The sequence below is a fragment of the Schistocerca piceifrons genome, chromosome 7 (genome assembly GCF_021461385.2).
Source record: "Schistocerca piceifrons isolate TAMUIC-IGC-003096 chromosome 7, iqSchPice1.1, whole genome shotgun sequence".
In the NCBI taxonomy this organism is placed as follows: Eukaryota; Metazoa; Arthropoda; class Insecta; order Orthoptera; family Acrididae; genus Schistocerca; species Schistocerca piceifrons.
In genome coordinates, this window is record NC_060144.1 from 249,488,595 (window position 1) to 249,560,683 (window position 72,089).

At 42.4% G+C, this 72,089-nt stretch overlaps 1 protein-coding gene across 1 annotated transcript; it reads left to right on the forward strand.

The window, feature by feature from the left end:
• The first annotated feature begins 13,719 nt into the window (after positions 1 to 13,719).
• On the forward strand, positions 13,720 to 53,529 carry LOC124805598 (cGMP-specific 3',5'-cyclic phosphodiesterase-like). The gene is made up of 2 exons (XM_047266164.1): positions 13,720 to 13,765; positions 52,994 to 53,529. The coding sequence occupies exons 1-2, from the start codon at positions 13,720 to 13,722 to the stop codon at positions 53,527 to 53,529; spliced, it is 582 nt and encodes a 193-aa protein (XP_047122120.1).
• The last annotated feature ends 18,560 nt before the right edge of the window (positions 53,530 to 72,089 follow it).

Sequence of the window (72,089 nt, forward strand, 5' to 3'; positions counted from 1 at the left end):
ATCTGTTTCAGGCATATTTCAGCACATTGGTAAACCTTAGCGAAGAGAACTGCTTATATACTAGTGACTGCAGGTTGATTATATTGTTTCTCAAGTGAAGATCGACATAATAATCATTCAACAGAACTATATCTGAAAATATTCTCACATGATGGAAAGTCGTATACGTCCCACGGCTTTACCTGTGTCGTCAAGCCCTTTTGGATCACCAGAGGAACAAATTTCTTGTTCGCGGGTGTGACAGTAGGTTTTTTTTTCATACTAACCACCCACCATTTCATAGTTTTAGAAGAAATTAATTAACCAAGAATTCTAGAACCTCGATGTGAAGTCCCAAATATCCTTGTGACAGCATTGAAATCTGGTAAACAAACGACTGTCAGGGGTCATCAGTCCCTTACTCTCAATACTTCTTCATCGAAATACACCATAAGAGTTGTTAAGTATTTTTCCTTCTTAATTGAAAATTGAATTTGAATTTTAGTTTTCAATAGAAGCGAGAAATTTATTTTTCGGTTTTAGCGGAACACTGTGATCATTAAAGAGCGTGTGACTACTGAAACCTACTGTAATTCACTGTTTTTAACGGAAAGCTCTTGAGACTAGGTTTGTGTTCAGAGAAGTATGTGTAACTCTTTCACGTGTCCCGAAATTTATTTATTTACTTTGTGATTCTGGAAACCTAAGTCGCTCCGTTATTTACGAAACATCGTTTATTTTGTTTCACTGTCTGAAGGGCTAGCGTCCATTTTGTTTCAATTGTTGAAGAAATATCCTTTATTTTGTTTCATTGTGAAGAATATTTTTGTAGATGGTTCAAATGGCTCTGAGCACTATGGGACTTTACATCTGAGGTCATCAGTCCCTAGAACTTAGAACTACTTAAACCTAACTAACCTAAACATCACACACATCCATGCCCGAGGCAGGATTCTAACCTGGGACCGTAGCGGTCCAGCGGTTCCAGACTGAGGCGCCCAGAACCGCTCGGCCACACCGGCCGGCTATTTTTGTAGAATTGTGTTCAATAAACGTTTGTCTATTCCCTATGACTGGGCTGTTTAGATGTACCTGGCAGCGGTGGGCACATCAACTGGTTACGAGGATTAAAAAAAAACCTCCTCCCGAACAGGCCATGAAGGCCTGACTGGGACTAACCGGTCGCCGTGTCATCCTCAGCTCATAGGCATCACTGGATGCGGATACGGAGGGGCATGTGGTCACACCGCTCTCCCGGCCATATGTGTTTCCGAGACCGGAGCCGCTACTTCTCAATCAAGTGGCTCCTCAGTTTACCTCACACGGGCTGAGTGCACCCTGCTTGTCACCAGCGCTCGGCAGACCGGATGGTGACTGATCCAAGTGCTAGCCCAGCCCAACAACGCTCAACTTCGGTGATCTGACGGGAACCGGTGTTACCACTGCGGCAAGGCCGTTGTCTAAGAGGATAAAGTTTTTCTTTTTTTGTTTTTTATCCCGTTGTTGTGTGACTCTTGCGTCATTTCTTTTCTGTTCTCGGCCACCACGCTTAACTTGACGACGAAGCCAAAGGTTTTGTGCTTCTTCAGAGTGTTTATCGCCAGGCCTATAATGCTTTTTGTGTATTTTTCTTTGTTGTCTTGTGGTTTGTGCACGATCTGTTCATTTCTCATCTCATACTGTTCTCGATGTGGTTGCGTCGCACGCAGTGGACAATCTCTTGTGTGACTCTTTTTCTTTTTTAACTTCCACTTTGCTTACGGACCCTAGTGTTTGTGGTTGGTTCGTGTGCATCACGTGTCTGCACCGATATGTTTACAGCAGCAGAACAGACGTCCATCTTTTGCAGATGCAATGCCACCTCGTGGATTTGGTGGCTTGTTATCACGTGACGTGAGTACTGCCTGGCGAGGCTAATCTCCTGACTGCCGGCTGCTGCGGCCGAGCGGTTCTAGGTGCTTCAGTCCGAAACCGCGCTGCTGCTACGGTCGCAGGTTCGAATCCTGCCTAGGGCATGGATGTGTGTGATGTCCTTACGTTAGTTACGTTTAAGTAGTTCTAAGTCTAGGGGACTGGTGACCTCAAATGTTAAGTTCCATTGTGCTCAGTGCCATTTGAACCATTTTTTTTTCTCCTGACTTTTCTGCTGTTGGCAGTTCCTGACAGAGCATCTTACCTGCTGGCAAGTCCTTTGTGACACCGGATGTTCCCGGCTGTCGTCCTCACTGCACTGCTGGGACCGAATGCCTCCAACCACTACCATCTCTGGCAGCCTCTTCTTCCTGGCCTTTGGATCCAGGAGACGCCGTCTTGACGCCGGCGGCTTTCTGTACCATCCCCGTCTCTGTGCCAGGGTCTACTGTTGTCGGACTGTACCATCGCAGTCTCTTCCTTTGGCTGCAGCACTGCCGTCTTTATCTACTTCTATCCTTCCTTCGAGATCTATTTTATTTTTGGTGTTTCCACACCACACCTATCCCTCCCACATGCTTCCGGTGTGCACTCCCCCCCCCCCCCCCCGCCCCACCCCCCAAGGGCTTCCGCACTACACGATTTTATCCTACGTGACTGTGTCAGCACTAGTAATCACATCATTTTCATGTGTTTTCTTCCATTTATTTTTCCACGCTTTTACGCCCTCTGTGCCCAGTGTGTCACTTTTGTGGCCTGGCCACCTTACAGATTGGCTTTCGGCAGCTCACACATTCGCCGCTGCTGGTCTTAACAGCCACCGCGGAGCCACCTTGCCGACTTCTCGGCTGCGGCCGCTGGACGTCCTTGCCACTTCTGCCACAAGTGCGGGGCCGTACCTGCCGTACAACGCCTGGCTCGTTGCGTGCCACGCAGCTGGCGGGTGTCAGCCGCTGCCTGCAGACTTCACATGGGGCTCTAATTTATCGCCCTCAGAAGGGAGAGGGCAGGAATGCCATGGTGTCCGAGGTATCAGGCGCTGAAGTCACCATGCACAACTTAACTGTCGAGCGGGTTGCAGCGAGCTGAGCCCTTACAGTGCGTCATGAAAATTCGCAACCCCGACATTCTGCAGCCACACCAGCAGAGGGCGGTAACAGCACTCCAACCATATCACCAGACTGAGTACAAGGCGACAGTAGAGGTCGTTGACAAAACGCATCCTTTCATATATCCGGCAGATCATGTGCAAAAAATAGGTCTAAACACATTTCTATGAGGTGACTATTTAAGCCGGTGCACGAGCTCCAGAGAGCAGTTCCATCGCAGTCAGAAAACTGAAGATCTTCATTACAGTGTGCCAAGGACTGGGGCATCGACCTCTGGATAGCATGCTGTATTCTCAGGTGGGACTAACTGATCAGTGATGTGCCCGTTGAGATTTCGTATAATTGTTCCTTTGTTCTTCTACCCGAAAAGACGGGAAGTTTCTACCCTTGTCGGAGTTTCATTGCAGTGGGCTCGCAATACTTATTTAGTGAGGTGCACCATAAGAGTGGTTAAGCATTTGTTATTCTTGACTGTCGGCCTGGTTAACTGGGTGGTGCAGTGCTCCTCCCATGCAAGCGGGCCTGGGTTCGAAACTTCTTGGCAGATTAAAACTGTGTGCCGGACCGAGACTCGAACTCGGGAGTCCGACGCACAGTTTTAATCTGCCAGGAAGTTTCATACCAGCGCACACTCCGCTGCAGAGTGAATATCTCACTCTGGAAACATCCCCCAGTCTGTGGCTAAGCCATGTCTCCGCAATATCCTTTCTTTCAGGAGTGCTAGTTCTGCAGGGTTCACAGGAAAGCTTCTGTAAAGTTTGGAATATAGGAGACAAGATACTGGCATAAGTAAAGCTGTGAGGACGGGGCGTGAGTCGTGCTTGGGTAGCTCAGTTGGTAGAGCACTTGCCCGCGAAAGCCAAAGGTCCCGAGTTCGAGTCTCGGTCCGCAACACAGTTTTAATCTGCCAGGAAGTTTCATATCAGCGCACACTCCGCTGCAGAGGGAATATCTCATTCTGGGCCTGGGTTCGATTACCGGCCGGGTGTGTGATTTTCTCCGCTCGGAGACTAGGTGTTGTGTTGTCCTCATCATCATTTCATCCGCATCACAGGCGCAAGTCGCCCAATGTGGCGTTGACTGAAATAAGACTGCGAGGCGGGATTAGCGAAGCGGTCTAAGGCTCTGCAGTCATGGACTGTGCGGCTGGTCCCGGCGGAGGTTCGAGTCCTCCCTCGGGCATGCGTGTTTGTCCTTAGGATAATTTAGGTTAAGTAGTGTGTAAGCTTAGGGACTGATGACCTCAGCAGTTAAGTCCCATAAGATTTCACAAACAGATGAGCAGTTGAAATAAGACTAGGTGGCCGAATGTCCCCAGATGGGGCCTCCCGGCCAACGATGCCTTACGCTCATTTCCATTTCTTCTTCACCGAATCTTGGGAGTCACTAACGTATATTTATGTTTTAATCTAAAGTTGTTAGGACTTCAACACACTGTTCATTAATGATCGTGTGATTACAGAAATTTAATTCATTGTTTTTAACACAAAACTCTTAAGACTTTAAAACGTGTTCACTGAAACGTGTGCAATACCTTCAAGTATCACGAAACTTATTTATTTACTTGGTTATTCTCGAACTCTAATTTACTGAAGGAGAGGCACCCTCTTTATTCCACTTATTGAAGAACCATCCTTTATCTTCTTTTATCGAGGAGAATATTTTACGTTTCTTTCATATACCTGGGCTGTTTACATGTGTGGTGGACACAGCACTGCGTAATTCTTACTCGAGATTTCTCCCAGCCTTTGGTGAGACAACACCATACTACAGGGCAGAAGCAGTTTAGATTTTGTGGTGTAGTTTCCTCATTCATGTTAGGGAAACGTGTACACATTTGTTTCCTTGGATGGCTTTTCAAGTTTTTCTTGTCTGTTCCCCACCAGTGCTTGTTTATACCTATGCCCATGTCAGATACTGGTATAATTATGTTACTGCCTTCACTTCCAGGGCGTTCAAGTGGTTTAGTTTATGGTTAGGGTCGAGATACTCTACTACCTCTCCTTATTATCCAAACCATTTCTTAATCGTGAGGATAGATCGGAACCTTCATGCTACACTAGTCGTGAACCACCGCCAAGAACATATCAGCTGGGATGAGACACTGGAGTGATAACTGTATTCCTGCAAACACAGAAAAACATGTGGCACATACATACACTCCAGCAGGGTTTATGTTCGCTTTTCAACCAAATCTACCGCTATCTAATTTATGGTGTACTGACGAATTTCTATCCAATAAATCTCCTGGAGAGATGCACAGAAACAATTTAGCGAGCCCATAGGCAGCGAACTAAACACTGTAACAATGGGAGACACATTAATAGACTACAGGTAGGTGATAAAGTTTTCATGAAGAATTTTGCGGGGTTAGTGCGGTTGATGGGGAAGCTTTTACCGTGGTTAGTCGACCTTCTGAAATTCGTAGATTTGTAACTATAGTGACAGTTCTCTTAAAAAAACGTTGCAACAGCAAGTGAATGTCGAAGTCATATTCGCGAGTTCTAATCTGCATATATCTGGCTGAAACACAGAATGCATTCTACAATTGTGTGTGCATTCATTTGAGGCATGTATCTGAACCTCTTGTACCCCTGTTCTGAACATAAAGAATATGTGTATGGACCAGAAACTTGACATGTGTCTGTTTTAACGGTAGGATTCTCCCTCGTAGAAAGAAGAGACAGACACAACAACTAGTTATGATTGGTAGTATAGTGCCTTGATTTTTCGCCACACAGTTGAAGTTTTGTCCGACTTAGCAAGTAGCGTCGAAACTACAGGAGTTTTCTCGGTATGGTTAAGAGATCAGAGAGCTCAAAGCTGTAGTTGCAAATATATAATGCAGGGATGTATAATGCGTAATGCAGGGATATACTTGAGATGAAGCTCACAAAAGGAAATCTGTTGACAAGCTAAGAGGAAATTTAAGTACATTTCCTTTAAAACGATAATGTTTCATGGGACATGGTAGCCACAGAAGAAAGCTCATGGACTATTTTCGAAATGCAGAAAAGGCTTAATTTATCTATCTTGTGTCATCTTCATCTGACAGTAGCACTTGCATCTTACATCGTCAGTTACTTATTGGATACATTCTATCTTCTATCTTCCTCTGCAGCTCCCTCTAATACCATGGTGTTTTCTGCATGCTTCCCAACTTCGCTGTTTGTGCGGAGAGCCTTCTCATTATTTGTCTCATCAGGACAGCTGATTGTCAACGTCTTCTGTAGCACAATCTTTCAAACTCTTCGATTCTCATTTCTTTCAGTTATTCTCAAAATCTGTTATCCACAGCCATATGGCACTGTGTTCCAAATTAAGGATGATGTGCGTTGCTAATAGAAATACTCAATTTGTCTGTTTGCCTTTAATTTCCTCTTTGCTACATCTGGCATGTGTTATTTTGCTTCCAGGTTGGCAGATTTCCTTAGCTTTGCCAATTTCATGGTCCCGACTTTTGGCGTAAATGTAGTGGCTGGATTGAGTGGCTGCTTTTCTGGGTGATTAGCCGTCATGGAAACAATACTTAATGTACAATCTTTTACTTTATAACATCAATAGCAAATAATATGGAGCAAGAAAGGCGGACAACGCATTTTGATGAAGTTAGCCGTGGCCAGTGAACCACACTGATTCAGCAGCAGCCCATTAGGAGGAAGGCACAGTGCGTATTAACTCATGCAGTGGCAGTAGTTCACGAAGTGCTGCCTTCATGTCATGCAGAATCGACAGACAACTCTTGGTGCGAGGGAACTGGCGTGACACCATTGTTCAGTGCAACATATAATGGGCCAGGCAGGATCAAACCATGATCCACAGCATCGCTGATGAGGATGGGGGGTGCCCACACTGGATGGTAGCAGACAGTGGAAGTGTTTGCCCAATCTAGTTGTGATGGCTAAGGTCCAGGATCGAATTCCGTTTCACCAGAAAGGCGGCCAGCGGCAAGCAGATGATAGTCGCTCTGTGAGTGACCCATCAATGGAAGGGCGCCACGTCTTCAGCACACAAGTCATCAGCATTTTTAGAGTCCTCAGTCTTCTGACTTGTTTGATGCAGCCTACTATGAATTGCTCCCCTGTGTCAACCTCTTCATCACGTAATATTAGTTGTAGTCTACATAGTCAGTTATTTGGCAGTTTTTTGGAGTCTCTATCTTCTTCTACAGTTTTTACCCTCTACAGTTCCCTCTAATACCATGGAAGTCATTCTGTTATGTCTTAACAGATGTCCTACCATCCAGTCACTCCTTCTTGTCAATGTTTCTTATATATTTCATTCTTCATAGATTGTCCAGAGAATCCTCTCAATCTGTACCTTATCAGCCTACCTGACTTTCAACATTCTTCTACAGCATCATATTTCAGATGCTTCGATTCTCTTCTATTCCGGTTTCCCACAGTCCATACTTCACTACCATACAATGTTGTACCCTTCAGCGTTAAGACTCGAAAAGATAGCGGTTTGCAGTTATTAAAGATAAGACTTTCGTAGTGAATCAAATTATTAGGGGACATAGAGAATTAGTTTTGGAAGCTCTTCTACACGATAAGGAGAGATTTTTGGGGGATTCTGGATAAATGTAATTATCCCTTGCAGCTACCTAATGTTATTAAAATTGTGTATAATCATGTAAAGATGGTAGTAGAAAGTAATGAAGAACTGAGCAAACCAATAAAAATCAACAAGGTCCCACTTGGGGCTGCACTCGGTCGCCTTGACTGTTTAGTATTTTATAACATCCTATAAGGCTTGATGGATGAGCATTACAGTTTTAAATTATGATTGGACAAAAGCCTAAGTACGCTCTTTTTGTGGACGGCCAGGTAATCATTGGTAACGCAGAAGATGAACTTGCCAATAGACATAATTTGAAGATCTCTACACGGAAGTCCAAAGTAATAGCATTAAGAGAAAACGTCTTATAAGAAGTAAGATCGTTGTTGATGGAAATTGATGGAGCAGACAAGTAATTATAAGCATCTGGACTGTGATATATCATATGAGGGAAACGTTGAAGAAGGATAAGGTGAGTAAGTGTGGACTGCTATACGGAATGATATGAAGGACACCGAGGCATAAAGTTCATAAGGTGATTTAATTAAGTTTTATAGAACAAGTTTTATAGTCCCTGTAATAAATGGTTGGTAGACACGGGTATGGGAAGAAGGACTAATGACAAATTCAAGCAGCAAAAATGAGTTTTTAAAAATCAGTACAAGAATGTACAAAACAAAGCAGAATAGTTAATATATATTTGCCTTGAATGATAGGTTAAACGACTATAAGAAAATCTGTGTAAACGGGCGTATTTAATATTCCAGGTGGTTGCGGCAAATCCTACATCGATCAAACTATCCGAACAGTCGAAGACCGCTGCAAAGAACACCAACGCCACACGCGCCTAGCCCAGCCCAACAAACTGGCTCTGGTGGAACACTGCTTGGAAACTGGACACAACGCGAAATACGACGAGACCAAGATTCTGGCCGCTACAAGCTTCTGCTGGGACAGCATGTTCAAGGAGGCCATTGAAGTTCGCGTAACGGACAATCTCATAAACCGAGACACAGGTTTTCAGCTGGGCAATGCCAGGAAACCCTTACATAGCTCCATCAAGGAGTCACGCCTCAAGAGAACACACCATCTTTCCACGACGGCCGACGGGGACACTCCACGGTATTTTGCATTTTCCACCCCCCGGCGCGACGCCGGGGACGGCGCTGACCTGGGTCGGCGCCCGCATACGGATTGTCGGTGGCTGCAATCGGAGCGTCGTTGCAAGGAATCGAGCAGACAGACCATTCCATCAGAACCACATGATTATGACGGAAAGGTTATTCGCCGAAATATCGTGGGACTTCAACGAGCGCATCCGGCTCGACACCCGAGGGCCCTGGAAACAACACACACGACGGGAAAGCCTCTGACCACATACAAAAACTTGCTATCGAACATTTGGCTCCTACCAGCGTGGATAATTCCGTCGCCAATGAGATAAATTTTGCGAAAAAGTTATTAGTTGCCACAATGAACATTCTGCATAAGAATGATTTAGACAGGTCGACCGTGGACCTTACTCTTACGCAAACCATCAATATGTCTCCATTACACGCAAAATTTGAGCAGTTGACGCTATTAGTACCGTTCGAGAATTTGTTTAATCGTAGTGGAATATTGCCTATAGCTTGCGGCACAGGATTCCAACTGGAAACACATGTCTTATAGATTGGAAATCATACAGAGTCTGCCATCATTTACAGACAATAATGGAAGAGTTTATTAATTAACACCTGAATGATGGCATAGTAGAAGAAAATAATAGCCCTGAAAAGTAAGTCATTATCATATTCAAAGTGTCACAATACAAGGAAGTTCTTCTGCTATTGTTCTTGTTGTTATTTGAACATTAGAATTGTTATGAATACATATCCAATATCAAATATTAGAGGGACCCTGGTCAGTTTGGGTAATTCCCAATACTTTTCCTCAGTGGACATGAAGCGTAGTTGCCACCAATTGGATGTAGTGTCAGAGTACTGTCCAAAGACTGTTTAAAGTCTCTTGGGGCCACTACCAATATCACCAATGCATTTTGGTTTAAAGAATACACTAAGCACTTTCCATTCATTGCTATAAGGAGTATTAAGAAATCTGAGGCAGCGTCAATTCAGAGTTCACTTGAATGGCATTATTGTATTTTCGAAGAATATGAAACAACATGCACAATGACTGACAGAGGTTTCTAAGACGTTGTGTTCCACACACCCGATGTTGAGTATTGAAAGGCGCAATTTTGCTCCAGATAAATAAAATACCATGACACATGATAAGCCACAACAGTGTGAACATCAATCTGAGACTGATGCATACAGTACATACTTTCCTGGCTCCATAGACAAGTAAAGAGCTACAGTCATTTATAGGATCAATTAATTATTACAGAAAATTTGTGATGTGTATGTGATTATTTGCAAGGTAACTGAAGCGGTTGTTGAAGAAGTGTGTGAACTTTCAATGGAAGGCAGAATATCAAGCTGCATTTGAAAAACTCCAGCAGACACTAACAACTAGCTCTGTGTTAGCATTCCTAGCTCATGAAAAGGAGTTTATTCTGTGATATGATGCTTCCCAGTAGGCGATCGGTTGTGCTCTAACCTAAGAAGCACACAGAAAGAAGCACAAGAAAGATGCAAATCGTATTAAGCACACCAGTAACCTATGTGACAATGTAACTGAATAATTCTCGGAAGCACAAAAATGGAAATATTAAGTCTGATGTGCAGTTTCACGTACTTCAGCTGTTTATATAGCAAGAGATTAAAAGTAGTAACAGGCCACACAACGTTAAAACAGTTGCGTTTAAATGATCCTCCCAACAGGCTGACTTGGTGGATGCTGAAATAAACTGAATTCAACTTTGAGATGATTCATCGACTGTACAGAAAGCATCGTAACACAGATAGCCTGAGGAGGAAGATGGGTGTAATATAAATGCTTGGCCGTGGAGTTGTGGAGTGGCAGCATGCACCGTCTGCTGATGAACACTATGAGCTATTCAAAGCATAGCTCCAGTTCACAGTTCACAACAGGATTTTATGTATGTGAGAAATTGTTCCATTTACACAACATGCAGACTTCAATTATCGTCAGCTACCGCTTCAGAGGTTACCAGAGGTAACCAAGCAATTTGAGATGGTTGGAATGGACATTTGAGGTCCGTTTAGCCAGCTGCCAGCAAGAAACTGCAATGTTCTGACCAATACTGACAATTTTTCGTGTTATGTTACGAAACCAGCCATTCCAAATTAATGAACACAGTGACATTTGCACTGATAAATAACTTGTTGTATTTCGGCACCCTTGGTACGATAATCGCAAATCATTGCATTAATTTCAGAGACAATGAAACAGCTGTGTCTTTTGTTATGTATCCAAAAGATAAAGATTATTACATCGCATCCATAGGCTAAGGGAGGACCGATTCCATTCACTGAACAATCTGTGGGATGGTGACCTAATAAAGAAACTTTTAAAGACAAGATCGCACAAATATTTATTTTCGACAACTGTTTTCAACAGGCTTCCGGTCTTCAAACATTCTTTTTTTTTTAAAAAAAAAAGTATTCGTTGTGTGTTGGAACCTCATGCCAAGCTGCAATATTAGTGGATAAAATCTAGCACATTGTGCAAAGTTTTGTCAGAAACAAAATTTTTACAATCAAAACCCACCTTCTGCACATGGCCATGTCCATGTCCATATTTGTGGCACTTACAAATGATTGCTAAGTCTAAAAAAAGCTCAGTATACAGTATACATACTGATCAGCAAGAACATTATGACCACCTACCAAACAGCCAGTATGTCCACATTTGGCACGGATAACACTGGCGACACATCATTACATGGAATCAATGGGGCCTTGGTAGGTAACTGGAGAACTGGAGGGAGTTGGCACCAAGTCATCACACACAAGTCACTTAAACCTGTAAATTCTGTGGAGGGGGGCTATTAGCTCTGACGGACATTCAGTCACATCTCAGATGTGTTCAGTCAGGTTCAGCTGTATCTTCTTCTTCTTCCTTTCAAGGATGCGATCTTTGACCCATTACAGTCCTCTTCCATATTTTCCTCTGGTAAAAGGTGTATCATGTCCTCCTTGTTATGTAGGATCTTGACAATTTGGACACTTGATTTCCATCCCCCATTTGCCGCAACCACCTGGAATATTAAATACGCCCGTTTTCTTGAGGCCAAATCTGTTTTTCACCGTCCCCAGTAAGGCGCGTATCTTGGACAGTGGTGGGAAGACCGTGTCAGTCTTGTGTTATTTTAGCAGTTCCCAATTTTTGACGTGAAACTGCCTGCATACGGTAGAAAGGCAAGGCCTAGTGGTTTGTGAGAATGCTTCTGGATGTGACCTGCATGTTACACCTTACATCTGCATAGAGGACGCCCCTTTTGTCCTGTAGGTGTATCTGTTTCTTCTAAATCTATGGCTACCCTAATGGAAGTGGGCAAGTCTTTCGGGTTCTCTGTGTGGACCCTCCTTCACATACCGAGACAGCCCCCCTCCCCCCCCTTAGGAAAGCATCCAGAGCTTTGTGTACTGATCGCTGAAGAATTGCTCTGTCACGTTATTTTCCGTCATATCACAGGTCTGAGTATTTATCTTCCTTACCCTATCAATAAAATATTCAGCCGATTCATTCCACCTGAGAGACACCTCAACCAGCTGCTAACGAAAGAACCTCTTACTATCCTGTTTCCTATTGCGCTGCATGAGATCATACTTAAGCTGCAAGAAGATATGTGCATTCGTCAAAGCCTCGTGATACATAAATTAAGCCTTCGCTTCATCTGTTAAGCGCATTTTTTTCATCTACAATAGCCGTTCGCCTCTCCAGCGAGTGTTATCATTTACAACAGCCGTTCATTTATCCAGTGACCTAGTCGATGCTGCTTAATGCCAATACTTTCTCCGTTGTCTTGCCTGAAAAAGTAATAATCAGACTGACAGCAGTTAAGTCTAATAAAGGCGTGGCTACACTGGGCACAGCTCTTCCTTCCCTCATTTCAGCCAATTCATTGTGAAATGCGTGTTGTCTGCTCTCCAAACATCTATTTGATCTAACAAAACTCCAAACACCTCTTGTGGGGAAACACCCTGCTTCTCCGAATGACATTTTGGCACATTTAACCACCAAAATTACAAAAGAAACAACAACAGAGAATGACAGAGACTACAGTGTCACAGGCAATAACACAGGAGGGGAAAAATAGCGTGTGCAGTCGCCACACTGCATCACTGAAGCTGACAGCTGGAGCTTGTGATAACGTCCATGCTCCAGCTATTTGTAGCAGCCAAGAACTTCTGTTACGAATTGTAGTGGACGTAATTAGTGACAGCTGCAGCAGGTGGTGCGTTTGGCCGTGAAAGGTCAGGATGCCTTTAGTTCACCACTCTGAGCGCTCCGCAGGTCTGTGGTGGCAGGTGTTGGGTGACGAGTTCTCAGGGAAACAGTACTGGATAGTTAGGTCCTTCATTTTATAACAACTACCGCAGCGAAGACGGAGCTATAAAGGCCGCCAATGAAACCGTAACGTAAGCGACCACAGCTATCAAAGGGTCCCAGTGTCCTTTGAAAAATGACGACGTCACATGTCACACTTGCTGTTTAACGAGGAAAGATGCCATAGATGACCTGCACGGATCAGAAAAAGAACTTCATGCCATAATACGGTATAAGTTCTTTTTCTGATGTTTGCAAATCAGCTGTGGCATCTTTTCTGGTTAAACAGCGTTTATGACATTGAAGCTGTCATATATTACCAGTCTGAACATGATGAGTGATCGAAACTGCTTGTGAATAAATATATTGTAAGATAGGACAATGTTTACCATGCATTTACCCAAATACATCGATGCTGTTGGCAGTCGCCTGCAAACTTCCAGTATCAACAGCAGCAATTCAGGAAGACGGCGCGCTGCATGTTTCCTCCAGTGATGGTGGCATCTGACAAGATGCTGCAAACAGCACGGCACCAGCCATGCTGATTCAGGAACGGCGCCAGGTGGCTCAAAATGGACGGACAGCACGTGGTGTGAGCCGGTTGGCCTGACCTCATTGCTCAGCACGACATGTGCTGCCAGGCAGGATCAGCATGGACAATGATGGTAGCATGTGCCCATACCGGCGATAGCAATTAGCGACAATGTTTGCCAGCTCAGGTGGTGTAAGTGGGCAGATAGATGACACAGGTTAGAACCCCAGAGGGCCAGAAAGGAGGCCAGAAGCAGATGGTTGTCACCCAGTGTGTAGGTACCAGCGGAAAGGCACCAAGTCACTAGCATAGGCAGTAATTTGCAACTGTGGCCGACAAGCTACAGGCGCCAGTGCGTCATATGTGATGACAGACAGATGTGGACCTCTCCTTGCGACTAGTGACTGGCGATGACGGTGTGACTGAGGAAGCCTAAATTAGGTGATGTATGTACAAGCTCGGTCGGCTAGTGTTTCTAATGGGGCAGCGGTCCTGCGCACCAATTAGTAGGAGGTCTGAGGTGCCGTACTTAACCGTTGGGCAATCAAGACATTTGCTCCCGTTTCCCCCATAATGTGAGAGCATTTAGATGCCCTTTCACTCCTGTAATCTGTCGTAACTTCTCCGTTCAGCAGTGCTGGGCGGCGTCTTCTTCAGTATCAGCTTACTGAATTCACGTTCTTACGAACTGAATATGTGTTCTTGTGTCACGGAACCTAGATTCTGAAGTGGGTTGCGATAGGCTCCTTATGACGTTTTAGTAAGTCGGTTACAAGAGTTACACCAGACAAAATCGTGGCGCAACGTTAAATTTGTCGCTAATATCATTTCTCCTGTTCTTCATTACTCTCACATTACTCCTAGTTCTAACCCCGTCAATCCAAAAAGTTTCGAGACGGGATTAGTAAAAAGAAAGAAAAGATTTAATTCTTCAGGTATTTTACATAGCCCCTCCCTCCCTCACCCCGTCCCTCCGTCTCATCACTTTCGTACAGCATATAGAACGTTTATACAACCTCGTGAAACTGCCAGAAACCCTTTCTATGTGGTGGTGTCCAACTCTCTTGATGTATTTGGACTTTCATTGGTCTTGGAAACCATCAGAGATCTATTGTGCACTTTGTCATTTAGTGGTAGTTTCGTACTGATGACAGCAAGTCTTGTCACCCGAGGCTTTTTATAAGCAATAAGACTGATGATACATCTAGGTATGTAAGACTGAGGGGAGAGGCTAAGAAAGCAGTAATTACAGGAAAAAATGCTATGTGATACTTTAAATGTGAAGAAATTAATAACTGCATAGGGAGTTCAGAGCCTGAAGATGAATGGACGGTAACAAAACGGATAAGAACAAATGACAGAAGTGGTATAAGCTTGCAGATGATAAGGTAGATAGATGGACGACAAACTATGGAGAACTGTTTACAGACGATCGATCTGAATACCAGGATACGAGGGTGAGTCAAATGAAAACCTTAAATTTGTAACAACAAATCGAAATTTCGGCCGTTGTCCTGTAATTTGGTAAGCGTGCTACAAACAGCGTGCAGAATGGCCTGTAGGTGGCAGCATAATGCAGATGCATACATGCCGTCGCAGTATCAGTATAAAGATGGCCGTCCCACTTGCGACTTGCACCAGGGAAGAACAGCGTTCTGTTATTCGGTTTTTGCGTAGTGAAGGTGTGAAACCTATTGAAACTCATCGACGAATGATGGTTCAGTACGGTGATGCATATTTGTCACAGCTGCAAGTCTACGAATGGAGTAGGAAGTTCGCAAATGGTGTGATTTCAGTGGAAGATGCTCCTCGTCCAGGTCAGGCACACCGAGTTGCGACTCCACAGAACGCTGCAGCAGTTGAAGCCACAGTGAAGGAAAACCGCAGAGTGACACTGAATTACATTGCAGCATGTTTACGGATTAGTCGTGGGTCAGCATACTACATTGTGCATGATGTGCTCCAGTATCACAAAGTGTCTACAAGATGGGTGCCATGGCAGCTGACTCCTGAAATGCGACAACGACGTGTTGATGTTTGTGAAGAACTTCTTCGGCGCTTTGAACGAGAAGGTGATGGTTTCCTTGCAAGAATCGTCACTAGGGACGAAACCTGGGCTCACTTCCACCAACCGGAAACGAAGAGAGCGAGCAAGGAATGGCGCCATTCCTCACCACCAAAACCGAGGAAATTTCGAACAGAACCATCAGCAAGGAAGGTTATGCTGACTCTTTTGGGACGAAAAAGGCGTCCTTTTGGAGCATTACATTGCTGGAGGGACCACTGTTTTTGTGGCGGTGTTCGTAGTGACAAACACTTGGCTGTAGAAATGGCTTACGAAGTCACCGCCACACTTTTAATAGCGGGCCGACCGGTCCGCTGGAACAGTGAACAGAAAGATGAAAGCCCAAACACTCATATTAAATAAAAGTCGGTACTTATCTTTTATTAAGGAAGATACAGTAACACAGTAGTGAACTCGGTGTCTACAGAAATCTGTCTAGTTCGAGTCGGAGCGGCTAGGTCAGCGTCGGCTGACGACAAACAACAACTCTGCTGTGATGAACACACAACTGACTAGCAAGTACACAATTCGGTGGCGAGTATACAACTGAGCGGCGAATACAGAACTGTCCTAGCGCTCGGGACTCCAGCTCTTAAGAAGCCAGAAGCCAGCGGTGGCGCGCGCAGACTTGCGGCGATTTCCTGTATGGCTGGCGCTGCTTATACGGACGGCGTCCGAACTTTGATGCTGCCAACCTTTTGACAGCGGGCTCGGTTGGCATTACTGGCTAGGATACAACAACTGTCACCAGTGCATCATACACAGATTTACTAAAAAATCATCTGCGGCCTGCAATCAAATCAAAGCGACGTGGTTTGCCGTCAGCAGGTGTCCTTTTGCAACATGACAATGCAAAGCCCCACACTGCCCGTACAACGGTTGCAACAATCACAGACCTGCATTTTGAGTGTCTTTCTCATACACCAAACTCATCAGACCTTGCCCCGAGTGATTTTCATATGTTTGGATCACTCAAAGACGCAATGGGAGGAATGAAGTTTCGTTCTGATGAAGAGGTACGCCACGCAGTGTATGAGTGGTTGTGCGGACTACCAAAAGAAGTTTTTTCTAATGGAATTTATGCACTTTTTAGTCGCTGGAGGACTTGAATTGAGCATGGGGGAGATTATGTTGAAAATTGATACAGCTTTGTACCACTTCTGCGCAATAAATAAATTTAAAAAAATATTTAAGATTTTCATTTGACTCACCCTCGTATATGCTCCTTTGCACACAACGAATGTGACACAGACCTCCAGGAGATAACTACAGCAGCAATATAGGATATGGTTAAGCAATTCAAAAATGACAAAGTAATAGGACCTGAGGCTGTATATATGTTGTTGAAGGCCGGGCCGAACGTATTATTTGAACATCTCTCAAAGCTTTGTAACCGCTGTCTTACTGGAGAGGAATTTATCTGCACAGTTTAAAGAAGGGTTAATCACAGACAAGTTGTAGCGGGAAGAGGTAGAAGGCACCATATTAAGACTCATCTGAGCTTTCTAACTGATTTATTATATCCAACTACAGTGCCGTGTTCCCATTGGTCTGCGTCACCGGGTCCAGCAATTATGAGGACGCCACCTTGGTGCCCCATCAAGCACTCAGCTAATGTGTCAGCCTTGTACGGCTGCGGTGATATGATGACGTCAGGGCTGCGCTGGCAGCCGACTCACCAGCCTTTGTCCTGCACTGACTTAGTGCCACCTGCTGAAAACTGCAAGGTGGCCTGCGCCGTGCGTACTCGCCGTCGTGGCTTGGGTCGTGGCGAAAAAAGTGTCCGCGATCTGGCAGCTGAATCTGCGGCCCTCGCCCTGGATGTCTCTGATGCATGGTGGGAACCAAGACAACTGCCCACAGTAGTGAACCATGGAGTGGCCTGCCGCTGGCTGACTATGGACCTCTCATCAGCATGAGAGGGTCGAATCCAGTGACCCGCCTTGGACTGGAATGCTGGCGCCCCATCTGCTGCTGTGTGTAGCTGGTGGTGTGACACACTCTGCTATCCAGGAGAGCTGCCGCACTTGAATGGCTTGTTAGTGAACCAGAACCTAATTACATGTGGCTGTGTGCCTCTGTTTTGCTGAATGCACCGCTCTGTGTTACGTACTCATAACACTTAGGTTGGCCAGTGGGCCCCTTCAGCCTGTGACTTGCGCCATGCAAATCTCTGTGTGTACTTTGCCGGTTGTTCTATGCCCCTGTGGCCTCTATTTTACTTCGCAACTGCTGGTGAGCATAACTCACTGTAAACAGACCCGCACCTGGCTGTAACTTGCGCACTCAGAAATATTGCACCAAAACTGACTGTTCCTATCCCATACGGTAGTGCCGCTACATTATTCGCCCCTTTTTAAGACCCAGTCCCCAGTTCGACCTTTAACTAACTCTTTAACTTGTTTCAGTCGGCACCTATGACATATTTCCTTTTTTTAGAAAACTTAAATGTGGTCTAGTGCCCCTTAAAACACATGACATGAAACAAAACGTAAAAATTCCTTAATGGACAACCACTTCTGGTTCAACCCCTTACCTACTCGTCTCATGCCCTCGGTATCCAATCCACTGGGACTTGAACTACCCTTGGTTCCCTCTTGAAATTGGTTCTCCGCCTGATCAGAATGAAAACAACACATAACAGATTTAAAGCTGCGAAGACACTTGGCACAGAGGTGCTCAAAGTGCCTTTCCCTATACTGAGCGACATCTTGCACAAACTGTTCAGCTGATATGCGCCCCTCTTGCTCTGAAATGAACTGGTTTATGGATCTCAACAGACCTGGCTCCAGAGTTTGATTTAACAAAGTCAGGTTCTGCCTTGGCAAAACTCTAAAGTGGCTTCTGGCCAGTACAGCTGTGGCTATGTAACATTCAATTGCATGACTTTTGAAATTGATGCTGGCAGATGGAAGGTTGGTCCTGTTATGTTACACTTAGTTCCATTGATTAAAATTCTGCTCCCCTCGAGCTCTATACGTTTCGCTTCGGCAAATACTCCCTGCTCAAAACAACCTGCTACTACTATTAATTTTTCGTAGGTGGAGAAGATCCAATGCACCCTGACCCTTTATAAACTCAATTGTGGCTCCAAGATGGCCCTTGGACAGTATTCCCCTCCCCCTAGCTAAAAATAACTGCCCCGCGCACGTGTCCAGATTGGTGCTTGTCGCCCTCGCTGGACATACCATTACCTTCCCTCTATGGCAAGCTCCATAATTCCTCCCTTGTTATCTCGGCGTACTGGCTGTTAACTGCTGAGAACAGCAATACCTCCTCAGTTTTTATTTCTACAAACTTGCTCAACGCTCCCTTTTTCAGTGATCTGAGGAATGTGATCACCATCACCCTTCCTCCCTCTTCAAAAAGACTGCTGTCCCCACTATCCTCACAATACTCGAAAACACATACAACATATGACAATACAATGCCTAATTAATCTACGCAAAACAAATGACACATAAAAAAACAAAAAGCTACAAATACTCCACTACTTTCTGGATTGCAAAGCATACAGTACATCCTGCTGTGCTCAATCTTCCTGATTTTCTCTGTGCTTAGCACCTCTATTCACTCTCTCTTTCTTCCTCTTTCCTTCCCTTCACCCGCGTGGAATCACGTCCGGGCAACCCTTAAATAGCCGTAACCACCCAATGTGTACATCGTAGTTCTAGTTGGCAGCTGAAGCTTAACATTAACGGGAGATATGGTTTCAACAACTTGGTATGGCCCTTGATACCTCGTGAGCAACTTCTTCATTTTCCCTTTTTGCGTAAAGGGGCTGGACAGCATTACCCATTGCCCCACTGTATATTGCGGTAAACTTCTTTTCCGCTTCACTGTGTTTTCCTGCCTTTCCAAAGCCTTTTGTACCTGTTTCCAAATATCCTGAATTGTTCACGCGAACTGACATACAGATTCACCGGTCCTTTCTCTCTGTAGCTTCACTAAATCAAACGGTGAGGCATCTTTCTCCCGCACACTACCTCATACGGAGACAAACTGGTATTGATATGGACTTCTGCATTGCATGCACATAAAATATGCTTCAAATACTCGTCCACTGACGGTGATGAGAATCCACCTAAAATCTTAGCGTCTTCCCGATTGATTTGTGTACCCGTTCTGTCCTTCTATTGGCCTGTGGATGCAACGTTTTTGTCCTCTACATCTTTACGTTCAACAATTTACACAGTTCCTTCATTAACTCCGACATGATGTTGGTCCCTTGGTCAGCAATTATTGTTTCAGTTACATCAAACTTCAGAATCCAGTTGTTTACTGACACTTGCACGACCATTGCTGCGTGTTGATTTGGCATAGCCACCATCTCCACATACCTCGAAAACTGGTCTATTATTGTCAGAATGAATCTGTTCCCCGATGGTGTTCGTCTGAAAGGTCCTAAGACATCAGTCCCCAACATAGATAATCGACATGTCGCTTCCGGCAATTGTAGCGGTATTTGTTCCTGACTCAAACCTGTTCTCTACGCTCATGATAACAATTCTTTACATACTGATCCACATCCACTTTCCTACCTCTCCACCAATACCTCTCCGCCACTCTCCTATTCGTCGCTCTACGTCCTCCATGACCAGGGAAAACGTGATCACGTGCTTCCTTCAAAACATCATCTCTCAGTGTCGATGGCACTACTACCCTTGGCCCTAACTTCGTTTCCCCGCCCAGAAGACCGTCGTACATAAAAAATTGTTGCTGCGTCTGATACAATTTACAACCGTTGTAAGCGTCCTGTAATTCTTGCCATACCGCTAGCTCATAACCTGTGACTTCCACTTTTGCCACCTTCCTACTTAGTGCATCTGCACTACCGTGCATCTTCCCAGGCTTGTGCACCACCTCGTAGTCGAATTCAGTAAGCCTCACAGCCCATCTAGCGAGTCTAGTGGACGGATCCTTCAACCCCACCAACCAACGGAGCATGATCTGTCACTACCCGAAAGCTTCTCCCATATAGATAACATTTAAAATATGTGATTTCATAGACTATGCTAAGCATCACCGTCTCTGCTGCATTCAACTATGTAGACGCATAGGCTACAGGATATTCTTTCCCATCAATTTCCTAATGCTTGATTTGATGCATTGCATGCTAGTATAACCTCCTTTTCAAAATCTGGAAACACAAGAACCACACTTGATGGTAACACTTCTTTCAGTTTGTCCAACGCTCTTCTGACACTCTTCTGTTCACTCAAATTTCGCACCCTTCCGTAACAATCGCGTCAACGGCTGTACTAAATCTGCAAATCTCTTCACGAACTTCCGATAGAAATTGCAAATTCCGATGAATGACTGCACTTCCTTAACTGTTTTCGGTTCCCGAAAATCCCTTACAGTCTGTACCAACCTTGGATCTGTTAGCACTTCGTCCTTACTGATAATATGACCCAGATATTTTACTTCTTCTAATACAGAATGACACTTCTCCAGGCTCAATGTCTAACGAGCTGCTCTTAAGTTCATAAAGACTTCCCTTAACAGCTGTCTATGTTGCGCCATACTACTTTAAAACACTGTAATGTCATCGAAATATACAAGACACTCCTGTGGTTTCGTACCCGTCAAGACACTGTCTAGCAACCTCTGAAACGTTGCCAGAGCGTTTTTCAAACCGAATAGCATTCTAATGTACTGGTAATGGCCTGTAGGTGTAGAGAAAGCAGTTTTTGAGCGATCCTCTGGAGCCACCTCCAACTGATGATAACCACTTGTCAGATACATCATAGAAAAGTACTGGCACTGTCCTAAGTGATCAAAAGTCTCCGATATGTTTGGAATGGGGTATGCGTCCGTTACTGTCTTATTAATGAGGTATCGGTAGTCACAACAGGACCTGTATTTCTTAGTTCCATCCGCAGCTTTTTTTAGGCACGATGACAGTGCCTGCTCCCCTGCAACTATTACTATGCTCTATAATACCATCTGCAAGCTACTGATCAATGAAATCCTCCACAATCGGCTGCATATACCTCGGTATTCTATATTGTTTACGGTAAACAGGTGCTTCAATCCCTGTTGGTATCCTATGCTGAACTAATGGAATTGCTTGGCCGCGCGGGATTAGCCGAGCAGTCTAGGGCGCTGCAGTCGTGGACTGTGCGGCTGGCCCCGGCGGAGGTTCAAGTCCTCCCTCGGGCATGGGTGTGTTTGTTTGTCCTTAGGATAATTTAGATTAAGTAATGTGTAAGCTTAGGGATTGATGACCTTAGCAGTTAAGTCCCATAAGATTTCACACACATCTGAACATTTTGGCGTTGCTGGCAATGGTCATTGCTGAAAAAATAAATCCTTAAATTCCCACAGTAATTCTTCCAAATGCTCTCTTTCATCTCCTTTCAAATGCTTGACATTGTCACGCAATGCAGTTCTATCGGCAGTTAGTGGTTGATCACTTTGATACCTCTCGAACACCAGTCTTCATCATCTGGCACATCCGAATTTGCTACTGAAACTCCTTTTCTCAAATTCGCGTCTACAGCGCTAAAATTATCCACGTTCACGTTAACTACTAACCCGTCGTTCCCCTCCTGTGCACGTACATTACTACGTTTTACAAAACAACCTAATTGACCCAAAACTTATTTATTCTCCAATGGTTCAGTAACACATACTGTACCGACAGGTAGCTTCGACTCCACACTTACCCAAAGCAACTTTTCGGTGCCACTAGACACACGATCATGCGAATGAAGCCGTAATGCTAATGTACGAGGTTCAGTTAGTTTGGTCATTACGTTGAATTCCCCTCACGACAGCTCTGCATCGACAACAGTTTCCTCTAGCTGAAATAACATTCCACTAAGTTCCACAGTTGGTTGTCCAATGTCAATTTTGGCATGATGTTTATGCAAGAAACCTACTCCTAGGATCATGTCGTAGTCCTCACTTACACATGGTACTACCTTTATGCATGCCATCAAATCGGACTTTCCCTATGCGAAAGTCAATTGTCACTGACCCCAAACGTGTGATCTCCTTATCCCTTACTCCACGCAACCTATAGCGTAATGGGCCTAACTTCCTTTGTCCCATTAAACTCTTAGTAGCTACTGACACTTGCGCCCCAGTGTCCAACAAAATCTTAAACGTTTTAGTTCCTATGGATCCTACCACTGAACATTCCACCACTGCATACACATTTGTGGCACTGAAATTAAACAGGAGCTCCCTAGGGTGGGTCTTGGGCGCCCTCTGCCATTTAACAATTGTCCACCTCTACTAACTCCACTCCTCCATCCTCCACGATGCTGATTTCCACCCCTTCCTCTATTCCTCGGTGACTGGGTACATTGCCTCTACACATGTCCAGTCCGACCACACTTATAACATTTTATACCCGCTGTAAACACTGTTTGTCTATCACTTACCCCCATTACAACGTCTATTTCCTCACATTGGATTGCCAGCTGAATGGCCGAATACAAATGTACTGGAGTCCTTTCACACACTTTCCGCGACATATGCGGCGGTACAAAAATACATCAATTGCCCTTTGCTGGGCCTTCTGCAGCAGAACACCATTTACTTCATCGCTCTGACCCATTTCGTAAGTATACTCGTTAAATTCTCTTATCCTGCACGCAAATTTATCTACCATCTCCCCTGCCCCCTCGTCATTGTACTCAACCTCTCCCTGAAGTACCGAGCGCTATTCTGTTACTTGTACCTTTGTAAAAGCCCCTCCTTCAACTACTTAAAAAGTCCTGCCTTCCTTAGGGCCTCAGAACACCTTACTTTTGTCTTCGCTTCACCAGTTAATCTAATCTTGGCTACATGTAACAACTGTTCATCTGACCAATCATTCATCACAGCTGAAGCTTCCATGTCCTCCACAAACGAACGCACATCCTCAGATGCCTTGCCAGGAAAGTGGATTAGTCAAACTCGCTGTGGCTGGATTAATCCCCTACTGCGGCACCCTAGGCAAAAACGACTGATCCGATGCAGTTTCTCATTCAATTCTAGATGTTAATTCACTTCTCAACTGTGTATTGTCTGCTGTCATCTGTGCTATCTGTTCAAAAAAAAATCCATACTGATTCTGGTTCCTACACACCTTGTGTCCCTGACTTTGCCATTGTGTTGCTTTCATTCCCGAAACAAAACATTAAATACAAGAATAACCCGACTACCTACACCTCAGTATTATCATACTCAGTAACACCATACTCAAACCAATACAAAACTAATTAAATGTCACAAAAAAAATCTTACTGCCCCTAATACCCTAACACTTACTCTGACGACAAAAAGTACTATGCCCATGCAAAAGATCTACAATGGTCCGCCATGAGCCACACTCAAAAACACAAAAAAGAAAGAAAACGTCTGACACTCCAAAGAAAACTTGTCAAAACTCACCACATCTTGTTACTGTAGTGCAGGCAGTGGGATCAAACGTTGTACTCTACAGACGATGTCGGCTATTCTGAAACCAAATTTATTGGGAAGAGGTAGAAGGCACCTTATTAGGACTCATTCAAGCTTTCCAAGTGATTTATTGTTTTCAAGTACAGCGCCGCATTTCCCTCAGTCTGCATCACTGGGCCCCGCAATGCTGAGGATGCCACCTCAGCGAATCGTCAAGCACTCGGCTAATGTGTTGACCTTGTATGGCCATGGTGATATGACAACGTCAGGGCTGCGATGGCAGCCGACTCAGCAGCATTCGTCCTGTGTTGTCTCAGTGCCACCCACTTACAACTGCAAGATGGCCCGTGCCGGCTGCTGAATCTGCGGCCCTCGCCCTGGATGTCTCTTGTGCATATTGGGAGCCAAGATGATAGCCCGCGGTAGCGAGCCGTGGAGTGGCCCGCCGCTGGCTGGCTATAGACCCCACGTCGGCCTCAGAGGGTCGAACGAACGACCCGCTGTGGACTGGAATGCTGGCGCCCAATCTGCTGCTATGTGTAGCCGGTGGTGTAACATGGCCTGCCGTGCAGAAGAGCTGTCACACATGAATGCCTTGTTATTTTTTCCTTTTTATTTTCCTTTATTGAATTTCAATTCCCCCCGAAGGGGGCGGGCTGGCAGCAGCTTAGTATGCCGCCCTTCAGCCTACAGACTTTCTTAGAAAGATGAAGAGAATAAATAATAAAAACAGGCGATAAAATCGGTGCCTTGTTAGTGAACCGGCACCTATTTATATGTGGCTGTGCACATCTTTTTTGCTAAACGTGCCACTCTGTGTCATGTACTCATAAGACTTAGGTTGGCCAGAGTGCCCCTTCTGCTGTGACTTGCGCCATGCAAACAGCTGTATGTACTTTTCCGGTTGTTCTATGCCCCTGTGGCCTACTCACCAACTGCTGGTGAGTGTAACTCTCTGTAAACAGGCTCGCACCTGGCTGTAACTTCTGCGCTCAGAAATATTGCACCAAAACTGACTGTTCCTATGCCAAACGGTTGTAGCGCTACAATGTTTAAAAAGGGAAGTAAGGGTGACTGTGCAAATTGCCGAGGCATCACAGTTCTCAGTTCTATATCGAGATGTTTGGTAAGATACATAAGACCATAAGAGAGAAATTGAGGAAGTACATGAATAGAGTGGCTTTCAGGCAGAAAGGTCTTGTGCATAGAGCCTCCACCGTGAGACAGGTGACTGACAACAGACAGGGACGTAACTTGGAGAGACTTGTGGTTTTTATAGATTTACAGAAGGCCTATGACAGTGTACCAGTTGTTAGATGTAGGAAGCAATGAAAAACAATGTTATGTACAATCCATTACAAGGCTGAATTTAGATAGTACTTCTCATGTTAAGGCTGGGAAGTTAAGGTTAGCAAAGGACTGAGACAAGGCTGGTGTTTAGCTCCCACGCTTTAAAATATTTTGGAACGAAGCACTGAAAAAACTGGAAAAGGAAGTGCAACGACATGGGATTTAGAGTAGGCGATAGAATCCTCTTCTCCCTAAGCTTCGCCAACTACGAGTCATTTTCCCTGAGGAAGAAGAGGCTGCGTCTTCTATGTTAAGAGGAGGAGGAGGAGGAGGAGGAGATTAGTGTTTAACGTCCCGTCGACAACGAGGTCATTAGAGACGGAGCGCAAGCTCGGGGTGAGGGAAGGATGGGGAAGGAAATCGGCCGTGCACTTTCAAAGGAACCATCCCGGCATTTGCCTGAAGCGATTTAGGGAAATCACGGAAAACCTAAATCAGGACGGCCGGAGACGGGATTGAACCGTCGTCCTCCCGAATGCGGGTCCAGTGTGCTAACCACTGCGCCACCTCGCTCGGTTATGTTAAGAAAGAAACAAATGCGTGAGGAGCGGGCCATCAGAATTAACTTTACAAAGACTGAATACTTGCTTGTCAGAGATACAGGAAAGTAACTTGTCATGGATGATGCGTCTATAGTAAAATGTAGCCGTTCGTATAAAATTTAGGGACAATCATTTTGGATAAAGCTGCAAGCAACAAGGAAACCAAGCACAAAATCGGAAAGCAAAAGGTGGCAATTAGGCAGTTGCATTCCACTATCTGGAATAAGATGACGTCAAAAACTTTGAAAATTAGGTGGTGGGGAGACGAAGTTGTGAAGTAAAAAGAAGAGATATATAAGAAATGGAGTGCTAGGTGAACAGAAGGGAATTATAATCGATATATTGACATATTTAAAAATAAACGCTAGCACAGTATGGACATCTAAGAAGAACGCCAGAGGAAAGAGGCCTGTCTAAAATATGGTACTGGAGACCTCAAAGACACAGAAAAAGATGATGACCCCGATTACATTGGAACCATCGAGTGGGGCGTGCGATGCAGGACAGGGCCGTTGGAGAAAAGAACTGGCAAGTAGAAGGAGGTGGAAACTTGGATGCGAGTGACGCCGCATGAAACAGAATATTCGCAGAGGGAAAAGAAGAAGAAGTCTCGTCACCCATGATGATTTTTTCCCAGGAAGCACAACTATTTTTTAACCAATTAGGTCATGGCATGGGCCCAGGCGTCGTTCTTTTTGTTAGGAGTCAGGGTATGCAGAGAAAAACTTGGCACACACATTTTCTTTGTCAAAACATACTGGAATATTTCTTGAATACTTGCGATAGATATGTTCAGTTCGTTGCTCCATTGCGATTTATGACAACAATGTTGACACACTTCGGCTGCACTTCCACTACCTAACGTTATGTGTTTACAACCAACTGTGTACTCTGTACTCACTAGATTTTTCATTTCATTCAACAAGTCCTGTAATTCTTCACAGGGCAATGTCATCAGCGCATCTCATCACTGATAACCTTTCACTCTGAATCATAATCCTACTCTAGGACCTTCTTTTTATTTCCGGCATCCCGTCTTCTACTATAGATTCAGTTATAGGGGCGACACACGGCATCTTTATTCACACCATTGTTACCTGAGCACTTATTTCTTGGTCTTCCATTCCTGTTCTTCCCTTTTGGTTCTTGCACGTATCGTACATTACTCGTTGGTGCCTATAGCTTACTCCTACTTTTCTTATACTTCGAACATCTTGCACGATTTTAGATTACCGAACGCTTTTTCAAGACTGAAAAATCCTGTGAACATGTCTTGGTTTTTCTTACGTTTTACTTCCATTACCAAGTGCAACATCAGGACTGCCTGTCTGGTGCCTAATGATTTCGAAAGGCACGCTGATCCCCAGTTACTACAACCTCAACTTTCTTTTCTTTACCTCTGTTACCGTTTTTGTCAACAATCTGGATGCATGAGATGTTAAGCCAGTTGTATAGTTCTCACATCAACCTGCACCTGCTGTCTTTGTAATTGGTTGGATAATATTTTTCCTAAAGTTTGAAGATATGTCACCAGTCTTACAGATTCTGAATATCAACGTGAATGATTGGTGGGATGCCAATTTCAAAAACTCTGAAGGAATATTATCTGTGCATTCCACCGTATTTGATCATAAGTCTTCCAAGAATGTGTTAAACCCTGACCCTAACAAATGATACCCTATGTCTTCCGTATTTTCTCCAATTTCTTTTTGTATTACGTCATCGCACCAATCTTTTCCCTCTTACTGTTTCCACCTACTCACGTATTCCTCTGAGTTAACAGCGAAATTCCCATTGCAATCTTCATACTACCTCCTTTGCTGTATTTCATACTAAAGAAAGGAGAGTATATAGGCGATTAGTGTTCCATTTATGACGATGTCCTTAAATAACGTAACTTTAGATTAGCGAAGGGTGAGGATGGAAATGGACTGCATCCATTTTAGCAGTTGCCTTATGCGAACTAGAGAAATCACATATTGAGCTCGAGTCTAAACGGTGTGGCAGTATTTGAATCCCAGCATTCCCAAATGCAGATTTACCGCATTAACCACAGCTGCTTCACCTAGCTCTATTATCACACTAAACTACTTTAGACAGATCGCTTGATTTACAATAAAATCTAATTACTTGTGAAGTGAGGGATTTACAAGACGCAAACGAATATAGTCCTAGTTTGGATAGTTATACTATCGTCAGTTGTTTGGAGGCTGCCATTCACCAGCAGTAGAGACCATACTATATATATATATATATATATATATATATATATATATATATGTGTGTGTGTGTGTGTGTGTGTGTGTGTGTGTGTAGAGATTGGAAAAAGAATTATACTGCTTCATGAGGGCCATTGACAGTTTCTAGCCGGCCGGATTGGCCGAGCTGTTCTAGGCGCTTCAGTCTGGAACCGCGCGACGCTACACTCGCAGGTTCGAATCCTGCCTCGAGCATGGATGTGTGTGATGTCCTTAGATTAGTTAGATTTAAGTAGTTCTAAGTTCTAGGGGACTGATGACCTCAGATGTTAAGTCCCATAGTGCTCAGAGCCATTTGAACCATTTGACAGTTTCTTCTGTAAACGTGACTATTTCTATAAATATTCCTGTATGGAATATGTTCAGCCACCTCCGTGGCAGAGTGGTCAGCCAGTGTGACTATCTTGTGTAAGATCTAATTTTAATTTCCAGTAACGCTTGGGACTACTCCGTAGTGGGAGGACAAGAGTGTGATGCACATATGCTCGTGCTGGCAAGTGAGGAGATTGCTCGCATTAGAAAGAATGTAAGATAGGGGTGTCTTCTTTCGCACCTACCGTTCAATCTATACATGGAAGAAGCAAAAATGGAAGTAAAAGAATGGTTCAAGAGTGGAATTAAAATTCAACGTGAAAGGTTATCAATGCTAAGATTCGCTGATGGCACTCCTATCCTGAGTGAAAGTGAAGAGGAATTACAGGATGTGCTGAACGGAATGAACAGTCTGCTGAGTAGTATCAAACAGCTGCGGAAGAAGTTTCTGAGAATATAAATTTAGCGCACAGCATTGATGGTAATGGACTGTGGGAAAACTGGAAAAGAAAAGACTCTAAGTGTCTGAGATGTGGTGCTACAGAAGAAGTACGAAAATGATGTGGACTGATGTGGTAAGGAATGAGGTTCTCTGCACAATCGGCGAGGAAATGAATATATGGTGAAAACACTGACAAGAAGAAGGGACGGGACAGGATGTTAGTACATCTGTTAAGACATCACGGAATAATATCAATGGCACTAGGGGGAGCTGTAGAGGAACAGAACTGTAGACGAAGACAGAGATTGGAATACATCCAGCAGATAACTGAGCAAGTAGGTTTCAGGAGCTACTCTGAGATGAAGAAGTATTCGTGGCAGGTCACATAAAACCTTGCAGAAGAGTGATAAAAAATGTAGAACGAGATGAAGCGGCTCCCAGGTCCGAAAGCGGACAGTGTGTGGGAGAGCAGAGCGTTGACCCCACGACCCTCCATACTGCATCGGCATAACTCCAGGTGGCAGGAGAACCGCAGTGGCTGATCGGCATTGCGTGTTCTTCATGCCATGACTGCAGAGTTTAGTGCAGGTTAGTTAGTGTAATAGCAGTTGTTGCGAAGAAAATCTTTAACCTACATGTGGAAACACTTCTGCTCTGTGCCTTACATTTGTTACGTTGAAACGCTTCACATAATCTATTGACAACGTAACAAAGTAACTCAGCATGAGAACTATGAAATCACCGAATGGTCACGGGATGAAATCTGTTAAGACTATAGATTTTTTTCAGTCTGCCTTTAATCTTTTGTACATGGCCACTCATCGCCAAACTGTTATGCAACACGTTTTATAATGTATGCGCACCCCCATAGACAATGTACTCGATTGTTTTATGCTGCATAATAACTGCAGGCAGTACTAAATACGAACATCGATAGCACCGCTAATTTACCTCTTCTCTCCCACTCTTTTCATTATGCTGCGGGATCTATCATTTTGGAGAGCTTCTCCTAGCTGGCTCCCATCAAGGGGCTTTATTTTGAAAGTACCAGGGAGAGTCATACATTTGTTCAGAGCTGGAATCTGTCCTCGGGACAAGGTAGGATTCGCTTCGTTCCATCCCCGCACAGAGGGAGTCACAGATTGGTGGTTATCTGACGTAAAACAGAATTATTTGTGACATTAGGATGAATCCTTTTGTGAAAGATGAAATCTAAGCCAGGTGTAGCCTTCAGAAATGGGAGAGAGTGAAGCCTACCGTTTCCTCAGCAGGTACTGAATGAAGAGGGAAATTTGGACTTTGAAATTCAAGCCTTTAGTAACGCTCCATTCGCGCTGTATTGGGGTGGTGAGAACGAACCGCCAATGCATTCGCTGAGTCGAGCGGGACATGATGCTAATCAACCTTATTCAGGGGTAAATTGGATAGTTTTAACGTTCGCAGCCAACCTGTTGCTTCCATCAAGAACAGACTATTCTAATGCTTTTCTATTTACTTCTCCAGGTTCTATCTTTAAACCACTAACCATTCTTGCAGTCATCGGCCATATCCGCAATTTATTCCCATGATTATCGTTAGTACTCATCCAGATTAAATTTCCCAATTACAACCCCCTATCCCATCTATAAATAATAACGTACTTAGAGTAAATACTATGTATAGCTATATAACAATAAACCAAATTCTTACAATGACCACTTGTTTCTGTTCAAAATAGATCATAGAATATATTAATATATCTCTGTTCGGTGTTGTACTCGTAGTTTTATATTTGACTGGACCACCCCTATAAATTGTCATTTAAAAAGATATTAAAGATATTAGATATTTGCAAGTTCACCCAAGGTCTGGGGCAGCCGGCATTGTAGCTCAGCCTTTTCGGTCAGAGGACTAGCTGCCCTCTGTAAAAAGAAAAAAAGTAAAGTATTTTACGATGAAGGGGTGTCATGAGACATCTGCTGAGACCAAATGCAGAGAACAATGATGAATAAAAATGGAAAAAAGGGGTAGCGTCTTTGTCTAGAAATTAAAACGTCGTGGGTTCCATATTCTAACCACGTCACTGTTTACATATTGAGTGGCTGGCTCTGAGCACTATGGGACTTAACATCTGAGGTCATCAGTCCCCTATAACTTAGAACTACTTAAACCTAACTAACCTAAGGACATCACACACATCCGTGCAGGAGGCAGGATTCGAACCTGCGACCGAAGCGGTCGAGTGGTTCCAGACTGAAGCGCCTAGAACTGCTCGGCCACCCCGGCCGGCTTTCACATATTGAACAAAAAAATTACCAGCAATGGCGGCCAACGACTTCCGACATAAGAAGTTAGCCTCGTTCTGTCAAAGGCATTGTGAAAGAGGGTTTCGGAGTGGACAGACGATCAGGGCAGTCTCTTGCCCATGAGGCAGTTATCTGCCCCTAAAAGGCAGAAGAATCGGCAATGATCAACAGTATGAGGATGCAGAAGGCAGTGGAAACCACTTGAGTAAAGACACACTGTGTATACAGAGGACATATAAGTGTCTAATTGAAAAACCGTAATTATAATCTGCCCATTGGCAAAAGATCCCGGACTAGTCCCCCATTCTGATTTCCGGGAGGGTACTGCAAGGGGTAGGTCACGATCAGAAAAAGATAGAATAACCAACGAAAAGGTAATGTTCTGCTAATTGTGGCGTGGAATGTCAGAAGTTTGAACATGGCTGGTAATCTAGGAAATCCGGAAAGGGAAATTCTAAGGTTCAATCTAAATTCGTAGGAGTCAGTCTAACGAAATGGAAAGAAAAAAAGAATTTCTGGTCAGACAGGTACAGTAATATCAACTGCAGTAAAAAATGGAATTACTGGAGTAGGATCCATTATGAATAGGGTGAACAGTGATAGGGCTGTTCTCATAGGAATCGACAGCAAAGCAGCACCGACGACTAGAGTTCGGGTATACCTGCCAAAGTCGCTAATAGAAGATGACCAGATAGAGAAAGTACATGAGGATATTGAACGGGTGATTTAGTACATATGGTGAGATGAAATTCCAATAGTCATGAGGGACTGGAATGCAGTTCTAGGGAAAGCAGTAGAAGAAATGTTTACAGGAGAATATGAACTTGGTAATAGGAATGAAAGAAGAGAAAGACTAACTGAGGTCCACAATAAATTTCAGCTAGCAATAGCTGTTCAACAATCACAAGAGGATGAGGTATACTTCGAAAAGGCGAGATGACAAAGGAAGATTGCAATTAAATTACATCATGATCAGGAAGAGATTGCAAAATCAAGTATCGTATTGCAAGGCGCATCCAGGAGCAGACATAGGCTCAGATAACGGTTTTCTAATGATGAAGGATACGTTGAAGTTTAAGAGAATTTCCAGGAAGAATCTATTCCGAAAGAAATGGGATACAGAAATACTAAGAAATGAAGAAATACGCTTAAAGTTCTCTGCGACTGTTGATTGTGCGATTACGAATAGCTAATTGCGCAATTTAGTTGAAGAGGAATGGTCATCTCGAAAAAAGGCAGTGACAGAAGATGGAAAGAAAAACGTAGATGCAAGGAAGGTACTTTCGGTAAAGGAAGAAAGAAGGAAGTACAAAAATGTGCAGTGAAATACAAGTTACTTAGGAATGAAATAAATAGGAGGTGCAGGGAAGCTAAGGCTAAATGGCTGCATGAAAACTGAAGAAATCGGACGAGCCAACTAAGAATACAGGAAAGTCTAAACAACCTTTAGTGAAAAAGTAAGGGCGTTAACATTGATAGTGCAATGAGAATCCCACTGACAAATGCAGAAGAGAGAGAGCAGGTAGGTGAGAAGAGTACACTGAAGGTCTCTACGAGTGTGAGGACTTTTCTGACGACATAGTAGAAGAAGATACAGGACTTGACTGGGAAGGGATAGGTTAATCAGTATTAGAATCGCATTTAAAAGAGCTTTGGACGACTTAAGATCTAATAAGGCAGAATGTATAGATAAGGTTCCGTATGAATTTCTAAAATCATTGGGAGAGGTAGCAACAAAGTAATTACTCACGATCATGTGTAGAATGCATGAGACTGGCGATGTATCAACAGATTTCCGGAAAAGCATCATCCACACAATTCCGAAGATAGCCAGAGCCGACAATTGCGAGGATCATTGCACAATCAGCTTAAAAGCACACACATCCAAGTTGCGGCAGGGATAATATACAGAAGAATGGAACGGAAAATTGTTGCGTTCAGAAACGTCAAACAGTGCAATATATTCGAAATTCTGAGAGAAATAATGCTACGCTATATGGAAAGACGGGTGTTATAGAAATGCATAAGAAGCAACAAGAGGTGACAATAAGACTGGAAGACCAAGAATGAAGTGTTCGGATTAAAAAGGGTTGAACAGAGCCCAGTATGTTGTCCTTGGTGGCGAGTGTTCATCAGAGACAAGGCTATCGTCAGGAGTGCCCCACTGTTGTTCTATATATAAATAAATGATTTGGCGGAAAGGGTGGGAGCAGCCTGCGGTTCCACAATGAGATTTTCACTCTGTAGCGGGGCGTGCGCTGATATGCGAGTGCTCCACCAGCTGAGCTACCCAAGCGCAACTCATGAACCGTCCTCATAGCTTTAATTCTGCCAGTACCTCCTCTCCTACCTTTCAAACTTCACAGAAGCTCTTCTGCGAAACTTGCAGAACTAGCACTCCTGGAAGAAAGGATGTTGCGGAGATATGACTTAGCCACGGCCTGGGGGATGTTTTCAGAATGATATTTTCACTCTACAGAGGAGTGTGCGCTGATATGAAACTTCATGGCAGATTAAAAGTGTGTGCAGGACCGAGACTCGAACTCGGGCCTGCAAAACGCAAAGGTCTCAAGTTCGAGTCTCAGTCCGTCACACAGTTTTAAGCCGCCAGGAAGTTCCAGTCTGCGGTTGTTTGCTGATAATGCTGTGGTGTACGGTAAGGTGTTGAATCTGAGTGACTATATAAAGTCACAAGACGACTTAGACAGAAATTCCAGTAGGTGTGACGAACAGCTGCTAGCCCTAAATGTGGAAAAATGTAAATTAATGTGGAGAAATAGAAAGATGAAACCTGTAATCCTAGGATACAGTATTACTAGTGTCCTGTTTGACATAGTGAAGTCGCTTAAATACCTGGGCATAACGCTGCAAAGCGATATACAACTTGAGTTTGATTTCAAACACGTACCAGACTCATACAACAATAGTGACTTTAACTTTTCTGTATGTTGGCAAAAATATGTGTCTCCTTCCGGAGGTACACATAAAATATCATCCGAAATTGTGCTAAACGCATTCTCTGACTATTATTTGGAGCAGTTAGTTTATGAGCCCACGCGAGTAATAAGTGGTTGTGAAAACACACTTGACTTCTTAGCGAGAAATAATCATGAGCTAATAACGAGCATCAAAACGGATACAGGGATTTGTGAACACAAGATTGTCGTAGCGAGATTGAATATTGTAACCCACAAACCCTCCAAAAACAAACGAAAAATATACCTCCTTGGTACACAAAACAGGTCAAAATAGAGTTGGAAAATAAATGCCAAATTTAAACGGACGCAAAATCTCCAAGATTGGCGGTCTTTTACAGAAGCTCGAAATTTAGCGCGGACTTGAATGCGAGATGCTTATAATAGTTTCTAAAACCAAACTTTGTCTCGAAACCTGGCAGAAAATCCAAAGAGATTCTGATTGTATGTGAAGCATGCTAGCGGCAAGACACAATCAATGCCTTCGCTGTGCGACAGCAATGGAAATACTATCGACGGCAGTGCTGTCAAAGCAGAGTTACTAAACACAGTCTTCCGAAATTCCTTCACCAAAGAAGACGAAGTAAATATTCCAGAATTCGAATCAAGAACTGCTGAAAACATGACTAACGTGGAAGTAGATATCCTCGGAGTAGTGAAGCAAATTAAATTATTTAACGAAAGCATGTCTCCAGAAAGTTCAAATGTGTGTGAAGTCCTAAGGGACCAAACTGCAGAGGTCATCGGTTCCTAGACATACACACTACTTAAACTAATTCATGCTAAGAACAAACTACACACGCCCATGCCCGAGGGAGGACTGTAGCCTCCGCCGGGAGGGGCTGCGCAATCCGTGACATGGCGCCTCAAACCGCGCGACCACTCCGCGCAGCAAAATTATGTCATCCGGTCCAGACTGAATACCAGTTAGGTTGCTTTCAGAGTGTGCTGATACAGTTTCTCCATGCTTAACGATCATATACAACCGTTCACTCGACGGAAGATCCGAACCCAGAGACTGTAAAGTTGCACAGGTCACACGATACTCAAGAAAGGTATTAGCATTAATCCACTAAATTACAGGCCCATATCATTAACGTTGATATGCAGCAGGATTTTGGAACATATATTGTGTTCGAACATAATAAATAACATTGAAGAAAATGGTCTATTGTCACTCAGTCAACAAAGGTATAGAAAACATTGTTCTCGTGAAACGCAGCTAGCTCTCTACTCACACGATGTGTTGAGTGCTATTGATAAGAGATTACAAATTGATTCTGTATTTGTAGATTTCCAGAAGGATTTTGACACTGAAGCACAGAAGCGGCTTGTAGGGAAATTGTGTGCTTATGGAATATCGTCCAGGCTATGTGACTGCATTCGTGATTTCTTGTCGATGAGGTCACAGTTCGTAGTAAATGACGGAAAGTCATCGACTAAAATAGAATCGATTTATTGCGGTCTCCAAGGCAGTGTTATAGGCCCTTCTATGTTCCTCATCAACGTAAACAACTTAGGGGACAATCTGAGCAGCAGTCTTAGGTTGTTTGCAGGTGAGAGACTAGGAAAGTCATCAGAAGATCAAAATAAATGGCAAAACAGATTTAGAAAAGATATCTGTATGGTGCGGAAATTGGCAATTGACCCTAAATAACAAAACGTGTGAGGTCATCCACATGAGTGCTACAAGGAACCCGTTAAACTTAGGTTACACGATAAATCAAAAAATCTAAAGGCCGCAAATTCAACTAAATACGTAGGAATTACAATTACGAACAACTTAAATTGAAAGGAAGACTTAGAAAATGTTGTGGGGAAGGCCACCCAAAGACTGCGTTTTATTGGAAGGACACTTAGAATACGTAACAGCTCTACTAACGAGACTGCCTTACACTACGCTTGTACGTCCTCTTTTAGAATATTGCTGCGCGGTGTGGGATCCTTACCAGATAGGATTGAACGAGTACATCGAAAAAGTTCAAAGAAGGGCAGGACGTTTTGTATTATCGCCATATAGGAGAATGAGGGAAACTGAAATGATACAGGATTTGGCGTGGACATCATTAAAATAAAGGCGTTTTTCGTTGTGGCGAAATCTTTTCACAAAATTTCAGTCACCAACTTTTTCCTCGGAATGTGAAAATATTTTGTTGACGCCAATATACATAGGGATAAATGATCACCATTATAAAATGAGGAAAATCAGAGTTCGCACCGAAAGATACGTGTTCGATTTTTCCGTGCGCTGTACGAGATTGGAATAATAACGAATTGTTGTGAAGATGACGAACCCTTTGCCAGACACTTCAATGTGATTTCCTGAGTATCCATGTAGTTGTACATGAGGTGGAACTGTGGTAGGGAAGGCGAATGGTCCACTTTGGATCACTGGAGGAGTTTTAGGAAAGAGTGGTTCACCTGTAAGGAAGACCGCTTATAGGACGCTGGTGCGAGCTACTCTTGAGTACTCCTCGAGTGTGTGGGACCCCAGATCGGACTGAAGGAAGACATCGAAGAAATTCAGAGGCGGGATGCTAGAATTGTTACCGGTAGGTTCGAACAACACGAACATTTAGAGACCCGACATTCGAAGCTGACTGCCCAACGATTCTTCTGCCGCGAACAAACAATGCGCGTAAGGACCACGAAAATAAGGTGCGAGAAATTAGGACTCATACGGAGGCACACAGACAATCGTTTTTCCCTCGCTCTATTTGCGATTGGAATAGAAAAGAAAATGACAAGTAGTGGTACAGCGTACCCTCCGCCACGCACCGTACGGTGGCTTGCGGAGTATCTATGTAGATGTAGGTGTAGTTGTAGTGTTTCGTCCCTGCCATTCACTGCATATATCAAAGAGGCAATAACGGAAATAAAAGGAACGTTCAAGGGTGGGATTAAATTTCGAGGAGAGAAGAGATCAATGATTAGATTCGCTGATGACATTGCTAACCTCAGTGAAAATGAAGAATAATTACAGTAAGTGCTGAATGGAATCAGCAGTGTAATGAGTACAGAATATGGACTGAGAGTGAATCGAAGAAAGACGAAAGTAATGAGAAGGAACAGAAATAAGGACACCGAGTAGCTTGAAATCAGAATTGGAGATCACGAAAAAGATGACGTTAAGAAATTCTGCTACCTAGACATCATAACAGAACAAGGAGGGCAAAAAAAGCAGACTAGTACTGTCAAAAAGGGACAGGATGATAGGACATCTGTTAACACCTCAGGGAAAGACTTCCACGGTATTAGAGGGACCTGTAGACGGAAAAAACTGTGGAGGAAGACAGAGAGTGTGATATGGTTCAAATGGCTATGGGACGTAACATCTGAGGTCATCAGTCCCCTAGATTTAGAACTACTTAAACCTAACTAACCTAAGAACATCATACACATCGATGCAACCGTATCAGCAGCGTGGCTCCGGACTCAAGCGCCTAGAACCGCTCGGCCACAACGGCCGGCTAGAATGGAATAGATCCAGCAGATAATTGAGGACGTATGTTGAAACTGCTACTCTGGGATGAAGAGGTTAGCAAAGGAGAGGAATTCCTGGCCGTCAGCATCATACAAGTCAAAGGAATGATGACTCAAAAAAATTCTAGTTCTAGCACTTGCCCTGTTTTGTTGTTCTACGGCACTCTATTTCAGCAAGTACTCAATACACGTTCTGCTGCTTTTTAATTGTGTCTTAGTTTCACTGACGACTGCTACCTGTGTTTTTTTTAGTTTTTAACTGTCTTTCTGACTAAGTCCCTTCACGACGAGATCTTTTAAGTTCCATGCAGCAACTTTCACTGTATCTCTTCTGCAAAATCGTTTGTCTTTTTCCTTACTTTGGTAGTTTCCATTAGACTCATTGTACTAGAGGGAGCTGTAGGAGGTTAGACTGCAGTGAAAGATATAGATTGGGAGACATGGAGAAAATAATTGACGACATAGGCTGGCAGAGAAGAAGAATTCATGCAGGCTGCATCAAACTGGTCGGGGGGGGGGGGGGGGGAGAGAGAGAGAGAGAGAGAGAGAGAGAGAGAGAGAGAGAGAGAGAGAGAGAGAGAGAGAGAGAGAGAGGAGGGGGGGGGGGGGTTGCGCGATTAGTATTTCATTAGAATTTGCATGTGCTTATGGGGAGCTTCCCGTCTGTGTAAGACTCAGGGACTCGGACTTAATAGCATCTCGGGGGTACGGTACACATATCAACCAACACCGCACACTACCTCTCATCTCTCACTGATATAAAGGTTTGCGAGAAACGACATGTGTATCAGATTCCAAGCTAAACTGGAGCACTCCTTTCCCTGGTTTGATAACAGGAATAGTTTAGGGGCACGCAGGCTGCCAATGTGGCGTCCAATTGAAACATTTGCAGTAGGCCATTGAGCCACTTGAAGACCAATGCAGATTTCATTGGTAATAAATAAAAGAGAAACGTATACGGAAAACATGATGTGTTACACACGACGTAACATAGGTATGAGGTACAGGACAAGCCCTTACAACATGGAAGAGTTAATAGTCCCTGTACGTTCTTTGCTCGCAACACTTACCTATCGAGATATCGCAGTAAAAACGCATGTAACGCAACATAGCTTTTTGAAAAGAAAAGTACATTCGTAGAACATCTGTTAATATTCCCAGTGTAATATCTTCTAAAATTACGGGGAAAATTTATAAGTGTTAGGTTTAAAGTTATTCAGAAGCAAACAAGCAGCTCCTTTAGCACGTAAAATTTGCCTAGCCGTTGCACGCTTCTTTGAAAGAAATACATGACAAACGTTACATAATACTTTTGATACTGGATGATATTGTCACCAGAAGAAAGCAATTAATGTTACGTATGAAAACAAACAAAAATATAAATCTTTATCAAAGTACAGGAAATACTTTATTCAACACGAAATTTTGAGTCGAAATCGGTAAAAATTATTATCGAAGTACAGGACTTCTTCATATTCATAAAAACAATATTGTTTCTAGTCAGCAAAAAACTGTTGTGTGTTTTTCCAATTCAATATCTTTTAAGGCTTTTACTCAACGTGCTTATGTGTTTTATACAGGTAGTTGGTTATTAGTGTGTTTTCTTGCCATGAAAAAGTTTGCCGTTTCATTACGGGTAGAAATTGTTGCCTTGAAAGGAGCATGTTGTACAGGGTTATTACAAATGATTGAAGCGATTTCACAACTCTACAATAACTTTATTATTTAAGATATTTTCACAATGCTTTGCACACACATACAAAAACTCAAAAAGTTTTTTTAGGCATTCACAAATGTTCGATATGTGCCCCTTTAGTGATTCGGCAGACATCAAGCCGATAATAAAGTTCCTCCCACACTCGGCGCAGCATGTCCCCATCAATGAGATCGAAAGCATCGTTGATGCGAGCTCGCAGTTCTGGCAAGTTTCTTGGTCGAGGAGGTTTAAACACTGAATCTTTCACATAACCCCACAGAAAGAAATCGCATGGGGTTAAGTCGGGAGAGCGTGGAGGCCATGACATGAATTGCTGATCATGATCTCCACCACGACCGATCCATCGGTTTTCCAATCTCCTGTTTAAGAAATGCCGAACATCATGATGGAAGTGCGGTGGAGCACCATCCTGTTGAAAGATGAAGTCGGCGCTGTCGGTCTCCAGTTGTGGCATGAGCCAATTTTCCGCGGGCTACGCGTGTAACTTTCCCGCACGCGTTCAACCGTTTCTTCGCTCACTGCAGGCCGACCCGTTGATTTCCCCTTACAGAGGTATCCAGAAGCTTTAAACTGCGCATACCATCGCTGAATGGAGTTAGCAGTTGGTGGATCGTTGCACTTTATGACTGACTGATGTGAGTGCATTTCAAGCACGACATACGCTTTCTCGGCTCCTGTCGCCATTTTGTCTCACTGAGCTCTCGAGCGCTCTGACGGCAGAAACCTGAAGTGCGGCTTCAGCCGAACAGAACTTTATGAGTTTTTCTACGTATCTGTAGTGTGTCGTGACCATATGTCAATGAATGGAGCTACAGTGAATTTATGAAATCGCTTCAATCATTTGTAATAGCCCTGTGAAAGTTCTCAAGTCCTACCTTACGAGCGTGTGTGTTTGCCGTAAGTTAACTGGCAGAAATTTGTAAAATTTGTTGTTTTATATATTTTGGAAATGTTAATGTTATTAACTGTGATTGAGCCCCTCCAGTGTGCATGACATCCGTTTTGTTTTTTCTTTTTTGAGAACTTTTGTAAACAGGATTGTCTTTATATGTTGCAGACAAGTTAGATTCCGCGCCATTTAATGAGCCCGAGTGAGGCTGATGTGGGCGGCCGTAGCTACGGCTGTTGTAACCAAATGGGAAATTTGTCTGCCCAAAAGTGAAGCCATATATTCAAATTGCATTCGTTTATTAATGGAGTGATATTCACCTGTAATTTAGCTGAGCTTGCAATATTAAGCAGCGTCGCGTTGTATATGTTAAATTGCTTGCCTGTACTTGCCTTTTACTGGTGTGAAATTTTTTTAATAATTTAATAATTTAAAAGTCCTTTCCTATCGTAAATTGAGACTTATTCTTTAAATGATTGTTTTTTTTGAATATCGTAATGTCTTGCACCAAATTTGAATAAAGAGTGTTACTGAAAATTGTGTGTAATTTCACCAGTTATTCCTTGGCACCTACTTCCACTTTACATTTTCTATATTAATTGTGATTAATAAACTTTGGTGAACCAGTAGTAATTTTACGGTTTAGAAACCCCTTGTGATTATCAACAATAAAGTAACTAATAAAGTGAGTAGTACTGGAAACCAATTTTTACAAGAAATAACCTTATAAGGCATGCGTTTCTCCTTTAACATGTAACGAATAAACTGTGATACCATTACTTTGGTAAATCCAAATAAGTTGCTGTTAGGTGATTGGGACTGAATGTAATATATTTTACTCATGTTTTTGGAGAAATAAAAACTCATGTATGTTAATCTGCATGGATTCTTGAGAAGTTCATCTCCTTTGTTAGTCCATTAGATGCAGAATGGCACAAATGACGGCGCACAGATTGATCTCGTGTTCCTTGTCTTCAGGAAAGTGTTTCACACTTCCATACTGATGAACAAAATACAACCTTACCTAGTACCGGACAGCTTTGTCATTGGATTCAGGACTGACTTGCAGTTAGAACTTAACACATCGTTCTTAACGGAACAAAATCGACAGATATAATAGTAATTTCTAGAGTACCCCAGTTAACTGTCTTATGGCCGTAACTGTATACAATATATATATAAATGGTTAATTGGCTAGACAACTGCAAGGACGCCACCAGAGTTTCGTTGATTGCTGAAGGGACTGGCTGTTTTCACTGAACGTTAACGCATGTAAGGTATTGTTTATAAATACATGAAGAGTTACACTGCTGTTACGTTACACTCTTTGTGATAATTCACTTTAAACAGTAACTAGGAGTAACCATTCCGAGCGACCTAGTGTAGAGTGACAACGTAAACTGGTAGGTAGAGCAGATGCCAGGCTGAAATTCGTTGGAGAGAAGAAAGTGACTTACAAGACACCTGTCAGACAAGTTATTGAGTATTGGACCTCAATTTCTGACCGTTATGAGAAGATTCTACGATGAGCGGCGCGTTACATCGTTTAGTCGGCGCAGTATCGTTACGCAGAGTCCCAACAAATCCAATGGAAGTCCCTACAACAGACGATTACAATTGAAGTTCCTTGACAATACTTTCCATGAAGAGTCGGACAAAACATTGTTTCTTCACTCGTACGTCTCGCGATACGTCCACAATGAAAAACATTGGAGTTTCATCGACACTTATTCTTCCCATAGACCATTCGTAAATGAAACAGGCAGCGGTGTACAGGATGTCCTCTCGGTCTCACAGCGTAAGGTAGCTTGCATAACGTAGATGTGTGTATAAATAAACTTAGTGTATGAGAACTGTTCATCAATTTTTAAACAGAAAAGTATTGACTGCTTTTACAGATGCTGTACATACAGGAAAAGAAATGAATATGTACTTTAAATATGTGTAATAGAAATTTCGGCTGATGAAATTTTCCTCGGGTCCCGATAAGCTTCTAGGAAATGAAGTAGGGACTTGACGTCAGTTCTTTATCTTGATAAAACAGTGCCACTACGTAGTTTGAAGATTGCATACTTTTCCGGTATTCTTGTCGAATTTTTCGCTCACCAGGAGCGTTGGACACCCGTGATGCGGCTCGAAATACGCATTCCAACTGTGCCATATACATTACGATACCAAAATAGAGGGCGATCTTCAGTGAATCGTTATACTGGCGGTGGTAGTTTGCAAATCGTGGAGCTAGGAACGAGACTGGATTGCAGCATTATCTCGCTACGCGCTATCGGGCAGCCCGATCGAAAGGACAATTATCTCTAGCCGATAACGACTGTAGTGGTAGAGTATAAGTAGCAACGGGAACGCTGGCCTGGTCACATCGTGTGTTAAGCTCTCCGCATCCTCTCAGGATGAGGTTCGAAGGTTTCTTCGCAACGCTACTGGTGCTATGCGCCATCTCGTATTTCCCTGGAAGCTTACAGAGAGGTGTTGAAGGTAAGAAATCATTACGTGTCGAAAACGGCGTAATATTTAATAATTTAATGACACTGGCAATCATTAGAACAACTATACATTTGAGAATATCCCAATAAATATGGTAAAACTTGCCTGTATCGTTGCCGCCGATGACAAGCATTGGCAGCATACTGTTTAATCGGATTAGTCATACCAATGGTTTGCTCTGTAGTTGTCGGATACGTTGTTGGATTGATGTGACAGTAATTCGGCAATTGTAGCTCATTTTACACACGGAAGGAGTAAGGATTAGTGGTACTGGAACGACGGTTTTGTAGTTTGAGTGAGTACCAGTACCATTTTGCGTAGAAGCAAAGTGAAAGCAAAGCAGGATTGTAACGTAACATCTGGGTCCCAACAGAAGCGGAGGCGGTGATTACGCAAGCTATCTAGAAGACCAACTAGAGAGGATAACACCGGTGTTAATGAAACATGAAGTAGGTTTGTAAAAAAAAAAGACGTAAGGTATATTATTATGGCTTTAAATAGTGCAGCTACGCAGAAGGGATACTCTCCACAATGACACAGAACAATAATTATTGGTATTAGTGCATCACTACTTGCGATTAGTTTAAACATCTCGTAACCTTGGGCTGAATGCATTACAACTTATAAAATAATGTAATGTTCATAGTCGACAACAGATAAAACATTGATTTGGCCTGAATCTGTAGCGACTAGCGACGTCTCGTTTCAGTTCGCCAGTTTGACAATTTCATTTACCCGTGTTGTTGCCTATGTCACTACTCTGTAATCCACATTTGTATGTTCGGTAAAGGGGTCATGGAGTCACGTACATTCTATTTCTCTACCGCAACATTCTCGAGTAGCACATCTAAATCTTTCCGTTCGAGCTCAGATATTTTAACACAAAATTTACTCTTCGCCCTATGTAGCTGGGGTGGGCAAAGTACTTCGACATTAGCGGGAGATAGTTACCGATTGTAATTTCGTGAAAAGGTAGCTCAGCAACGAGCAACGTCTGTTTAATCTGTTAACATGATTGCGAACCACCAAGACCAAATCATTTCCTCTAGAAATACTCTAATTCCAAAAATTCCTTAAATAATATCAGTTGCCGGTTTACTGCGACTGTCATCCGACATAAAACGAACATTGTGATTTGACCTCCCATCAACGAGGCCGAGTTTGGAGAAGAGAGGATCGTGGAAAGGTATTTTCCGTCTCGCTTTCGAAATAACTTCAGGACAAGTACGGGAAACATTAATCTGGAGGGTCGGGCGAGTATCTGAATCGCCCCACTCTCGAATGCGACGTAACTACACCCCTTCTTGCTAAGAGGAAGCGGCCGCACAGTGAGAGGCAACTTTCAGTTCTGGGAGTGTCACCTCTTTTCATCTTTTGTTTGTAGTTTACATTTAAAAAAATCAGACTTATCCTTTTCAAAAATGCTTATAAATGTAATTAGAAACATCTGAGAAGGGGAGGTGTGGGGTGAAACAGAAATTAAGTAACAGTTCTCCACCATTAACACTGTGTTGTATGTTAAAATACTGTTTTGAATGGTGGACATGGCAGTAAATCTGCTTTTAAGTTTTTAATCAGCAGAGTAAACTGCAATAATTTTGAAATTCTCTCCCACCCAACTACCGTTATAACAACTCATTGATGTTCAAATTGGTCCCGGCGGAGGTTCGAGTCCTCCCTCGGGTATGGGTGTATGTGTTTCTCCTTAGGATAATTTAGGTCTAGTAGTGTGTAAGCTTAGGGACTGATGACCTTAGCAGTTAAGTCCCATAATATTTCACACACATTTTTTTGATGTTCAAATGTGCGTGAAATCTTATGAGACTTAACTGCTAAGGTCATCAGTCCCTAAGCTTACACACTACTTAACATAAATTGTCCTAAGGACAAACACACACACCCATGCCCGAGGGAGGACTCGAACCTCTGCCGGGACCAGCCACACAGTCCGTGACTGCAGCGCCCAAGACCGCTCGGCTAATCCCGCGCGGCAGTCATTGAAAACACGGCTTACTTGGATGCATGAACGACGCTTATACTAATGGTGATAAATTAGGTACTGAAAGAGCTACATGTGTGTTTACTAACAAATTGGAGTCCCTGCTTTCTGTGTTTACCATTAACCATGTGTTTTACACGAGAGACTTCCCGGTAGGTTTGAAATGTTCAGAAAATCTAAACACTGTGAACTGACTCAGGAATTAAGTAGGAGAAAGAAAATCTTTGTAAGCTTCAATTGCGAAAGGAAATTCCAATTATATCCCGTACATATGAAGTGGTTAATTGTAAACACGTCATTGCGGATCTCCCACGTGTGAGACCCTGGTCGAAGAAGAATGCATTACTTGTCGAAGTAGTCCTAAGAATATGTGTGCAGTCTGCCACGTAAAATGCATGTTAAAAATATTTAGCGTATCTCAGCTCCTCGTCATGTATATTTTAGATCTCACTGTCAATGCTCTTTATTGCAGTCGGCGCGTTTGCACTCTGATACGTTTCACAGTGGTGATTGTTTCGTATGAGATAGGGTGTGTTCTCAAAGAATACAATCCAGTAGAACTTCTTAGCCAGAGTCACAATCTGAAGAAGTTTGACCTCATATTGAATGAAGTAGGTAGATTATTTTCCTGACGACTTAGAGTTAACTTGTGGGACAGCCCGAACTCACGTCTGGATTGTTCTATGATCAATTGTCAGTGACCTGGCTCCTGAGTAGAGATGAGCACTGTTGGAATAAATTTGCATCTGGATAACTATTCGAATAAATAGATCGTTCATATCATTTCAATCGTGAGTAAATTATTCACAGGTAAAGGGATTACCGGTATTTCTTTCTGCGAATATAAATAATTAATTTAATTTATTATTCGTAACGAAGTGTCCAAATACCAACAGGTTTTCACTGTTTACTGCCTGAACAGAAGTAAAATTGTGCGAAGTTTCGGAGTACATGTTAAACTGTACTTCTTCCTATAACGTGTTCGGTAAATTATCCTGGACGATGGAAAGTGCGCAACAGCTAACACTAAAGAACCCCTAGTAAAGCACTGCAGCGTTCAATCCGTTTTTCGGTTCTGTGTACAGATTTACTTGCTTTACAGCGCATAAAATGTAACATGATGTAACATGATGTCATGATGCCCATATAAGCGAGAGACCGTAACAGCCCCGGCAGTCAGTGAGCTCCTGACGACGATGGCAGAGATGGCCATCGAAAACTCGAAGATTTTATTCGAATTGACGCGGCTGGAAAACCGAGAACGATTTATTCAACACAAAAATTCATCGTAAATGAATGGTTTTAGCAGTTACGCTACAGACGCCGCCCACTTCAAATGACTCGCCGTTACTTTCTCCCCCCTTTCCGCCTGCTAGCTTGCGCTACTCTGCGTAACTAGGCAAAGACGCGAATGCTACCGATCGTGACCAAAGTCCGTAATAGATTCCACAACTGTTCCAAGATTGCTAACCAGATCGGATATGGGACGTCTCACTGAAATAATCTTGTGTTTGTTGTGCAACAACATGAGTGAGCAAAGTGGACTCAGCATCAGTTGCTTATACTTTTGCGCTTATAACGTTCAACGGGTGTATTCCTACTAGACGTCCGAAGTCATCCGCGATAATTGAGTGTTTAACGGTTAATTTTGATTAAGCTATGCGTTAAAAGATGGAATGGTTTTTCATACTTGACATACGACTATGCATATATAGAGCTTCGGTATTTCATAACGAATAATCAGAAAACGTAAGAGTGTTCATAATGTTACGGCGTAAGTTTCAAGAGAAGACTTGTAGACTATTTTCATTTTTCTGCTTCAGAGGGAGAGGTTTCACGTGATGCAGCACACTAGAACCTATGACATAAAAACAAACAATTCACCTGCATTGCTGTAAGCTAGGATTACAAGGAACTACAAAGATTTAATAACCAAAGAGGTGTCCAAGAATCGGATGGTGAGTTTAAAATGAATCTGTGATGAAAAAAGGCAATTAATTTTTTGATTCTGAATGGGATTTGGCAGATCAAGATGATGTGATATCATGAAATATTTCGCCAAAAAAATTGCAATTGAATTGAAATTTTTTTTTAGTTTTAACTGAAGTAGATCGCCATTTCAAAGTCTTGTATTTTTATCCTGAAATAATGGGGATTTTAGGTAGATATAATAAACCAATACCTTACTTACAAGGAAACCTCCCCATCGCACCCCCCTCAGATTTAGTTATAAGTTGGCACAGTGGATAGGCCTTGAAAAACTGAACACAGATCAATCGAGAAAACAGGAAGCAGTTGTGTGGAACTATGAAAAAAATAAGTAAAATACACAAACTGAGTAGTCCATACGAAGTTATGCAACATCAAGGTCAATCAGAGTTTAGGAGCGTCGTGGTCCCGTGGTTAGCGAGAGCAGCTACGGGACGAGAGGTCCTAGGTTTAAGTCTTCCCTCCAGTGAAAAGTTTAATTTTTTATTTTCAGTTTATGTGACAAACTCTGATGTTTTCATCACTTTTTGGGAGTGATCATCACATCCACAAGAAAACCTAAATCTGGCAAGGTAGAACAATCTTTTTACCCATTCGCTAAGTGTACAAGTTAGGTGGGTCGACAACATATTCCTGTCATGTGACGCACATGCCGTCACCAGTGTCGTATAGAATATATCAGACGTGTTTTCCTGTGGAGGAATCGGTTCACCTATGACCTTACGATCAAATGTTTTCGGTTCCCATGGGAGAGGCACGTCCTTTCGTCTACTAATCGCACGGTTTTGCGGTGCGGTCGCAAAACACAGACACTAAACTTACAGTGAACAGAGACGTCAATGAACGGACAGATCATAACTTTGCGAAAATAAAGAAAGTAAAATTTTCAGTTGAGGGAAGACTTGAACCAAGGACCTCTCGTTCCGCAGCTACTCACGATAACCACGGTACCACCGCGCTCCTGAGTTCACATGCCCCTTGTTGTTGCTTATCTTCCGCATGGACTACTCAGTTTGAATATTTTGCTTATTTTTTTCATAGTTCCACACAATTTCTTCCTGTTTTCTCGATTGATCTGTGTTCAGTTTTTCAAGGCCTATCCACTGTGCCAACTTGTAACTAAATCTGAGGGGGGTGCGATGGGGAGGTTCCTTGTTAGCATTGGGGAACGTTTTTCTAACACACTGTCCAGTGACATTAATGTGACCACCTGTCAAAAACATGAATACCCATCTGTTGTAGCGCGAACCGCTGCGAGACAAGCAGGAAGAGAATGTATGAGGTTCTGGAAGTTACCGACAGCGATGTGGAGCCATGCCGACAACTGCGCTGTACTAGGTTTCTCGGTTGAGGATCCATGGCGCATACGACCCAGTCGTGGGGGTCCCACAGATTCTGGGTTGGCTTATAATCCGGGGAGTGTGGCGGCCAGGGGACCACAGTAAACACATCCTGGTGCTTTTCGAACAACGCATGTACTCTGTGAGAAGTTCGACTAGTAGCATTATCTTGATGGTAGATGCCATCGTGCCGAGGAGAAAGAAACTGCATGTAGCGGGTGGACGTTGCCCATGGTGCCTTCCAGAATGACGAGATCACCCAGGGAATACCATGCAAATATTCCCCAGACCATAACGCTCTCTTCAAGTTGCAGTGAGTTTGCTTTCAGTAGTTCCGCACCGTACATGCCAGCTGTCGGAAGGAGAATAAAACTTAATTCATCAGAAAAGGCAAAGGCCACCCGCCGACACTTAGTGTACGTGCAACAGCGGTTTTCCAGTGGAAATTCCACTTCTGTTGCCGATGAGCAGCAGTCAGCCTAGATGCATGAACCAGGTGCTTGCTGCGGAGACCAATACGCAGCAACGATCGGTGAACAGTCGTTGGAAGGCACGGTTGGTAGCCAGTTCGTTTATCTGGACGGTCAGCAGCTCACCAGTTGCATGTCTGTCCGCCCGTACACGTCCCTACACGCTTCTGTCATGTGTGGCCCGTGGGCGGCACAGTTGCCTCGGCGCCAGTTCGGGATAGCGCCACTTTGCTACGAAATATATACCTTAAAAGTTTACAGACTTAGTTTCGGAAAAGCTTCCATCCCTGGTCCGAAAGCCAACGATCATGCCCAATTTTTATACAAGTAATAAGTCATGTACATACTGTTCTTGAGTTATGGTTTTATGCAGCCACTTCTAATTCCAAATTCTCAGTCGCATTGGTAGTATGGATGTCTCACTGCCACGGGAATAACTTAGAGACAGCAACTGATAAGTTTGCCAGTTTTGGTAGAAATTCCTTCGGGCATTACAGAGATAAGCTGATCTGTCGCTGGGGACCCCATAACCCCACCCCCCGTGAGTGAAACGTCATTGTGAATGTCGCCATTATTTTTAGTGACTACAACAGCTATCCATTTGACAGTGATCTCAACCGTCACTAAGAGCATCATTATTGGGAATGTTAACTACGGCTGTAGTCGATCCTCTCAGTACATCTCTCACCTCTCCCTATGATAGGAGTATCCTTCATGGAGGCCTTGTCGGACGCAACTCCAAAAGATACCTTCTTTCGATACAGCATTCTTTTCCTCCTACCTTTTTTTGAGAGTGGGGGTAATCTGTTTCCATACTGTCTTGGGCCACCTTCATGTCATCCACCCTCTCTAGATGCTTAAGACGCTACACCTGACTTGTTTCAATTGCTTCAACCATCTTCCTATTCACTTGCACAATTTCTCTTATCTCGTATAAGTGCGTCGTCTCTAAAAATTCCATTATCAATGCTAGGAGACTGTCCGACTTCCAGTTTCACGCCATTAAGCTTTTTATGTTTTATCGTATTGTCACTGCAGAGGACAGAATATGGGAAACGAAGTACTAATATTCCTTGACCTACTTTGTGTTTAAGTCTAGTTTTGCTGACTGACTACACTCATATTACCAGGTATTTAAAAGCAGCACATTCTTTGATTTCAACCTTATGTTCTGTCACTACTAGGATTAACTATTTTTCATGTTATTATCAGTCCTGGCAAAATTTTTGTTACAGATTTTTCTATGTTGATTGCTTTGGCGTTAAATATTTTTGGTAGTGAAGGAAGTAAAAGTACATAACATGGAAACAATTCTCAGGATAACCGTTGTAGAGACTGCCTTTTTTTGGCAGTTCTTGTCGTTGGCAGTCGTGGAATCCTAGTCTCTCATTTTTACGGGATTGTGTAAGATAACTGACTACTGAATCGTCTATTTCTGACTGTGTTGCTCTGCAGCCTTACTTTCCCATTTTACGGAAGAAAAAGCGATTTTTTTTTCTTTTTCTTTTCTTTTTAGCGCAGTTTCCGTACCAGTGTTGTATGCTCACACATCCGTCGTACAATGAACGTTCAGTATCTACTTGGAAGTGGTCGACATACCAGGGGACTAGTTAAATCGCACAAACACTGTACCTTTCTGGGAATTATAGTCCGCAGACTACGTTTGTCTAACCAGTAATGCAGAGGTCATGGTCATTGGGCAAGTTTGAGAAGGGGTACAACATTAATAAATGGACCAAATATGGAAGGAAGTGACTGAGGGAAATCGCACTGCGATCATTTAAGTAGATTAAAAATTCACGTACTTAGAGGTTGAGCCTGCAGCTTACATCTGCTACGACTGATTTGTGACCACAATGTAGGATGCATTGATGGCCATAGGCGATTTACGTTGAACACGCACATAACCAACCCATCTACGTAATGGATAAAGAAACCGTAGCTCCTCAATAGAAACCAGAGCAGAAAGGACACTGGGTTTGAGACCAATGCCAAGTCAACAGCCACGCCCTTAGAGAAGGAGATATCTCTCGTTTGGACAAGGATATTAAAGAAAACTATCCATGGTTTGTTCCAAAGCACATTCGCTCCAATGGAAACTTACGTCAGGATAGCCAGACGTGACGGAAATATAAAGCACGCTCTCCGAGAATCCAGTCCAGCATCTCAACCATTACGCCACCAGGGCGCCTGGTCAGTAGTGAACTAGACGGCATAGTCATTAAGACATTTGGCTTGCAGCCTTCACATGTTCTTGCAACATTGTCTGACAACCGATATTTGTATTGTACTCTTAATTACGGTATTATGGGATGTTTTAGAACAAGTCCTACCGAGACGTATCTTTTTCTGGTAAAAGTTTCGCAAAGGCTTTTCTTTAGAAGGGATAGTAAAGAACCTTTGTTAACAACTTGCCATTTCAAATTATCTATACGAGGGGCGTTCAGTAAGTAACGCAACAGATTTGTTTTCTGAAAGAAGGGTGGTTTTATTCAGGATTCTAATACACCATGTTATTTCCCAGTCTTTTGGCTACAAAACCTTGTTCTTCAACATAATCTCTGTTCAGTGCTACGGCGTTACGCCACCTCTCTCGGAGGGCCTGTATGCTCCCATGGTACCACTCTACCGGTCGACGCCGGCGTCAGAGTGAACATGTTGCTGTATCAATAACCCGCCCATCATCCACGTGTTGCTTCCCGTGGACTCAGCCTTTATTGGGCCAAACAGATGGAAAGGGAAGGTGCGAGATCCTGGCTGTAGACTGGATGAGGAGAGCAGGTTTGCACGAACTTGTGATAATTACAGACGCCTCGCCAAACGACACTCAGTGCATTTGTTTACTGTCTAGTCTCTGTTGACATTGCGTAAGCGCCTATGAATAACTATGATCCTCTGGTTTACCGCCGAAAGAAACTCAGTGATTGGTCTCTACTTGAAACGCACATCCATTACCGACTCCATTTTGAAGGCTACGTATTGTGCCACCACACTTAACTTCATGAAACTGTGGGGGCTGAAACGACGATATCCCATGATGTCCCTCAAGAAATCATGCTTTTTCAACCCTAACTGGTGTAGAGAAAACAAAATGTGTTGCATTCACATTGAACACGCGTCGTACATTACTTACAGGATACAGCGAGAAGCAGGTTCTCATTACTGGAAACCTAGCTGTAAAAGCGCACATACCACCCCATGTATTACAAGCCGTAGCATACCGTCTTGTGGGACAGGGAAATGATAAAGACACACACCTGATATGGTCTTGCAGTTAACAATCGCTGGGATCGTATGTAGGTTGATCCCTATTAAAGACTCATGGGGGTTACATAAAGGAAGTAGTAGGTGTCTTTTCGATGGAGACCATGTACGAGAATGTACCTTCGGATGTAAAGTAAGTTTGAAGACTGGCTCACTTTCAATTTTCCTGCTTCACGGTATGCACACAGCAGAGGCAATGAGCTCTGACCTGTGTCTTGAGCCCACGGTGAAGACGTTGTAGCGAGCACTCGTTGTTGGGTTCTATTCTGCGCGAAAGGACGTTTTCGTCGAAGTCGAGTGTGTGGTACGTCTGTGGATCACCTCAGTCAACCCTCCAAGTGCCGAATATACCAGTTTCTCGTAGCTGCTGATGTAGTCGGGTGACGATGGTACCTGATGAGGTAATTACAACATGGACTGACGACGGCTCCTGTTCTCAATTTGTGTGCGTAGCGTTGGGCAAATGATTTGAAACTGATAGGAGGTATGAACTTTTATTTTAATTTTAAATCGTGCATTTCAAGAACCTGAATTCTTATCAAAACATTTTAAGTCCCCTTCACAACCCGTTGAAGCCTGTGATTGGATGCGTGAAAAAACACCTTGTATTTGCCGTAATGAGTTGGTTTTTGGTTTTTCACGGTTTCCCACATTAGACAAGGCAAATGTAATGATGATTCCCAGTCGCCATCCCAGAAGAACTAAACATTAGCAACTAATAAATTAAAGCACAGAGAAATTTCGCATGGTTGACAGATGTTCTGAGAGACTGCCTTGCCGATTTTACTGCAAATAACAACATTGCAAATAGAACAGCACCTGGTAACAGAAAGTAATTGTCAGATACGAGGTGGGCCATTGTTATTCGTGGAGCATGATAAATAGGATTAAAGAAAGCGAAGAGAGAGATATACTGATTTTTGAAAGCAAAACGATTTCTGTTCACACCTTGCCATATTGATGTTTTTAGTTAACGTATTTCAAGATATCATAGCATGATAAGCAAACAGTAAATAAATTAAAGGAAGCATTATTCACAGAAAATAAATAATTTGAGGTTACTTGTAAATGAAAAAATGTTTTTGTCGACCTGTTTACGTAATAACATCTGTTTCCATTTATTATTGTCTTATGGAAAAGTGTTAGTAATTCTTTTTCTGAAATTGCAGGCAATGCAGATATATTACGGTCGCATGAGCAGTTAGAGGATGATGGGTGGTACGAACACCTGCTACAGGCGGACCTAAATAACGAGGAGCAGCAGGTGTCGACCGGCGAGCCGGAGAACCCGACCGGCGAACCGGAGAACCCGACCGACGAGCCGGAGAACCCGACCGACGAGCCGGAGAACCCAACCGACGAGCCGGAGAACCCGACCGACGAGCCTGAGAACCCGACCGACGAGCCGGAGAACCCGACCGACGAGCCAGAGAACCCGACCGACGAGCCAGAGAACCCGACCGAACAGCCACCCAACTCGTCCGAACAGCCACCCAACTCGTCCGAGCAGCCACCCAACTCGTCTGAACAGCCACCCAACTCATCCGAACAGCCACCCAACTCGTCCGAACAGCCACCCACCACAAGTGAGGGACCATCACCTACTCCCTCACCAGACACAGACAGTGCCTTCTCGTTCGTAGGCAACTCAGTGCTAATAGTAGGTGCAACTGTCCTTACTCTAGTAATCAGTTGGGGCCGATAGATTTGTCCTTGGAAATGTCATCTTCTGTTCCAAAATTTTATTTTCACCAGCTCCTTATACGTCTGTGATAATCTGTTACAGAAAGTGTTCTGTTCTCCATAAATCTTCATTTACAGGTTTCCAGAATTCTGATCTGTATCTTTGTATGTTTACGAGAAAATTTTATACGTGCTCTATTTTAATTATTGTAAGTTACTAACATTTTAATATATATATTTTATCTACATTAAAGTTTACCTTCTTATCGTGTTAAAATGTTTTGTTTAACAAATTATCTGTTAAATCTAATGTCTTGTAACCTGCTGTCTTTAAATTTACCTCACTATAACATGAATGAAAATGACTGTTCTTACACTTACTCCTCTTTTATGAAAAAAGAACGGAAATTCAGGTGACAACTCTGAATTAAGTCGTTACAGTATCTCACTTATCAATGAAAAGTGTTACCTACTAGCATATACACAAAACTCTCTATTTTTCCCATCGTAATGTTGAAATAATGACTACCTGCATTAGTAAATAACTTGATTGTTCTCTCACACAATCATTCCACACAGAAGAACACAAAGACCGAAAGACCGAAGCATGAAATACAACATTGTTAATTATGCAAAGAAGTGAATTAGTCCATGTTTAAAATCAAGCAAAGCTAGTAAGCCTCGATGTCGCTATAAGTTTTCCTAACGTGTGTTGGTAGCAGCATTGGCAATTTTCTTGAAATTCTTCCAAAACCTTTACAACCACCTGAGCGTAACTGGTGGTACATACACAGCCTCTGTATATCAGATTTCTACAAGAGAATAAATTAATAGAGTATACACAGTTTTAACCATGCTGAGTGCCTATAGTTTTGGAAATGGAAAAGATCTGAGCTGCTTTTTTTGTCCAGTACGTTCCTAATGCTTTTTCCATCTGTAACTGCAATGAAATGCAGAAGGTTACGTATAACGTGTTCTCTTACAAGCGCCTTGCTATTGATGTTTTGAAAGCAAAGTCAGAGTGATGATAATGCCCTCCCCCCACATGACAGTGTCACAACTGCTGACAGAGAAGATTGTTGCAGCGAACTCTGGCCATCAATATGTCGCTGAACCAGGTTGCTGAGAATATGGTACCACTACAAAATTCAAGCTTTGCTACTTACAGGACTCTAAAATTCAGATTGGTAACTTGAAATGTTACGAGTCGTTCACAGAAAATTGCAGGGAGTTTATGATGTGGCATTTGGATAGAGACCACTCACAAAGCAAATTTATTTCGAAGAGTGATGTAAATCTTTTATTTACAGTTTCACTCTTCTGCGCCCAAACACTTTAAAAATTAAACTGATAGGACTTGTTTGTTAGGAGTGTAAGTCACGTAACCTTCACAGCTCTCAACAAACCTTTAACTTCTGTATAACAGTCGATATACATGACAGTCTGGTACTACACAGTTCATGTATCTTATGCTACCTGGATTCAAGTCCCATTAGTCGCCCGCCATTACAAGGTTCCGGTACTTCTTTTCTTTGTGTTCTTGGTGTACTATCTTCACTCTAAAGGGAATTAATTCAGCTTCTTCAGTCAACAGGGCTACCTCTTCTGTTCTCAACACTTCTTTAAATAGATAGCTAGTGCAGCTGAAGGATTTACTGAACTTTAGGGAAGGTTAAAACACCAAATTACTTACAACAGATTAATGGTAATAAACCATAAATTATGGAAGTTAAATTCAGGATTTAGGCACTTAACGGCCACTGAATTTAGTAAAGCCGTAATTTAGCTGGCATTTCACTAAATATCGAAAACATATAGGTAACATAATTACAGAATAGAATTAACCAAAAGATTAAAAGTGTACTAGCGGCCACCCATACCAGTTAAATTTACCTGTGGCCATATACGAAGAACAACTCCGGAATGATTACATGAAAGAGCATACGCTATTAAGAAAAAGTCAAGTTGTCATTCAGTAACAAATTAAGTAGCTGCCAAAAGCATAATTCAACAACTACGTTTAATACAGTAACAACTAACAATATATTCATCATTTGTCCCATCTCCGAGACAATTAATCCGGCGTTTCAGTGTACATCTAGTGCCCGTTACAGAACGGCGCAATATTCAACTGAACTACGTTAATTGACGCCATTTACAGTTCAAATGAGCACAAACACCTTACGTGGTACAGAACAAGTCGTTAGACAACCTGTAAAGAAACTATTTTATTTCTGGTAGTGGTTGCACATTAATGAGACACATTGTAATTTTAAGTTTTACAGTTACAAGAGCCTCGGACAATCTAACATTAATTAGTCTTAGGCCCGTGCACAAAATGCACGCAGAATTCAAGTGGCAGTAGCTATTACTGAATGGCTATCTACACAGGCAACGGAGTCACCGACCGTGAGTACCGTTGCTAAGTTACTTGCAATAGCAAAAGAGTATTTGCAAATGACCACGTATTCTTATGACTGGAACACAACGAACGGATAACAGCCGGTGGAGTTTGACACACTGAACATTTTAGCACTGAAGAAGGTACCGTAAAACTCAGTTTCAGATCCAGATGTAACCAACAGAAATAACGCTCCTCTTCCAGGAATTTCAATTGCAGAATTCATGCACTACCGCCTGGTAGTCTTTTTCCCATTTCGTCCACATGAGTTGGACCGAGCCAGCGCCCATCCAACAGGGTGCTGTCTGCAAATTGCAGTACTGTGGGTCGCGACGCACACACCGTCTTCCGTTGCCAGGCCGACGCCAGACACATCGGGAACCAAGAAAACCTGGCTGACTCCACTTTCCGCTCTACCCGGACTGACTGTCCCAACTCCCCCGTACCCCACGTGGCCTTTAGGTCGCGTCACCGTGGCGTGCAAAGAATCGGGGAACTAGAGGGTTTGGGTTGGGTTTTTGGAGGAAGAGGTCAAACAGCGAGGTCATCGGTCTCATTGGATTAGGGAAGGATGGGGAAAGAAGTCGACCGTGCCATTTTAAAGGTATCATTCCGGCATTTGCCTGAAGCGATTTAGGGAAATCACGGAAAACCTAAATCAGGATGGCCGAACACGAGATTGAAGCGTCGTCCACCCGACTGCGAGTCCAGTGTGCTAGCCACTGTGCCACCTGGCTCGTTGAGGAACTAGAGATATGCCGGATCAAGGATGTATCAGCATCCGGCACATATCATCATGGTAACCAAAGACATTAAGTAAAAAAGATACTGTTCAGATCGATCTACAGAGGGGAATATCTTACTCACATCTTCCCTCATATATAAATGCAGCTACACAACAACAAACGGTACACTAATAAACATACACATCACATTCTTTTTCTAACAATATACAGGTTTCTTGTTAGAACAGACTGCGAGAAAGAAAATTCTCTGCTGTAAAAATCTACAGTTTTCCTTCCTTTGTTGCTGATGGTTTTAATTACGAAAGTGGGGCATTTAAACAAATGGATCAAATGTTTCTCCCACGTACATTATTTCTCATTACGTATATTTTTTGCATAATTAGTGTATGCAACAATGAACTTTTTTGTTTTCTTCCTCACATACGGTTGTCACATGAAATAGAAAAGTGGTACTTCTGGCTTACCAGCTTATGATTATAAAACTACTACAGAACTCGAATTTGCAACAACAATACACAACGCTCGAAGTGAGAGGAGAGGAGAGAAGATAAGATAGAGGGCTCAGAGGACTTGGACATGAAGAGCGGAAAAGAGATGGGTAGGAAAAGTGGACAGGAGCACAGGGAGAGAGGTGTGGGTGAAGCAAAACGACAGGGAGGGGGGGGGGGCGAGATGGACAGGGAAAGGGGGGAGGAGAAGGAGCAGATTGACAAGGGGAGGGGGAGGAAGACATGGACAGATAAATGGGGAGTAGCAGATAATGGCGTATGTCCAATTCACAAACATATTAGAAACGTAAGCTTTCTCTTTTTTGCTTTTCCATGTAACTAGACTTTGCCACAGCAGAGTGCGGCTGCATACAGGTTGTCTCTAACAAAATACAAGCACCTCTATCAGTGTTTCTAACAATTACATTCATGAATTACAACAGTGTGGCAGGACAGTGGAAGACCTGGTTGGTTAAATAGGTCTCTTATTAGAAAAATAATTTAGCAGAATACTTATTAACAATTTTCGTACAATGAGCACAGATGTTGCCTCCAACTTGTAGAATTGAAAATAAAGACCCAAGGTTCTCAGGCAACTAAGCAACTTTAAGAAAAAGAAACACGGGCGTTGTCGAACAAAAAACAGGTGTTGTCGCCAGTTATCACCATTGAAAAAGCAGTAGCAGCGGGCAGGCACAATCGGTCGAAATTTTGAAACCCAATTGCTGTTGGCATCAACACGAAAATAAGAAAAACATACGTAATTCGCCATTATACAATCTCGGAGGTTGCCTTTAGCACCTGATCAACGAAAACTGTTCTTGAGGTTCCTCATGTGTCGGCAATTGTTGCTGCGGACTCGTTTTGACATGACCTCCATCTCACGGCAAGAATTCACCAATGTAACGCCATTCCTCTCTTCAGCAGCTATCGCCGGCTACACCGCACGTCCAAGAGACTTTCTGTCCATGAGTGTCTTGCCGCTCCACAACCCGTGCTCGACGAACGCCCGTTGTTGCTCATCCGCCATTAAACACAGACTTGCGCAGTGTACACCGGCAAAACGGTGGCGTGTCCATCAGGGCACGGCAGTACATGCACTGATGTCTCAAAAACCGAGTAACCTCAAATGCTGTTCTTCGTATGACTTGTCTCTTCTTATTTAGTGGGTGTTTCCGTAAGAACGTACAGAAATGTAACAGGACGTAGAGAATGCACCACTCAACAATTTGAGGCAGGGAACATGGGAATGGAGAAGCCAACTTAAAGAGATGCAGAAGTAAACTTTTCTGTCGCTTTGCCTCGCATCACTGTCTTCCAGCTTATTTACAACAAACACGCTTACAAGTTTACATGTAATGTGCTGTTTGTTTACATGTACATTATTTCCTGCAAGGGAACAAGGAGGACGAGCCTGATAACTACGAAGTCATGATGCAGGCTATGTTTAGTTCTCCATAAGGTGGCTCTGTTGTATCGTATTTACATTGTCCCATGACAGATCGTGCTATGAATCAACTACAGACCAATTCATTACTCAGTGCTATTCAGAGACGTACAGTAAAATAATATGGAGCAATACCATTACAGTTTCGCAAAACGCAATGACATGTACCTTATATATGGAGATGTACGTTGCAATGCTCTCCCTACTGAAAGGCTGTACAGGGAACCATTTCTTAACAGGCAACATCCGCCACGACGAGTGTCTATTTCTGTCGATCGATGAATGCTGGAGACTGGTTCGTTGGAAACAGCATGAGGGCCACTTGCACATCCGATTTTAAAGAGCTGCTGTTACGTGTTGCAGCGGACACCACTACGAGTATTCGTCGTATCGCAGGTGAAGTGGGTGCTGCACGTACAGCTATTACACTCATATCACTCACACAATGCCTGTGACTGACTTTGCACCAAGGGGAACCTTGGATCAGTGTTTGCTCCAACAATGGACTGATCGACCTGATTGTTTACAAATCGTGCTGTTTACTGACGATGCCTCATTCGATCGTGATAGTATTTCAAACATCAGGAACAGCCATGTATGGGGTGAGGAAAACCCTCACGCTGCAGTAGAGTCACACGAAGTACGTTTTGCTATGTGCGGTATTATAGACGACAATCTTATTGGACCATAACTTCTACTTGGCCGTCTGAATGGGCACCTGTACCTGAGGTTCGCGCAGATTTCTATCGGAGTTGCTGGAAAACATACCCTTGGCTGTCCGTAAGAGGATGTGGACGCAACCTGGCGGTGCGATCTGATGCTTGCATTGAGGTGGATGGCCATCAGCTTCAGCATGATTTGTAAAGTACGGTAAAAATGTTATGTTTGTTGTGTCAATGATGTTATTTGCAGTTAACTGCAACTAATATAAATAAAAATGTACAGAATAATGTGATTTTATTCCTATTATCTCCTTAAACTGGCTTCACCGAAGACAATTTCCCTACCTCAAATAGTTCAGTGGAGATCCTCTATGTCCTGTTAAATTTTTGCACGCTCTTACGGAAACACCCTGTATAAACTTAACTATGTTATTTCCTGGTGTTAACTTTCTCATGCACATCCCTTAACTTCAGTACGTCCTGCTTCAGTGCGTCCCCACAGCTCCACTTCATCTTCTTTCTTCCCTCAAACTCTACCTTCCCTAACTTCAATATCTTTCTTCTCTTTTTTCCTTCTTCCTTTTCATTCTCCTACTCCTCTATTTGTTTCATACTGTCATGTCTTACCTCAAGACAATCTCCGTCTCTTCCACATTCTGCAAACTCAAATTTATTATCACTCGCCACACTTTTAGCTTGTGGAGCCTGTTCACTTTTCATACTGACATTTCTGCTTTTATTATATGACAGGAACATAGGCATTACTATCTGCTCCCTTTGCACCTTCTGCAACAATATTTTTCTCTTTTATATTAATAAATTCTTCCTTTTTGTCTCCCTTCGTTCCTTGTCTTCTCTCTCTTTCCACTGTCCACACTCACTGTGGTTTCGGAAGATACCACCTGTACAAGCTTCATCTTACTTTTTCCAGCAACTCTTCTTTACGTGTTAATCTACTTCCATATTTTACAAGTATACTGCCCAGGTACAATGGTTTTTTTCTGCTGTAATTTCTTTTATAGAGTCCTTTTTCTCTTCCTGCGACCTTTGCGATTATCTTGGGTTTTTTGTTTTTTCACAATTGATGCTACCTAAACTGCCGATGTTTAGTCATTCGTCATCGCCTCGATTTACAATTGGCTTGCCGTAAACGTCGAGCGCCTCCTGCATCGTGTAGCTGTCAGTGACGTCACTTATCGGCGTATCCACCAACTTACACACAGTTCACCTCACTCGCTCCTTGGCTGCCCTTGAGGTCACTCTACTTAGTTACAGTTGCTCACGTCGTAGCTATTTCTGCTCCGGATCTTACTTTAGATCTCTTAAAATTCTACAAATAAGATTCACAGCCAACAGTCTGCGGCTAAGCCATGTCTCTGCAATATCCTTTCTTCCAGGAGTGCTAGATCTGCAAGGTCTGCAGGAGAGCTTCTGTGATGTTTGGAAGGTAGGAGATGAAATATTGGTGGAATTAAAGCTGTGAGGAGATGTCGCGCGTTGTGCTCAGATAGCGCTGGATCTGTAATAATAATAATAATAATAATAATAATAATAATAAACTGAGTGAATGGATTAACAATGAACTTTAACGAACTTCGTGGGACGTTCACCCGGAACTAATCCAACAATCAATAGCGAACAAAATGGGATTTAAGAAAAAACAAGGTGGTAGAGCAGTCACCCGCGAAAGAGAAGGGTCCTGATTTCGAGTCTCTATCCTGTACACAACTTGAATTTGCCAGGAAGCTTCAATGTTCAGAGTAATATCTATAGTTTTTATTGTGATATGGTCTTCTGGTTTCTTAATAGTTATTATACCCTCTTTGTAGCCTATTTAGTATTCCTGCTCTTAATTGTTACTTTATGTATGTGCATATCTCCAACTACACACAATTTAGTTTTATGTATTACTTTGCTAATAGTTCTGTCTCCTGTTTTCTTCGCCCGATATTCTGTTATTTTTGCTCTTATTTGACCCTATGTTATTTCTCTCCATATATTATCCTGGTAAATTGTTTCCATAGTTTCATGACAGACTGTGCGTTATTATGGTGCTTTGCTATTGTTATAATAGGCTTCTGCCAGCTCCATTCCAAAAAATTTCCACAACATTCCATCGCCCTCCTCACAGTAATCCTCTGCTATTGGCGACTTCCTCTAGAGTTCCAAAACTTTAATTCATCATTTGAGGGCACATCTCCGTTATGTAACTTGTTGATTGTCTTCCGACAACAATGAAACGCTTCTATTACTACACCATGGGCTCCATAAAAGTTATACTACATTATCTTTAGCATCCTGAGACCCAAACGTTTGAATAAAATTCATCTTGCTTCACTGAACTGTGAGCTGCTTCTATTTTTCCTTTGCTTCGCTCCGGTGTTCTGCTACGTTCCTTCACAATCCTTGCACATGATCAGAGTATACAGATCATAATGTTTTAAATCCCAAATTGAGAAGTTTTGTTCTCTTACAGCACCACACAATTTTCATTCAGTACGGCACACATGACAACATTATTTGAAATCTATCGTAATTTTCAGGCTATTCCCTTGGCATCGTATAGTATCGTAGCTCGTTCGTGTAAAGTGTTTACGTTCACTCTGGTGTCTCCTTGCGATTCTACATCTTCGAAGTCACATGTTGACATACTTGAGTTACCAACTGAGCTTTAATACCTAGCACTTCTCGACAACCTGCTCTGTTCTTGCTGTTTGAGTCAGGATTTTATCTTGTACTTCTTGTTTCAGGCTTCTCAATTCGGTTCTCACTTCTAGCTTCAGCTCAATATTGGTTTCTTCCATTCCTGTCTGACCTGTTTTCATTTCTGTTTCCATGAAATTTGCACCAATTCACTACCCCGTGTTCAAGCTTGCTGCAGAAGTCCAAACATACTTTTTTAATTATACCAATAATACTTGCTACACGGTCACCAGATAAAACGGTTTTTTAGAAAATGTTTGCTCAACTTCATGTCTGCTATTCTGCTTCCTTTAAATTTACTACACTGTAACTTGCACGAACTGATTAATATTTCTTACACTTGCTTCTGTTTTAGAAAAGTAAACAGAAATTCAGCTGCCATCTCAGTATTGATTCGTCGAGGTGTCTCATTAATTCATGAAAGGTGTTATCTACTAACATACACATAAAACTCTATTATTGTCATTACATATATTCAGGTAATTACTACTTGCACTAATAAACAACTTTACTGTTTTGCTGCACTGCATCACGCTTTCTCTTCCTAATGTAGCCATTGTATGTATTCACACACTCTCATTCATTGCACACACAACACAAGAATCGAATGACAAAATACCGTAATATTAATTACTAAAATAAGTGAAGCGACCCAAGTTAAAATTCAAGCAACGCCACTAAAGATCAATGCACCTATACAAATCTCCAAAAACTATATCAAGCGCCTGACCGTAGGTAGTGGTATACATACATGTGATATCTGTATATCATATTTCCACAAGAGAATAAACTACCAGAGTGCCGCAATTACAAGCACGCTGATTGCTGATACCGTCAATTTATTCGTACAGTTGAGGAATACAAAAGAGTTGAGGTTATATTAATATCTTACAGTTCACCACTGTCCCAGAATGTTCTAAACTGCTTCACCCTTTCTTCTCAGATCTGTATTTTTTCGTTTTGCTTTATATATGGGAGCCCAAAAGTTAACTCAAAACTTTTCCTAATATAATGCATAAATAACTTCCTTTATCGTACTGCCATGACGTACACCATCTATTCAACTCTAAACTTCAACTGTCTTCGTGGTCGTCTCTTATCACGTACATTTACAATTTCTCCTAAAGGGCACAGTAATCAATGTACATAAAGCACAAAATTTACATTATGCGACAGCAATACTACTACGAAAAACATTAACAGATGAGATTACATTCATGAAAACAAATTACATTTTACGATTTGTGTAAAAAAATCAGTAAAAAAGATAAATTACAGCCAGAGACAACAGTCGAAAGAGGCTTCATTTGAATCGGTCTTGCAGAACGAAAGCCTCATCGAGGTAATGGTGGTCATACTAAGTATGCGCCCAAGTGCCACTTATCATTGGCAGTTAAGCAGCATCTCCCCGTCCCCCTCTACCAATCTCTTTATATATATATCGCTCTGTATCCCTGCGTTACATAGTAAGGAGACCACCACTGACTCAGAAAGAAGGGTGGGTGGTGAATAGCGTGAAGCCAGGGTCTTCTGTTATTGTTTACACCAGTTGCAAGCGAAAAAGTAAGGCGAGTAGGTTCTTTTAACTCTTTATAGTTTCATATTCTATGGATCATTTGCACAAGAAATGATGATTTCGAGTGAGACATTGTACATTCGTATCACTAATTATTTTGTAACTATGGCAACGTACAAAACACTTATAAGAGCCTCTTTTTAGTATGTGAGTGTCAGTTACTAATACCTACCTAACACATTTTATACATTACAATAACAGAAACTTTTCGGAGAAGAAGCAGTTGTCAAGGAGAAACTTTTTGAATTCCTTTTCAAGTTTTGCTTTGCTGTCTGTAAGAGATTTTATATGACTGGGTAAGTTATCAAAAATTTTAATAGCAGCATTATGCACCTCTCTTTATGTGTTAAACACAACTTTAACGTGGAATAATGTGTATCTTTTCCTTCTGGTACTGTAATTATGTACGTTCAAAATGGTTCAAATGGCTATCGGCACTATGGGACTTAACATCTGAGGTCATCAGACCCCTAGAACTTAGAACTACTTAAGCCTAACTAACCTTAGGACATCACACACATCCATGCTCGAGGCAGGATTCGAACCTGCGACCGTAGTGGTGCGCTGTCCCAGACTGAAGTGTCTAGAACCGCTCTGCCACATCGGCCGGCTTTATGTACGTCTTTGCTCCTTTAGAACTGCCGTGAATCAGTTACAAATTAAATATAAACGAATATGCTATAAAGCAGAAGTAATACGCTAATAAGCAGAATGCCCAACTCATTGTAGGGATGTCTAAAACATGATTGCGGGTGAGCACATTTTGATAGTATGTTTTTAAGCAATGAAGACTTTCTTAAAGATCAGTTACCTCGGAGCGTTGCTCTGTACGACATTACTTAAGGAAAATATGCGAAATATTTCAGCTGATTGTCCCTCCCCAAGATTTGCAATTATTCTAAATGCAAATGTGGGTGAAGTAAGTTTCTTAGGAGTTCCAAAACGTGCTTTTCCCAAATTAAATTCTCATCACTATGGACGCCTAAGAATTTCGAAGTTTCCGCAGTATTTACTATTTCCTGATCATGTGTTACGCTTCTCACTGGCACAGTGCCCACAGATGTGCAGATCTGAATATGTAACGTATTTTCAAAATTGATGGTGAGAGCATTTGCAGAAAGCAAGATCATGATACTTTTAACAATACTTACCACTTCTGCTGTATATTTGCTTGGACTGATTGTGATACTGGGGTCGTTTGCAAAAGGAACTAATTCTGCTTATTGTACGTTCGACAGATGATCGTTTACAGATATTTGGAGCAACAATGAACCTAAGATTGAGCCTTGGGAAACCACATATGTCCTTTCGCCCAAGTCAGAATAATTGAAACTGCAGCTATAATCAATGAAAAATTGAGGTGTGTAAATTAGGTAACAAATACTAAGAGAATATAGAGAAAATGAGATTACATGTGTTTGCTTTGAATATTTAAGATTTTAGCTATACACCTAAAAATCTCAATGTTCTTAAGCCAAACAGTTCAAATATGTTCTTTTCTTCACAGAATGTGTGGGAAACAAAAGGACAACACAAGATAAAAGGAACAATGTCAGTAACACTCATTTTACTCCGCCAGAAAGAAACTGGCATACGTTTTTAGAGGTTGTGAGGTGACAGAATATATGAAGGCCACTTTCGCACCTTACATAAGAGTTTTATACATCGCAACAGGATGGTGAATATGACACCTAACTTACTTCGGTGGTAGTGGGCAGATTTGCCTGTAAGTATGTAATGAAAAAGGGATGACACTCAATCGACTGTATTAACACACCGCTCCTATATAATGCATGTCAATGAGCAGAAGGTGAAAGAAGCAGCGAGAGGAAACGTTCTGTGTGGAAGTAAGCACGGGCAGATGCAGAGGCAGAACCATGGGAGGCACCACAAAAAGCTCTTAGGGAGTGTCCCATGGCGGGAGTCAGTGACTGGACAGGTGACGCATACTGCAGAGCAACTAATGGGCCACCAGAAATGGGACAGAAAGAAGCTTTAGAAACATGCGTTTCGGAATTCCTAATGGATATGAACAACACCAGTGACGCAGGTGATCACATGAACAGCGAATGGTACACATGTGAGCGGGCACAGACTGTTCGATTGGCAGAAACGAACTAGAAAAGAGTAAAGTGCCGATATTTCGAGGCAGTTCAGTGGTATGTCACTTACGATTTGTTTTTCAGAATGGTGATTGGAGGTAATAACTTACCGCTATGTGTCATTTCGTTTGTAACATCTTGGAAATCAGATAAATGTCTGTCCCACGTATTATGCTGCTTGCTACAATACAAACGACAGAGGGGTTCCAAATCTTTAATCGTCCATACAGCTGGGTTGGCGCTTGGCTTGTATCTGGAAATAAAAATAGGTTTAATTTTTATGTCGCCGCAGCGTGTTTTGGCATTGGGATGAACGATATTGTGGTCCGTTGTCCGATAGCAGTTTAGCGAGCTGACCAACTTGTCGAAGGAAATCTCATGTCAGCGCTTTACTTATGTTCCTGCCCGTCAATTGAATCCCAGCATGCTGGTGTTTGTATCTGATTTCTCGCTAAACCTACTTCATAATCTTGCTGACCAAAACTAAGTCTATTTAAATGTTTAATTATATAATTAACTTTATTTTGTGATTTAATCCCTTGTGACTGGCCATCGCACCGTTCATCTCATCAATTCTGACTTTTACCTGGGTTTGCTGGCCTCAGCTCGATATCTTGTAGCGGTTCATTTCGCGTGCTTTGTCCCGCTGAAGCTTGACATTCCCAACCTTTCTGCGTTGTGGTCATTCCATTTCCACCAGAGTAACTTGGATTTTATTGTTGAAAACCTCTAAACCTTCCTGCCTCGTTTGCACGGTGATTATATCTCGGATCGTAGTTACTACCGTAGTTTCTAGGACCAAATTCACTATTGTAGTTCTGCGGACCATGAAAACCATAATTATTACTTGACCTCTGTGATTTTCTGAAACCATTGCCGGTCGCTGTGGCCGAGCGGTTCTAGGCGCTTCAGTCCAGAAGCGCACTGCTATGGTCGCAGGTTCGAATCCTACATCGGGTATGGATGTGTGTGACGTCCTTAGGTTAGTGAGGTTGAAGTAGTTTCAAAGTCTAGGGGACTGATGACCTAATATGTTAAGTCCCATAGTGCTTAGAGCTATTTGAACCAAAACCACTGTTATTATAGTTATCCCATTGGCGATTACCACTCTTTCCAAAACGGTTACCTCTTTCTACGTTACTGTTGCCATTGTATCTATTATTAAAGCCTATTCGGCTGCCATTATTCCCTCTACCATTGTTTTCTCTCACTGTACGTTGTTTCTTCATGTCACTGAAGATGAATTCAAGTTCTCTTAACAGCCCTTTAAATGCTTGTATATTATCTCCTGCTCTACCAACCAATGACTGCTGATAACGTAACGGTAACTACATTGTGCACATCCCTATGAGTTTCCCAACACTGTATGGATTATGTAAACACTGATTCTTTTTTGTCATTTCTTCGAAAAATCTAACTGGTTTCTTTACTCCTGAATTTTCAAATAACTCTCTCGGTAACAATTCATACTTTATTCGATTTTGGATTTCTGTGGACCAGTATCGCTCCAATAATACGGGTTAAATTGCTCATACGATTGACAGTTTGCAGCTACTTTTTGCATGGCTTCCACTATTGTGCCGTCCATATGCCCGCAAATGAAGTCAAGTTTATGTCTAAGTGGACAATGCTCTAGTAAACCGAATAGGAACTGATTTACAAATGGGCGTGGGTGTAAGCCGTTTTCTGACTGTCAAAAAGTGGTCATTGTCAAGTTTTTCTATTCCACCATTCGACGTTTGTATTTTTTCAATATTATCCGTTCCCTTCAAATGTGTCATGTTTTCTCGTGTTCTTTCTACCATATTTGGGTCCTGAGATGACAGATTTATGTCCCATCTAGCATCGTATCTACGCAGTGGTGTGCAGGTATCCAAACCTTACCGTTCCTCATGTATCGGACTGAAAGATTCGTTTAAATTTCCCGTTACTGGATCAGTGTTTTGTCTTCCTATTTGATTCATATTGACTTGCGGTCTAGAACCCGTTGTACTATAACTTGGAAATTGAGAAATTGATAAACGCGTCGTCGCAACTTGCTCTGATCTCGCGTCACTCGCTTCCGTTCGGAGGGTCGGCTGCCGCTCTTTTGGAGTGCGCGCGTTTACCACTTCTCGCCCCATTGTCTGTTGCGACCGCACATTACCTGCTTAGATCACCTGTGTTAACTGTTCTCTTCCCATTTGATTCTGTTTCGTTTCGGTAATTATTGACGCAACATCTTATGGATATACAACTGGAATCTCATGACTTTTTTGTGTTTTCGCTACTGCTACGGAAGACTGCACAATTGACTTGTCTACTTCTGGATTTCGTCCATCACTACGTCAGATGATACTACCGATTCCACTGCCTCATACTACTTTCTGTATGGCTCTCGATAAACAGTTTCAGTTCTGTACGAAGCTGTTCGTACTGTTTCTGATCGAGACGATGTATTCAATGCGTGTATCGGATATTTTTAATGCGGCCCGCGTGACACGTTTTCTAACATTGAGCTCTTCCACGAATTTTTGCGCCTTACCAGACGTCTTACGTGCTACCGTATCAACTCTTTGATTAACATTAGACACTGCATCCTGCACCTGGTCAACGTCAAAACGCATCTTCTTCTGGTCAGCCATTAAAGATTGTATAAGCTCGCGCGAGTCTCTCGCCTCTCTCCGGATTTCAGTGAACTGTTCATTAACTTCCGTTCGCAACTCTTGCTGATCTCTGCGGATTTTTGTCGATAAACCAGCATCTGTTGCTGTTTTTAAATTCGCCGTTTCGGTCTTCAGATCCGCCGTTTCAGTTTTCATTTCTGTTAACGCTGCATTTGTTTCAAGTTTCAAGTCTGCTAACCCTGCATTTGCCTGCTTTACGACCGTAGTGAGATGCTTCAATATTGTGAACACACTGACTGCTCGTCGTCGTCATCTGTCACTATTTGATGTAAATTTTGCCAGCCGTGTCTTTCACGTGGTGTCTCACCGACTTCCGTACGTAGTACGGACGCACTTATACACATTCCTTCTGTTAGAAACTGTCCCGTGTGATTTATAATCACAATATACGGTTTAACGTACTGACGTTGTTCGTCCTCTGATTCTATTTCTGACCCACTAGCTCCGTCATTTGTTGGTTTTTGTGAATTCTCAGACTGTGATACCAACCGCGAAACTACCACCATTGCCTCTGCACTATCACTACGTTCCGTTCCGTGATTCACACTCGATACTTTTTGTTGTACATCAGTCTCTGTTCTGTCAAGATCCTACGTTTGCTGTATCTGTGATAATCTCCGTTCTTCCGCCATTTCTGACGGTCTAACTAAACTCTGTCTTTCTCGAATTGCACGAGCCTGAGCTCTCGTCAACAACAAGTTATTGATCTTACACGTTTCCAAAATATCATAGAAAGTTTCTTAGACTATGGACACATCATTATCAACGCCGTTTACTGTTAGTAGAATCTACAACCAACTCAACAACAGTGTGAATAGCTTCGCAGGCGCCAGAAGGGTCACGCACAAGGTACTTTTACACAAACATAAACATCGTCTCATTTATTAATACACTTTTTCTACACTTTGGATCACACATTTACTACATTCTTACCGCTGAACATACACGTACATCAAGTAACTTCGTCACAAAAACAACAAAAGAAAAAAAAATTATTTTCTCAATTCAAAAATTTTAATTTCCCTTCAAAATTTGAAAAATTGTCATCCAGGCAGACCAACTGCCATACTGGCAGGGTCGCCATTCTGTAAGGTTTCAGGTCTGAACAACAACTGTGTAAGCTGTAGCAGCCACATAGTCACCTCCTATCACCATTCTGAAAAATAAAGCAGCAGCAGATAAAATACGAGAAATAATTAAATTCCCTCCAGTGCCCAGAGTACAACACCAGCATATAATAAAATTAGCACTGAGCAATTTGAAGAAAGAGAAAGAACTGAGCAGACAGAATGGCGAACTCACGAGTATTTTCACTAGGACAAAAGGTACTTGTAAAAACCCACCTTCTACCTAGCAGGAAAAAAACACCAAAAACCACAACTTCTTTTTTATATAAAAAGTCCCCATAGAAGTGAGTAAAGTAGTCCATGATAATGCAGTCGAACTGATTAATCCAAAAACAGGAAAATAAATAGGTTTGCACCATGTGAGTCATTTGAAATTGTATAAAGGGTAAACAAAAGGAAAAAAAAGAGTAACTCTACATAAGAATTTAGTTGCATTAAATGTCCCGAAATTAAAAAAGGTAACTAAATGTACACAGATAAAACTTCTCACTTTTACTTATCTCAGTTAGATAAATTAAACAAATTTTGTAGGAAGGTAAAAGAATATTTTGAAGAAAAGACAGGAAAGTAACAACTAAAGTGACTCATCTATAAACGAAATATGTTCTGAGGAAAGAGTAGAAACCAAGGAGGAAGATAGAGATCAACATGTGGATAATTTGACAAAATAGTAGATTTTCTCTTAAGGACGTAGTGTAAAGGAGAAGGAAGTTGATTTTTGTGGACGAAAGGAAGTAAAGAAATAGGAAGGAAATAAAGAATTGGGTAAGAAGGACATAGCCATTTCTAATTTATTCCGTCAAGGATGGTGAACAAATAATTTAAGATATATTTTGGGGGGAACATGTGAAGCATGTATGATTTGTGGAAGGTACAAACTGATATTGGAATAAAAATATGAGGGAAATGAATATAAGGAGTCGCTATGAGGCAATAATTAGGAAAGAGAATTGAATTATTAAGTTAAATAAGAAATGTGTTATTTCGTGGAAGGAGGTAAGCGGTAGGAAGTAAGATCAATCTAGAAAATATTTCAATAAGATAGAGTATGATTGGGAAAGAAAGTATCATAAAAGTTTACTGTCGAGAAAAAGGAGAAAGGGATAAGTACAACAGAGGAAAAACATATTTAAGCTTTAAAACAATATAATAGGACAATACAGAAAATTTTTGAAAAGGAAAAAGAAAAGAGATTTATTGTATTTTGATGTTCTGTTATGGCTAATGCCAAAAAGAAGAGATTGCAGTGAAAAAGACGTGGGAGTCGGAGTCAAGGTACGAAGTTTTCAAAATAACATAATATACTTATAGTCAGAAAACTAAATTGAGGCAAAGGAGGGAATTCACTAACTTACTAACCGTCATTACCATCAATTTCACTCTTACTATCAATCGTCATGAAGATGAGGAAACTATGACCTGAAGATTAAGAAAATAAAGTAGAATGGGGAGGAAAGATGAATAAAGAAAACAGTGATAAGAAAAACATTTTATAGAGTAAATGATAACTTGTGTAATGTTCAGTAAGAAAATGATAATATTTGTAAAGTTGTAACGTAATTTAAGAGAGTAAGAGTTAGAATAAAATAGATAACGATATCATGTGAAATAGAGAATAGATGAGGATGTAAGAGGAGTAAGATAAGCAAATGAGGGACAAACATTGTATTAAATATAAAGTCAGCAGACAAGGTGCACCGTCATTATGGCCAGATCGACGGTAGGACAGAGGAGAGCGGTTGGGCGTGAGAGGAAGACACTGATAGTGAGTGCCTGGTACATCACCTTACGAGATGACGAAAGAAGAGGCCTTGGTGGAAGCAACGGTTCAAGAGGATAATACCTCTGGGGGAAAAGTTTAGAGAACTACAACGCATTCTGGGTACAATCTACGTGGACCCTGAGGTGAGTTTTATTCATACAAAAGCCACATACAGGCGTTATAACAATGGTTTTGCGAACGTGTTAGATACTTGGCACTTGTATCGCGAGCTGTTCAAAGCAGCGTATGGAGAGATGATGGATGTGCACCGAACCGCAACGGAGGCAGACATATTACAGCGAGTAAGAGCGGGTGTTTAAATTCACCACAGGAAGAAGAGACGCGTTTCTGTAACTCAATGTTCAGAAAAGCTGAAACTGTTATCAGACCATTCGGGATGCAACAACTGCGGAACAACCCCTGAATACTCATGGGACAAAAACAACGGTAAGAAAACAATGGAAGGCAGTCCAATCTATCTAGATGAACAACTGAATACAATAAAAGAATACACTACAATTTCGAAGAAGACGCCATAAGACGAGATTAAACGATAACAAGGTTCAGCAGGTCTTCAATCACAATTCCGGTCTATAGAAGAACGAAAACACAAGTGACAAGACAGTAAGATGCACCAAGAACAGAAGATGCAATGCAGAAGAATTGGAAGGAAGAAGACCCTGGACCAGAAAAGATCAAGAAACCTTTTCAAATCCCTTCCCATACAAGATCATTATTGCATTTAACTATTCTATCAGTACAAATGGTTCAAATGGCTCTGAGCTCTATGGGACTCAACATCTGAGGTCATCAGTCCCCTAGAACTACTTAGACCTAACTAACCGAAGGACATCACACACATCCATGCCGGAGGCAGGATTCGAACCTGCGACCGTAGCAGT

Excerpts from the sequence above, each read along its gene's own strand:
- LOC124805598 (XM_047266164.1), top strand. The coding sequence starts at position 13,720 with ATGTTTGCCAGCTCAGGTGGTGTAAGTGGGCAGATAGATGACACAG. Across the intron at positions 13,766-52,993 it reads TGGGCAGATAGATGACACAG|GCAATGCAGATATATTACGG; the intron begins GTTAGAACCCCA and ends CTGAAATTGCAG.